This window comes from Microchirus variegatus, assembly GCF_963457635.1.
Source record: "Microchirus variegatus genome assembly, chromosome: 3".
Lineage (NCBI taxonomy): Eukaryota > Metazoa > Chordata > Actinopteri > Pleuronectiformes > Soleidae > Microchirus > Microchirus variegatus.
Genome location: NC_139804.1, coordinates 13281471 through 13353559, shown reverse-complemented (window position 1 = coordinate 13353559; position 72089 = coordinate 13281471). Strand labels below are relative to the sequence as shown.

The 72089-nt window shown below is 40.4% G+C and overlaps 3 protein-coding genes across 6 annotated transcripts in view; 2 read left to right on the top strand and 1 right to left on the bottom strand.

Moving 5' to 3' along the window:
* LOC310924922 (endophilin-B2-like) overlaps positions 1–20563 on the top strand; it is a 27864-nt gene extending 7301 nt beyond the window's left edge. For 2 of the 4 annotated variants that reach the window (XM_083886785.1, XM_083886784.1), the window contains 10 exons: positions 1713–1841; positions 2069–2202; positions 5621–5713; positions 8204–8266; positions 14253–14276; positions 14842–14931; positions 15064–15164; positions 15490–15504; positions 16330–16546; positions 17034–20563. In XM_083886785.1, the coding sequence (XP_083742911.1) occupies positions 1713–1841; positions 2069–2202; positions 5621–5713; positions 8204–8266; positions 14253–14276; positions 14842–14931; positions 15064–15164; positions 15490–15504; positions 16330–16546; positions 17034–17141 (974 nt within the window). In that variant the 3' untranslated portion in view covers positions 17142–20563. The remainder of the gene's footprint in view (positions 1–1712; positions 1842–2068; positions 2203–5620; positions 5714–8203; positions 8267–14252; positions 14277–14841; positions 14932–15063; positions 15165–15489; positions 15505–16329; positions 16547–17033) is intronic. The other 2 variants (XM_083886787.1, XM_083886786.1) reach the window with 1 other exon arrangement.
* A 13578-nt stretch (positions 20564–34141) lies between these two features.
* Positions 34142–38031, bottom strand: LOC310924752 (tumor necrosis factor ligand superfamily member 15). The gene is made up of 4 exons (XM_083886576.1): positions 37951–38031; positions 36282–36312; positions 36133–36192; positions 34142–35889 (listed from the first exon to the last, which is right to left on the bottom strand). The coding sequence occupies exons 1-4, from the start codon at positions 37957–37959 to the stop codon at positions 35477–35479; spliced, it is 513 nt and encodes a 170-aa protein (XP_083742702.1). The 5' UTR covers positions 37960–38031; the 3' UTR covers positions 34142–35476.
* Positions 38032–42540: 4509 nt separating this feature from the next.
* On the top strand, positions 42541–48210 carry sub1b (SUB1 regulator of transcription b). The gene is made up of 5 exons (XM_083886218.1): positions 42541–42569; positions 44672–44741; positions 45644–45763; positions 47499–47607; positions 47746–48210. The coding sequence occupies exons 2-5, from the start codon at positions 44673–44675 to the stop codon at positions 47823–47825; spliced, it is 378 nt and encodes a 125-aa protein (XP_083742344.1). The 5' UTR covers positions 42541–42569; position 44672; the 3' UTR covers positions 47826–48210.
* The last annotated feature ends 23879 nt before the right edge of the window (positions 48211–72089 follow it).

Genomic DNA, 72089 nt, shown 5'->3' with positions numbered 1-72089 from the left:
GTGTTTCTGTGTGTTTGGGTTGATTGTACTGCTTTGTGATGCCCCTCTGATACTGACCTCAGTATCTAACAGCACCACCCATGCCTAATAGACGTCACAGTCATGTGATGTGTGAGTTTTCTGTGACATATGCTATAAAGGTTGAATACAAAATGATGTATTCACATCACATGACACATAAGATAAGATAGGATAGCTTTATTTTATCCCACAGTGGGGAGAGTACAGGGTTCCAGCAGCTCAATATACAAAATTACGAAATATTATATATATTTATTTATTATATTTATATTTCTAACTAACCCTAGAAAGAAATAAGATAACAATTATAAAATAATATGCACTATATATACATGTACTATATACACGATACTATGTACTGAAGGTGCAGAGAAGGGTAAAAGAAAAAAAAAACTGACAAACTACAGTCTGCAGCTTTTTTACTCTCCCTCTTGCGCCGCTCTTCCTTATCGTCACTGTGGGCTGCACTTACCTTAAACTTTGATATCAAGTGGGGGGCCACAAAATATCGTCCCGCGGGCTGCATTTGGCCTGCGGGCCGTGTGTCTGAGACTACTGGTTTAGGGGAACACCCAGGTACTTGTATGTCGTCACCCTCTCAATGTCCAGTCCCTGGATGTTCACCAGTGCAGTGTTTGTTGTTTTTTTGCTGAAAGTTACCACCATTTCCCTCGTCTTGCTGGCATTGACAAGGAGGTGATTCTTCTCACACCAGCTGACAGTCCATTATAGTCCTCCTATATTCCTGATCGTCCCTCCTGACACACACCCCACGATGACCGTGTCATCGGATAACTTTTGGAGGTGGTAACTGTCTGTGGAGTACCTTAAATCTGATGTGTATAGAGTCGGAAACCCAGTGCTCCAGCCTCACAAACTGGGGTCTGTCTGTGAGGTAATTGGTGGTCCATGCAACCAGCTGGTCGCCAACACCTGCTCTCTCCATCTTCGCCCTGAGCAGCGATGATTATGGTGTTAAAGGCACTGGAGAAGAAATGCCGCGTTCCAGTTGAGAAGTCAGAAACTGAAACATATCTCGGGCTAGTGATCTTTAGCTATTATTAGTAATACAAGTCGATAACAATGCTCTACATGGTATTTTGCGTGCACACAATCGTTGCAATATGTATACAGTTAAAAATTAAACAGTACTGTTGTGTACAATTGATTTACTGTAAAAGAAATACAACGTAAGTGCTATTAACTGTAAAAGTAGCAGTGTTTGTGGCAGTTTATGGTGGCAGCCATCTTGGAATCATAAATTTGGGTAATGTGAGGTTGCTCTGAGCTATTATTTTTTAGTGAAATTATTATTTTATTTATTTTAAGCAAAAACCACAATGCATATCTAAATTTACATCTGTTGCGACATGAATGTGAAAAATATCTACATTTTGTTTCAGCAGTGATGGCACACTCCTGATATAGCGCCACATCATGTCGACAAAATGTTAAATATTGTGCATCTCCAGTAAGAAGATGCCTTGACGCTAGCCACCAGCTGAACCAGAAACCGCTTAATAGCATCAAGCTATCATTGATGGATTGATTGTTATTGCTGTATAGTGCTTTAGTTATTACTTTTGGGTGTAGCTTTCATTTAATGAGTACAGTACATACATGTAATACAAAGTGTTTTTATTACCATCTGTGCCATAAAGGAAAATCTTGCCATTGAACGTTTTGTGCAGGTGCCAGAATTGAAGAGTTTCTCTATGAAAAGTTGGACAGGAAGGCACCGTCCAGGATTACCAATGGAGAGCTGCTCGGTCAATATATGCAAGATGCAGCAAAGGAATTTGGTGCGGTATCTCCATATGGTAAGTGTGCAAGCAGGTTGAAACTTTGTCCTCAATATACTGTAACCATGACTGACAACTAAAGGTCAGGGGCTTGAACTGATCCTAACTCAAAACTGAGGGTAAGTTCTGAGAGCCTTTAACCTAAAGCGTGTTCAGCTAAATTGTACCGACAGAAGAGATGCTAAGGCTGGTAGGAGAGTGGAGGTTTGTCTAATTTTGGCTGTAATGTGTGAATGAATCTGCAGGAAGCACTTTAATCACAGTGGGAGATTGTGAGAGAAGATTAGGAGCAGCAGAGAAGGATTTCATCCAGACATCAAGTATCAGCTATCTCACCCCCCTCAGGAACTTCCTGGAAGGAGACTGGAAGACCATTTCAGTGAGTCTAAAAACACCACACATTCACTGAAGACATTACACACCAGTGGTTCCTGGGTCAGTCGAGATTTTGTTCAGTCCCCCAAACAAATTTTACCAACCTTTTTGGGAAACACTGCTGTAGGCAGCTGGACTACAAAGGTGAAGACATTTCACCTCTCACCCTATTCTTAGGTTTCTTTGCAGCATATACTGTTGTCACCAATGCTGCAACCCAGTATTCAGTACAATTACCTCTCTCTGATTTCTCCAATAACGTGGAAAAGAAGGTGAGAAGTCTAGTTCTCTCAGTTAATTTGGTTTACATTGTGCTGAAAGGTTATTATGGACTTTAGCCATAATAAGGAATCTATGTTGCCTACCCCAGCTTTACTGGATTATACTGTAGCTGTACCCAAGCCTAAAGCTGGTGTGTAACTGGTGTGTAGAGCTGTAGAGTACGTACAGTTGTGCTCATAAGTTTACATACCCTGGCAGAATTTACAATTTCTTAACCATTCTTCAGAGAATATGAATGACAACACAAAAACTTTTCTTTCACTCATGGTTAGTGGTTGACTGAAGCCATTTATTGTCAAACAACTGTGTTTACTCTTTTTAAATCATGACGACAACACAAACTACCAAAATGACCCTGATCAAAAGTTTACATACCCCAGTTCTTAATAGCGTGTATTTCCCCCTTTAACATCAATGACAGCTCGAAGTCTTTTGTGGTTGTTGTGGATGAGGCTCTTTATCTTCTCAGATGGTAAAGTTGCCCATTCTTCCTGACAAAAAGCCTCCAGTTCCTGTAAATTCTTGGACTGTCTTGCATGAACTGCACATTTGACGTCTCCTCAGAGTGGATCAATGATATTGAGGTCAGGAGACTGAGATGGTCACTCCAGAACCTTCACTTTGTTCTGCTGTAGTCAATGACAGGTCGACTTGGCCTTGTGTTTTGGATCATTGTCATGTTGGAATATCCAAGTACGTCCCATGAGCAGCTTCCAGGCTGATGAGTGCAAATGTTCCTCCAGTATTTTTTGATAACTTACTGCATTCATCTTGTTTTCGGCATTCATTCTGACCAAATGTCCTGGTCTTTTGTAGCTCACACATCCCCAAAACATCAGTGATCCACCACCGTGTTTCACAGCAGGAATGGTGCACCTTTCATCATAGGCCTTGTTGACTCCTCTCCAAATGTAGTGTTTATGGTTGTGGCCAAAAAGTTCACTTTTGGTCTCATCACTCCAAATGACTTTGTTCCAGAAGGATTGAGGCTTGTCTCTGTGCTGTTTGGTGTATTGTAAGCGTGATACTTTGTGGCATCTGTGTAGTAATGGCTTTCTTCTGGCAACTCGACCATGCAGCACATCTTTGTTCAAGTGCCTCCTTATTGTGCATCTTGAAACAGCCACACTACATTGTTTTCACATTCAGAGAGTCCTGTATTTCACCTGAAGTTATTTGTGGGTTTTTCTTTGCATCCCGAACAATTTTCCTGGCAGTTGTGGCTGAAATTTTAGTTGGTCTACCTGTTGGTCATTTTCCACTTCTTAATTAGAGTTTGATTACTGCTGATTGGCATTCTCAATTCCTTTGATATTTTCTTATATCCCTTTCCTGAAGTTGGTTACTTCAGATCACCAGGGTATGTAAACTTTTGATCAGGGTCATTTGGATAGTTTGTGTTGTCGTTATGATTTAAAAAGAGTAAACACAGTTGTTTGACAATAAATGGCTTCAGCCAACGACTAACCACGAGTAAAATAAAAGTTTTTGTGTCTTCATTCATATTCTCTGAAAAATGGTTAATGCATCATAAATTCTTCCAGGGTATGTAAGCTTATGAGCACAAGTTTATACCGTATGCCTTTTCCTGAAATACTGCAGTACATCTCTGTGTCACATGAGGGCGCTCAAGGTCTCTGCCATAGTAATCCATGATTAATCAAGCAGCCATAAGAAATGGTGGCTTGGCTGATTAAAGTAGGCCCAGCTAAAGAGGTAAGCTAGCAGGAGGATGGACATAAAGCAACTCCTGTTTTGTTAGTGAAACACCAGACTCTTCCCTTCCAATTGTGTTGGGCAATCTATGTAGCATTCAGTTGGCATCAAAATTCAAAATAAAAAAGAAATATATTTCATTTAGCTTAAATGTCTGCCAAATGAAAAAGAATTCTCCCTAAATGTTATACACTGGACCTTTAAACAACACACTGCACCAAGTTAGCCAAACTGCTTCATGTGAGGCTTCATACAAGTGCAAAGTTGAAATAGAGAAAATAAGATAAATAATCAGATATACATTTATTTGTTCTCACTTAAAAGGAGTTTAAGTCCTAGACCTTAGTATTGAATGTGGAAGTAACTCGGGGTCCAATTGTCTGTTTTCGCAGTATTAAAGCGGACCAAGACCGGAAGTTCCAATTAACGCTGTTTTTTATTGTGTATCTGCGTCATTACCTTGTTTAAGAAGCCCTGAAGGTTCGAAACAAACAGTTCAGCCATTGCTGAGAACGCTGTATTTTATTGTAATCTCAGGCTCAGCGAGATCTCTGAAAAAAACCCTTCTGGTTACGTAAACAGGGGTTCTCCTGAACAGCAGATCGTCCTGCTCCGGGCACTAGTCCGGGCACATCTGGTTGCGTACATTGAACCGCAGAAGAAGAATAATGTCCGTTGTGGAGGTGTTTCACGAGCGACAGTGTCTTCTGACTCTGGGTCTGACTCCGGGTCAAAGTCATAAAAGGGACTGCGGCGGGGAGTCGTGAAGAAGCTATTTTTAAACATTGTTAAAACAATGTTTTGATAATGAGTAGCAGTGCATCAACCGTGGGGGGAGCTGCTCTTCTGAGAGCGGGTGTGCTGATTATGTCACTTCCGAGTATTGGCCAATCACAAGACAGTTGGGAAGGCTCTACGCTGGCTGGCCAATCACAACATACTCTGTCTTCTTTATGTCTGAAATATCACGGCTGGGTAACAGCATGAGAAAAGAGATTTCTTTCGGCTCGTTTACAGAAACTAGGAGGTTTTTGACCATAAAAACAAGTTAATGTATGTAAGTAGACCTCCATAACTAACTCTATGTGAGCCACCATCTGAGCTTTAATTCCCTTCACATATCTGTGAACAGAGCCATTCAGCTTTCTTAAAAATGTTGTGGGAAGACTCAAAACTATTGCTCATAAATGGTAAGAGCAGGCCAGTTCTTGCTCTTACCATTGTGATATGAAAGAGTGGGAGGATGACATCAGGACGTGGCCTCATATAACATATGAGGCCACGTCACAATGAATATTGTGATTTAGGTTGCAATGGTCTGTCACCATATAAAAAGTATGCGAAACACTGCTTTACTCTTCTGTAATACCACAGTATATGTATTTGGTCGCTGATTGGACAATTTCATGTCCCTCCATTATCAGAAAGAGCGGCGTCTTCTGGAGAATCTGCGCCTGGACCTGGATGCTTGTAAGGCTCGTCTGAAGAGGGCCAAAATGACCGAGGCTAAAGCTGCGGTGAGCATGAACCCTTTCCTGCTCACATTCTCCCCATCGTAATGCAGTGCTGGTGTTAACCATGACTAACTGTCTTTGTATTCACTACCTTTTCAGTACGAGGGGGAAGTGAGTATTAAAGACGTCATTTAAGATTTTCAGTATGATTTACATGTTACTTTTACTCCTCCCATTTCACTGGCTTTGAATTTATTTTCTGGGCCATTCATTCAACAGTGGCTTGAAACTAGATTGGACTTAAAAGCACATTTAAGGAAATATTAAGTATGTGGGAAGTACACTAATCACATTCCATTTTATCACAGAGGGGAACAACTGATTTGATGGTTCAGTTAATCTTTATCTCAACTTTTGGATTGTATGAAACAACGATAAAATCGATGTGTTTGTGTTGGTTTGTGGCATACGTGTCTCAAGCTGTTATCAGCCATGCACGGAAGTTTAGAGATTTTCTGAAGATTATCCAAAGGGACTGTACTTGATCTGGATATTCTCTGGACATTCTTTTGCCAGCTCCCCTAGTCAATTCTCAGGATAATATCTAAGTGATAATGCAGCATGACAAAATCTGGAAAAATCACGGAAAAAAGGCGATTCTCTCTGCGTGTGAAGTTAGCCAGTTCTTGCAATGAATACATTCCTCCCTTCTCCAAATGTTAGTGAGGTGACTTACGGAACAGGGGGAAGATTGCTACGGAAGGAACAAACGGCAAGGTTGCCAAGGAAGAGATCAATGTGATGTCTTTGCTCATGTCCTCCTATTGTTATTTAAGCTATTCATCAAGGTCCATGTAAAGCAAATGTAGAGTGATCCTCCTCATTATATGTTAAAAAAGAGGCTGAGAACATGTGAAAAATTTCTTAATTACAACTGTGGAGTAAAGGCTGAAAACAATCTTCTGTTTAAGATTTTTTAGCTGTGTCTAAATTAAGGAAATGTCACCAACAAACCTTATGAGAATAAAGTTTCATTCAAAGTATACATTACAATGTATACAATCACAGAAAACAGAGACAGAACGAAGAAAGCCCAGACGACTAAGAAAAGAAAATACGTTCATCATAAAACAGACCAAACAATCTTCAAACACAAAAAGAGGAAGATGACAATGTCAAAGATAAGCAACAGTGGACACAAGAGCAAGAGAGAGGTGGGGTTTTGTTTTTCAAGCAGTTTGTTGGTGCGGGATTTTCCCACTCAAGAAAAACATTTTGCTGCTCCCAAAGTGCTGTTTTTGTGTGGATAAAACACCGATATGATAAAAAAGAAAAAAAACCTAAGTACAGGATACAGTATAGATACTCAAATTTGTGATGTCAGTATCTGAAAAGAAAAAGCTATGTCATGCCCTTCCTTCTTCCATGTATTGCATTATACAATAAACCATACATTAGAACATTACAGATGGAATAGTTGAACAATATAAATGGCTTCTTTCAAAATTCTGAAGACTTTGTGCCTGTAATGCCAAAATAATCCACTTTGTAGAGCACAGTAAAACATAATTGTTGACCTTAAGGACAAAGAGCAAAAGTCTATATCTTTAATTTATTGTATTAAGACTCACTTTAAAGTGTTTGCACCACGACAAACCAACGGGTGCAGTAAACAATGTTCCTTCCTCTTTTTACCATAATCTTGGAATTAATGAATGACAAAACCTCTTCTGCTCTTCTTCAAGCGTCCTTTGTTGTTTTTTATTGCTGTTGAACTGAATGAAAAAGTCTGACTGCTGTGTGGATGCTTGTACATTCTGTTCTCTGAAAAAGTCAGACTTTTGCACTCTGCATGAATGCTGGCCTGAGCATGGTGAAATCCTGATGACTGTCAGATCATACTGTCGGTGACACTTCCGTTTACAGTGGCAGTCGGGTCAGTGAAGTGAGTAATATGAATGAGTCATGAGTTTCAGAATGTTTATATGCAGTGGTGATGCATCATGTCTTTATGACGCGTCAACTCCCCTCACCTCTGCAAATGGAACATTAAACTGCTGCTGAAGAACTTTATTTTTGAATGAAATCATTAAAGCATAAAGAATGTTAAACACCAGGTCACAATCTAAACTAAAAATGTCTTTTGAAACAATCAAATCAAGTTACATTCTGGTAAGAATGACGTTTTTTTAATGAAATATTTAAAGTGAAAAACAAATCTTAAAATTGTATTGCAATGTCCAATCTCATAATGTACAGTAAGTGCATTGATTCCATATCCGTGTAGTTTGATCAATCTATATATCGACCTATCTATTTATCTGGAAGTACTGAATATTCAATGACTGACACTCTAATATAATGACTGAGGAATTGAGTTTTCTCTGCTGCTTTGAGTGTAACTCCTCATGTTCATGGTTTCATTTCTGCTCTGCTCTTTTTTTCTTTCTTGTGTTGTGTTTTTTTTTGCCTTGTGTTTGCTGAAGTCCAGTATATAAGGTTTCCATGGCTTTCACAGTTGTGCAAATGTTAAATATTCTCCTGTCTCTGCAGATGGCGCCAGATTTTCAGGAGACCAGACCCCGCAACTATGTGCTGTCTGCCAGTGCCTCTGCGGTAAGGCGGCAACTCCAAAAAAATAACATTTGAAATTTTAAAAAGTAACTAATTTTTTACAGCTCATCACGACATTTAAAATGATGTATAGAACTTATTTTCGACCCAAGATGTCGCTGAGGCCCCATGTGCTCCAATCCCTCATTTAGTAATTATAGCAATTTAGGATCAAAAGAAAAGTCCACCAATAAACAACCATTGATTGTGGTTGTTTATTGAAACAAAAATATACATATTAATATATCACTGTACATGTATGTAGCATGTATTGCATAATACCAGTTTCTCTTTGTAAGTGGCTGGGGTTTCCCTATGGTCAAGTCATTAAAGCAGTGTTGGGCTACAATTAGCAACATTACTATGATCACGAGGGGGGGAAATGTTTGTGCAAACATGTTTGTGCTGTGCAGTGAGAGCACAGCTTATTGTTAAATAAACAATTGAATATAACATTGTTGCTAGCTTATCTGTCTGATAAGTTTTATTGATCACTGAGATGGCTTTGACTTGGAATGAAGTTGTTCCAATGCAAAAGTTTGGACACCCCTGTAAATTTTCATGATTTTCCTTTCTTATAAATCATTGGTTGTTTGGATAAGAAATTTCAGTTAAATATATCATATAGGAGACAGACACAGTGGTATTTGAGAAGTGAAATAAAGTTTATATGATTTACAGAAAGTGTGCAAGAATTATTTAAACAAAACTAGACATGTGTATAAGTTTAGACACCACAAAATAAAAATGTTGTGCATCCTCCTTTTGCAGAAATAACAGCCTCTAAACGCTTCCTATAGCTTCCAATTAGAGTCTGGATCCTGTTGGAAGGTATTTTGGACCATTCTTTACAAAACATCTCCAGTTCAGTCAGGTTTGATGGTTTCCGAGCATGAATAGCCACTGGCGTGTGTGTGTGTGAGTGCGTGCGTGTGTTGCGTGTTAAAGAGAGGGAGTGCACTTGCTCATTTGAAGATTTCTTATACCACTCCTTTTGAAAAGTATGTATCATTTTCTGTCCCTTCCTTTGGAGAAGGTCTGGTAGCTCAGGCGTGGGTCTCCCGCTAATAAAAGCTTCCGTTTTTCATCAAATGCCAACCTTAAGAAATGTTTAAGCCTCTCTTGTAGAGCCATCATTATACCTCCCGCTAAATAGCTGGACGTAAAACGAGGGCATGACGGTGTGTTGACAATTCACGAAAGCAATGCGAATGTAAATGCAACACAAACATAGTACAGTTACGTCAATAGGCCAATGAGACAGAAAGGCAGAGGAGGTCTGTGCCTTTGCTCTATAATAAGCATTGCCTACCCTGACATCACATCACTGTTGTCAGCCCACTTTAAATCACACCACATATTTTCAATAATATTCAGGTCTGGGGACTGAGATGGTCATTCCAGAACGCTGTATTTGTTCCTCTGCATGAATGCCTTAGTAGATTTTGAGCAGTGTTTAGGGTCGTTGTCTTGTTGAAAGATCCAGCCCCTGCACAACTTTTCCTGGACATTGTTCTCCAGAATCTGCTGATATTGAGTGGAATCCATGAGACCCTCAACTTTAACAAGATTCCCAGTCCCTGCACTGGCCACACAGCCCCACAGCATGATGGAACCGCCACCACATTTTACTGTGGGTAGCAAGTGTTTTTCTTGGGATGCTGTGTTCTTTTTCCGCCATGCATAACGCCCCTTGTTTTGCACAAATAACTCTATTTTAGTCCACAGCACCTTATTCCAAAATGAAGCTGGCTTGTCCAAATGTGCTTTTGCATACCTCAAGCTGTTTGTGGCAGGTGCAGAGAAAAGTCTTTTTTCTGCATTACTCTTCCATACAGCATCTCCTTGTGTAAAGTGCGCTGAATAGTTGAACGATGCACAGTGACACCATCTGCAGCAAGATGATGTTGTAGGTCTTTGGAACTGGTCTGTGGGTTGACTGTGACTGTTCTCACCATCCTTCTCCTCTGCTTATCTGAGATTTTTCTTGGTCTGCCACTTCGGGCCTTAACTAGAACTGTGCCTGTGGTCTTCCAATTCCTCACATTGTTCCTCACAGTTGAAACCCATGTTGCCACTCTTCAGAGAAGATGCAAAGAGGAGAAACACTTACAATTGGCCTCCTTAAATACCCTTTCTCATGATTGGATTCACCTGTGTATGGAGGTCAAGGGTCACTGAGGTTACCAAACCAATTTTGAGTTCCAATAATTAGTGCTAAAGGTATTGAAATCAATAAAATGACAAGGGTGCCTAAACTTCAAACTCAAATATCACTGTGTTTGTCTCCGATAACACAGTTCACTTACCCCTTATGAGAAAAACAAAATCAAAGACGAGTACGTCGCCCGGACTGGCGTTACCGGGGCCCCATCCTGGAGCCAGGCCCGGGAGTGGGGCTCGCAGGCGAGCGCCTGGGGGCCGGGTCTTTGCTCACGGGACCCAGCCGGGCTCAGCCCGAAGGAGCGACGTGGGCGCCCTTTCAAGTGGACCCACCACCCACATGAAGGGCCATAAGGGGCCGGTGCAATGTGGTTTGGGTGGCAGTCGTGGGCGGGGGCCCCGGCGGCCCAATCGCGGGACAACAACCCTAGCTATGGGGACATGGAATGTCACCTCGCTGGGGGGGAAAGAGCCTGAGCTTGTTCGGGAGGTGGAGCGATACCGACTAGAAATAGTCGGGCTCACCTCCACGCACAGTCTGGGCTCTGGAACCCAACTCCTTGAGAGAGGCTGGACTCTCTACTACTCTGGAGTTGCCCAAGGTGAGAGGCGACGGGCTGGTGTGGGCTTGCTTATAGCTCCCCAGCTCAGCCGCCATGTGTTGGAGTTCTCCCCGCAGAGCGAAAGGGTCGTGTCCCTCCGCCTTCGGGTGGGGGGTAGGTCTCTCACTGTAGTTTCAGCTTACGGGCCAAACGGCAGTGCAGAGTACCCGGCCTTTTTGGAGTCCCTGGAAGGCGTACTGGAAAGTGCTCCAACCGGGGACTCCATAGTTCTGTTGGGAGACTTCAATGCTCACGTGGGTAACGACAGTGTAACCTGGAGGGGTGTGATTGGGAGGAATGGCCTCCCCGATCTGAACCCGAGCGGTGTTTTGTTATTGGACTTCTGTGCTAGTCATGGTTTGTACATAACGAACACCATGTTCAGGCATAAGGGTGTCCATCAGTGCACGTGGCACCAGGACACCCTAGGCCGGAGGTCAATGATCAACTTTGTGGTCGTGTCATCTGGCCTCCGACCGCATGTCTTGGACACTCGGGTGAAGAGAGGGGCTGAGCTGTCAACTGATCACCACCTGGTGGTGAGTTGGATCCGCTGGCGGGGGAGGAAGCTGGACAGACTTGGCAGACCCAAGCGTGTTGTGAGGGTCTGCTGGGAACGCCTGGCGGAATCACCTGTCAGGGAGGTCTTCAACTCCCACCTCCGGGAGAGCTTTGACCAGATTCCGAGGGAAGCTGGAGATATTGAGTCAGAGTGGACCATGTTCTCCACTTCCATTGTAGACGCGGCTGTTCGAAGCTGCGGCCGTAGGGTCTCCGGTGCCTGTCGCGGCGGCAATCCCCGAACCCGGTGGTGGACGCCGGAAGTAAGGGATGCTGTCAAGCTGAAGGAGTAGTCCTATCGAGCCTGGTTGGTTCGAGGGACTCCTGAGGCAGCTGACGGGTACCGGCAGGCCAAGCGGACGGCGGCCCGAGCAGTCGCAGAAGCAAAAACTCGGGTCTGGGAAAAGTTCGGGGAGGCCATGGAGGAGGACTACCGGTCGGCCTCGAAGAGATTCTGGCAAACCGTCCGGCGCCTCAGGAGGGGGAAGCAGTACTCCGCCAACACTGTTTACAGTGTGGGTGGGGAGCTGTTGATCTCGACTGGGGACATCGTTGGGCGGTGGAAGGAATACTTCGAGGATCTCCTCAACCCCACTGACACGCCTTCCCTAGAGGAAGCAGAGGCTGAGGACTCAGGGGTCGACTCATCCATTACCCAAGCCGAAGTCACTGAGGTAGTTAGGAAGCTGCCCAGTGGCAAGGCACCGGGAGTGGATGAGATCCGACCTGAGTACCTTAAGTCTCTGGATGCTGTAGGGCTGTCCTGGTTGACCAGTCTCTGCAGCATTGCGTGGCGGTTGGGGACAGTGCCTCTGGCATGGCAGACCGGGGTGGTGGTCCCTCTTTTCAAAAAGGGGGATCGGAGGGGGTGTTCAAACTATCGAGGGATCACACTCCTCAGCCTCCCGGGGAAAGTCTATTCCAGGGTACTGGAGAGGAGAGTTCGGCCGACTCGGATTCAAGAGGAACAATGCGGTTTTCGTCCTGGCCGTAGAACACTGGACCAGCTCTATACCCTTCGCAGGGTGCTCGAGGGTTCATGGGAGTTTGCTCAACCAGTCCACATGTGTTTTGTGGACTTGGAGAAGGCTTTCGACCGTGTCCCTCGTGGCATTCTGTGGGGGGTGCTCCGGGAGTATGGGGTCGGGGGCCCTTTGTTAAGGGCCGTGCGGTCCCTGTACGACCGGAGCAGGAGCTTGGTTCGCATTGCCGGCAGTAAGTCAGACTTGTTCCCAGTGCATGTTGGACTCCGGCAGGGCTGCCCATTGTCACCGGTTCATTATTTTTATGGACAGAATTTCTAGGTGCAGCCGGGGGCCGGAAGGGGTCTGGTTCGGGAGCAGCTGGATTCCATCTCTGCTCTTTGCAGATGATGTGGTCTTGATGGCTCCTACAAACCAGGAACTCCAGAGTGCGCTGGGGCGGTTTGCAGCCGAGTGTGAAGCGGCTGGGATGAGAATCAGCACCTCTAAGTCCGAGGCCATGGTTCTCGACCGGAAAAAGGTGGGTTGCTCCCTCCGGGTCAGTGGAGAGATCCTGCCTCAGGTGGAGGAGTTTAAGTATCTTGGGGTCTTGTTCACGAGTGAGGGAAGGATGGAGCGTGAGATTGACAGGCGGATCGGTGCAGCGGCCGCAGTAATGCGATCGGTGCAGCGGCCGCAGTAATGCGATCGGTGCAGCGGCCGCAGTAATGCGGTCGTTGTATCGGTCCGTTGTGGTGAAGAAGGAGCTGAGCCGAAAGGCAAAGCTCTCGATTTACCGGTCAATCTACGTTCCTACCCTCACCTATGGTCATGAACTTTGGGTTATGACCGAAAGAACAAGATCCCGGATACAAGCGGCTGAAATGAGTTTTCTCCGCAGGGTGGCAGAGCGCTCCCTTAGAGATAGGGTGAGGAGCTCTGTCACCCGGGAGGAGCTCGGAGTAGAGCCGCTGCTCCTCCACATCGAGAGGAGCCAGCTGAGGTGGCTCGGGCATCTGTATCGGATGCCCCCTGGACGCCTCCCTCGTGAGGTGTTCCGGGCATGTCCCACCGGGAGGAGACCCAGAGGAAGACCCAGGACACGCTGGAGTGACTAAGTCACCCGGCTGGCCTGGGAACGCCTTGGGGTCCCCCCGGAAGAGCTGGAGGAAGTGTCCTGCGAGAGGGAGGTCTGGGCGTCCCTTCTCAGACTGCTGCCCCCGCGACCCGGCCCCGGATAAGCGGAAGAAGATGGATGGATGGATGGATGGATGTCTCCGATATGATATATTTAACTGAAATTTCTTATCCAAACAACTACTGATTTATAAAGGAAAATCATGAAAATTTGCAGGGGTGCTCAAACTTTTGCATACCAATGTATATAAAAAATAAATAGCTCTGAGATAGTTAAACTACTTTTGCCATGTTGCTGTAGCTTAGCTCGCTACATTTCTCTAGGGGGTCGCTTTGGTGTAGTGAAGCTTAATTTAATATAGGGTAGCTTAGCTCACTACATTTTCCAAGTAGCTTGCCCAACACCAAAGAACTTCTGACCCACAATGATGTCATATATGATGACGTAAAAGAACTTTGTCTAGACAGTGAAAAAGTTAGTAATAATTGCTGTGTATTCCACTAATAATGCCACACCCGTGACCTCGTCTTAAGTTGTGTTTTTCTTCTCTTTGTGTGTCTCAGCTATGGACAGAGGAAGTGGAAAAAGTGAGTGCAGTTTTTGGGTTAAGCCACATCCATCCTTTTGTTGTTTTTCTGTAGAAGTCTCTTGGATGAGGGGTAAAATGTCTTCCAAGTAAACTAGATCATAGCCAATTTTATTTGTATAGCGCCAAATCATATATCACAGAATTTTCTCAAGTCACTGTACATACAGTACACTAGCGTCCAAAAGTTTAGGGTCACTTAGTCATGTCCTTATTTTAAGGAAACACACTTTTTTCAATGAATATAACTATAAATGAATCAGATATACACTCTATACATTGTTAATGTGGTAAACGACTATTCTAGCTGCAAACTAGCTTGTGCCATTATGCTAGCACAGCTGTAAACAGTTTTGCTGGTTCTTTGACAAAAGCAAATGTATTATTTTGAATATAAATCATTATTTCTAATGTTGTCAGTGTCTTGAATATATTTTCTAGTCATTTTGCAACTCTTTTGATTAATAAAAGTGTGAGTTTTAATGGAAAACGCAAAAAATTGTGTAGGTGATCCCAAACTTTTGAACGGTATATAACAGTTGTATCATATTGTGTTGTTGGTCCAGGCTGAACATGAACTCAGAGTGGCACAAACAGAGTTTGACCGTCAAGCAGAGGTCACACAGCTGCTTCTGGAGGGCATTAGCAGTACACACGTATGTCACACCTTCGCTTCATTTGACTTTGACCACAGTCAACATGGATATTGTTAAAAATGAAATTCAGTTTTAACACTATATAACTGGCCGGTGTGGAAGAGTGACTGTTTTGTTTTTGTTCACATGCAGGTGAATCACCTGCGCTGCCTGCATGAGTTTGTTGAGGCTCAAGCTGCGTACTATAAACAGTGTCATTTCCACATGCAAGAACTCCAGAAAGAGCTGGAAAGGTGAGAACAATGTGGATCTCTCAAGTACAGAAGCCGAACGTCAAATGTATCTTTTACTCACACTGCTGAAATGATCATGAATGTTCAGGATGACCACTTTATGATAACTGAGAGGTTTGTGCAATGAATTACGTTAATTAATGTGCTCATAACATGGAATTACTGTAATATTACTGCCTTACACAAATATATTGGTTTGGATATTACATTATTATTATTATTATTGTATTATGTTATTGAAGTTATTGAGTCAGGATCTCCTTTTGCGATGACTTTGATTTTTGGTAGAACATGACCAAATCATTTTCATATCCCATGCCCTCAGCTCAGATGAAGATGTGTGAGTATGACTTGTGTGTCACTGGTTTTCTTGTGTTTCCCAAACATGAATCATGTATTAGCTAATCAGTTTTGAAGACTCCAAATCATTGCATTAGGTTATGATATTAGACCAATATGATTGGAACAGAAGGGAGTGAATGTCAGGGTTATACAAAACAATTTTTTTCATCCTTCAAAAGTGGAAATTCTGTCGTCAGTATTGTTTTTCCCACTGTAGTTGTACTTTGACTAGAATATGCCTACTAATATTCCTACTAATTTCCTGAATCGATTTAGTTCCAATTCAAAATGTCCTGATTTGATTTGATTTTGTTATTGATTCTTTTAGAAATATTTCAGTTCTATACCAATTTAACCAAATTAGGTCCTTTATTAATGTAATGTACAAAGTAGGCACATCAATGCACTTTAATGCAAACTCAAACTTCTAATCCATCCATCTGAATAAACAGCCTAGAAGCACATCAGACACTTTCAAATAATAATGTATCCAGAAGAGGATGCTGTGATTGCAGCTTAGCCTAGCCTGATGTTATGTTGTTTTGCAGTGACAGTGGAGGATACAAACAAACAAACTAAAATCACAAAACCAAAGCATCTGAATGGTGGTTTGTGGAAGTATTTCTAGTTCTACACCACAGAAACCATGATAGTGTCATGTGACTGCCATGGTCTCACATAATGATGCTTTTTGTTTTTTGCTGTGTTTTCAATGTTATTTTTGTGTATTTGAATTCTTTATTAATCGGATGCCCATTAGCTGCCACTAATGTCGCAGTCTTTGTACTGTGTTCTGACCATCAAACCTACCTGCTTTCCTTAGGCTTCCCAATGCTTTTGCACTGAACTCCAGTCACTCCATGGCTGCCGCCGCCGCTGCTGCTGCTGGCACCACAGCTGAAGACATCAGCAGCCCTGTGGACAGCGATACACTGAAGATTGAGGAGGTTCAGGCACCAGCGACAGGCACCCGTAAAGCCAAAGTCCTTTACGATTATGATGCCGCTGACTCAAGTGAGCTCTCTCTTCTAGCTGATGAGGTGAGGTTCCATCATTGTTTAATTACTATTTCAACTGAAGTTTCTAAACGGTGGCGGTGGAAAATAGATGGAAATGGCAATGATGATAAAAAGCTATATCCTATTCCCATTTGTGTACTTCAGCAGGTGTATATTTTTTATAGGGAGAGCCTTTATTCAATGGCTAAAGTATGTTTGACCTTCTCTCTATGCTGACAGCCATGTTTTCAGCAAGGAAAAAGTGTCCGGATTCCAGGTTGGATTATATCACATACCTTACGCAGCCACACTTTGAAAGATTTATTTATTTATTTACCTTTATTTACCCAAGAAGTCCCATTGAGATTAGACATTTTAGAAAGGGAGACCTGGTTATGTGTGGGTGGTGCAGGACATGTATGTGACATGTAATGTCAGTCCTTTTAACACTTGTCAACCTTTGCTCTAGTTGTACATATCTGAATGCTAAGTGTCTTTCTTCATTATCTGTCTGTGTTCTGTCGTTCAGCTGATCACAGTTTACACACTGCCAGGAATGGACTCTGACTGGCTGATTGGAGAGAGAGGAAATCAGAAAGGGAAAGTACCTGTCACATACCTGGAGCTTCTCAGCTGAAACACCCACACACACGTGTGTGTGTGTAAGTGGGTATAACTAAAGCCATGAGGATATTTCGATCATTACATTCATCCCACACTCCACAGAGCTTAATGCAATATATTCACACTGACAACATCCTATCATGATGGAGACACTGTTACAGTGACAATTGATTTATTATTATTATAATAATATTATGGTGATGTTTTTGTTTTCCTATTTATTTCCTGTTTATTGTTGTCATTGTCATGAGAAATATTTCCAACTTAATAATGATTTCTGTTATTCAGGATTTAGGAATCCACCATCATAAAAAAACCAAACAAACAAGCAAACATGCAATAACTGCACCTTCATTCTGTTGGAGCCTGTACTACAAAGTGACTTCAAAACACTCAGGATATGTTTTACATTTAAGTCGACTGGTAACTGGTTTATTTAACCTTGGGTTTTCTTATACAGATGTGGCATCAAAGTGATAGTCAACATATACAACTATTTTATTTGAAGTCTAAACTGTAAATACACAAACTCTGAAGTGTTTTTACCTTTATTTCTTGATTTATTCTCATTTGTTTTGAGCTACACTGACAGTCTGTCACAAATCAGCTGGGGGATGTCATGGGGAAAAATAATCACGTTCGTTATCTTATTGTTTTTGATAACTTTGTTGACAATTCCGTTGACATACAATATGAAAGAATAACCATTACCAATCATGGAGTTTTCCTAGCAAAGTAGGGTTGGACGTTAGTCTTTACTAAATAATACTACAACACCTTTTTTCATCTTTTTTTGTCAGAATAATATTTAATATCACCATAATACAGTGTATTGCCTGTAAAATCACTATAAACTTACTTATTACTCGTAGATTATACTATAAAACCCATACTTTTCATAATTTCTGGACATTTATATTCGCAATATTACCACAAATCATCATAATACAAATATAGTGCCTATGTTTGTTGTGGCGCTCTATAGTTTTCAATTAAAATGAAGTTATAATATATTCTAGTCTGTATGTAACCTTGAAAAAAAAGAAGAACCTCTTTTTCAAGGGAGATGAGGCCATTTTGGCTGTACTGTTGTTGTTGGTGTGTTATATGAACATTATTCCTGAGTCTCTGTGACATAGTAGGAGGATTTTATGGCCAGTTGCTTTAGATTTATTGTTATATTATTATTATAATGCACCTTTAAGATTAAGTTCAACTAAAAACAGTGACTCGATGAATCTGAATAGTTTTATTTTAACAGCAGATAATGAGATAAACTTATGAGCTGTCCCCCAAGTCTGAGCGTGATGTTTATTTATTCATTGTATTTATGTATTTATTTATATAGTTGGTGTGATAAACTGTTTAATATCTCTCTACAGTGAACTGGATGCCTTTTTGAACAAACTTGAAATGCGTTCCATTTTTAGTCGTAGCTCAGAATTTAAAACAGTGTTTCCGTTAAATATCCACAGACAAAGTGTAGGCATTGTTTTAGACTGGTATTGCTAATAACGGATAGCCTGAGATTTGTTTGTGTGCATTTTTTTCTCGAGTTCTCAGCTGAAACTGGGAGCAACATCGTAATGTAAATGGAACGCAGCATGAACCTGCTGTGGAACATCAGTTACCATGGTGATTTGGCGTGATAAAAAGTGACCCAGGTTCAAAGTGATCAAAACCCAAGGTTAAACCCAAAGTTATCTGATTAACTTTAAGTCCTGCATTGTAGTACAGGCTCCTGGTTAAAGACAAGTGTCACTCTGTCAGGTTTACAGAGCAAAATACCCCTCATTTATCTTTATGCTTTATTTAGAAACCCACATGTTGTTTAGTGCAGGAACAGAAGTACATTTCTTACATGTTTTATTTCCTTTTTTTGTATACATCTTTGATGTAAGAATTAATGTGAAGTGTGGTTGTATGACAAACTGACACCTTTGACCTGCTCACATGTCCAGTGGTTTACTAGACATTCTGCTTTTAATCAGCTTGATAGGGAAGTAGATGACTTAATGAAATTGCCGGGTCTTTATTTCTTAATAGTGTCTTACTAGCAAACGTCTCAGCATAGCATAGTAGAATCATGTAATCTGCTTAGAGACATTGACTTTCTTACATAGTTAGCAATATTCTGATATTAAAGGGGAAGTTCCAGTTTATTTATGTGTGGTTGGACTGTTTTGCATTGAATCTAGTACAAAATGTCTCTTTTTCCAGTGGTTGGTCTGCCCTGCGATGTATCGAACCTGCTGGAAACAAAGTCTATTCTGTGTCTTTTACTGCAGTCTCTCTTTCAGTTGTTCAATCAATTTTTGCAAAAAAAAAAAAAATGTAGAGTACGCATGTAGGATACATGTGCGCATCAGTGTTGTGTCTGCAATGATGCGATTGTCAAAAACATGGTGGTCCAAAATGGCGGCCCCCATAGGACTGACCTGCTTCATTCTGCTGTGACAAAAATTAACAATTTAAACAATCAGGTGTTTGTACACTATAATTTGACCCAAATTTTACACACTGGACCTTTAAATCTATTATTGACAAGTACGGATTTGCAAATACTTGCTCCACGGACCCCCAGACTGCAGGCTTGGGGTTAGGGTTATAGTACAGATGGTATTATATCATCTGTATAATTAGTCTGACTGTTTCTAGGTATGTCCAATTGCATACAGAGGCATTTTCATCTTCATCCATTGGTCATGTGTCTTGAAAGTGGGAGGCGACTACACTCTTTCCACACTGGACAGTCTGGAGTTAGCCAGGTTATGGTAACAATCCTAGCACTGACTACAGTACAGTATGTCAGTACCTCATACAACCACACTTTGAAAAAAAAGTAATTAACGTTGCTCTAACCACTAAATGAACTGAATGTAATTCACGACAGTTATGTTTTTGTTTGGTTTTTTAAAGATGCCTCTTTGAACAACACGATCACCTGTGCAGCAAGTGAACACTTCCACTTCCACCTCCCATCCTAACTGCCTTAAAACGATGTGAAAACACAGCTTACGCCTCAACCAGAGAATGTGCCCTTTAACAAGACTTAAACGTACAGCATGCCAGACCTGAAGTCCCTCTAACTGTGTGTGTGTGTGTCTGTGTGACTTTAGTGATTTACAGTCCGTCTGTTAATAGGTGTCCTCAGTCTTAGTGCTGCATGTGCTACGGCTGCTAGCCATGTGTGTGTATGATTTAGCTCAGTGTCTTAACATGAGGTTTGCACAGAAACCGAAAGACTTGCTCACATCATACGTGCATGCACTGTTGGCAGGAGTTTTTAATCAAGTCAGCACAGTGGTTAAATATGCAAACACACATAAAAAGCCTTTACGTTCCTGTCTTTTTTTTTCGTTTGTTTTACTACTATTGATTCTGTTGTTCCACATCACATGTTTATCTTTCATCAAAATATGTATTGCCTGTTCCTTAACCCTCCTGAATGAAAGAAATATATGGTGTTTAATAAAAAAAAAGAAAAAAGTGTCATTTATTTGAATTCCGGTACCATATGTTGTGTACTTTAAAGGGACACTCTGTAGTATTTATGGGTTTATATAACCCAAAATCCACTTTTTTATACATATTATGTGCTCCTGCATTGTCTAGTCGCTGTATAATATTCTTTGTTTCATTTTCGTAGTGTTTAAAAAAGTCATGTAAAATAACATGGTCACGGGCCGCTACTGTATTGCCATGACGCCATGTTTCTACGGGAGCCTGTATAGACAAACGCGAGAGAACAAATCAAGCGTCTCTTTACTTGTAGCAGAAGTCCCGCCTCCTCTCTCTCCGCTTCGTCTGCTACGGCCGTGGTAGCTCGCCCTCTCCCTCGCCTCACGAACCTCATCTGCTGACACGGAGAAAGACAACGAGGACGACATTTGACCAGCTGAGGATACCGTAGCGCTCAGGGAAGGGAGGGGGTGAGCAGAGGAGCAGTTCTTTATTGTAAATTTCAGCCTCTCCTCTAGATGGCACTATAAACTACTTACTTCACCTTTAAGTGGAATGGTTTGGTTTGGTCCAGTTCGGTATGTGTTTTTTTACCTTTTCAATAGAAAATGTACCAAAATAACCAGACCCACCTGCTCTATTCATTGGCACCCTTCCCTTAGGGTACCAGAGTAAAATCTTATGGTAAGGTCAGCTGATTGGGTGAAAAGAAAAACCATGCGATCAGTGTAAATATCCCATGGAAGTTGTGGCACAAACTGAGCTGCTGGATCTCCTCCTTTGTTGTCTGTTGTGTTGCATTCGATGTCATTGTTAGTTGTCATCGCGCCAGTACAACGTCACAGCACTTCATGGCCATCAAGCACAGCCCAGTGTTCTCAGTCGAAATGTACTACACCAGGGAGTCCGCAGGGTCTTAAAAAGTATTAAAAAGTATTAATCACTATTTAATGAGGCATCCAATTTTGTCCATAGAGTTTGAATGCAAAATATATGCATTTATTTTCTTCCTAATTAATTAATTAATTAATTAATTAATTAATTCTTATAGGCCCAGCTTGTTTGTTGTTTTCTCTTTGTTTCTTCTTCTTCTCATGGTGTGTGGTTGTGAGAGAGGAAGAGAGAGCAAGTGGAAAAGTCTATAATAATAACTCTTTCTATAAATATCTGTTTATTTATTGTATGGTCACTGTTATTATGAAGTGATTTTTGTGTTAGAGTTGTGTGACTGACAGAATATGCTGATTGTGCTGAATTATACTCCCTAAATGAGATCAATAATTTTTTTAGACGACACCTTTGGTAAGTCAGCTAATGTGTTTCATTCAATTCATTGAAACAACAAACACTTTACAAAGAGTCGTTGGTTTGTATCTACTTGATGAGAAGAAACGTTTCCAGTTAAAGAGGTACATAACAACAGTCAGGAAAGAATTAGGTATAACTGTCTGGAAAATGAAGGTCTAAGAAAATGGAATCATGACCATACAACACTGGGTGTTTCTTTCTTGTCTGGTATTCTCTTGTGTCCTCTTACTGTCTATGCTCTCTCTCTCTTCTATGCAGGTTTTAAAGGTGGCCTCTTTAAATATTAATGGAGGCAGAAACACACAGAAGAGAGCTTTAATCTCAGAGACCGTAAACCAGAAAAGACTTGACAGAGTCTTCCTTGCTCAGTCACGGCTCCAACATCAGTGCAGTAGTCACTGTCTTATTCTCTCCATCTGTAAATGATAAAGTTTAAAGTATCACAGAGGTTTTAAAGGGGAGGATCCTCTCCGTTAAAGCCGACGTTCAAGGCTTTTGTTTTATCTTTCTTAATGTTTTACGCTCCAAACCAAGACACAGAGCGCTCAATTTTTTTTTACATCTTAGAAAAACACCTAAGTCTATGTGGACAGGGACGGTGTGTTGTCATGGGGGGTGACTGGAACTGCAGGACTTTGAAATAGCTGTTAGCAGGGGCCGACCTGGTGGATATATGGAGAATGAATCAGCCTTCGGTCAGGCAATACACCTGAATAAGAGCTGTAGGAGGTGTGGTCAGTGCAGCCAGGTTAGACAGGGTTTACCTGTCAACTGATTTTATTAAAGCGGATATGATTTAATAATGGAATGGCAGAGGTGGAGGGGTCGCAGCAATATTTAACTGTACACATTCGCTCACCTCTCGACCCACAGGTACTTATGAATCATTTGAGCACCTTACTCTAAGTCTGTTAGACCTAAGTATTAAACAGAATAACAGACTCCAGTTTATTGTTGTATACCGATCACTGAACTCCTACTCTGAATTTTTAAGTGATTTTGCAGATTTTTTTAATCTGATTTAGTTCTCTGTTCAGATAAAATCATCATAGTAGGTGATTTTAATATTCATGTAGATGTAGCCAATGATAGTCTTGGCTCATCTTTTAAAGTTCTGCTTGACTCAATTGGTTTCAAGCAGCAGGTTAACAACCCAACACATCGTCATAGACACACTTGACCTTATCTTGACAAATGGTATCGACATACATAATTTGGTAGTATTTAATGAGAATCCTTTGATATCGGATCACTGTCTGATCTCATTTGAAGTTGTACTTACTAATGTTACTGACCCTAAACAGCAGCATTATTACAGTCGCTGTTTATCTGACAGTTCAGTTGAAAAATTCACTGAACAGCTCTCGTCTGCCCTCCAGCCATGTTTTATCACAGAGGATGACTATAGAAACATCACTCCCAAGGAACTTAATGGAATAGTGGACAACACAAATTTAACACTAAAAACAGTTTTAAACATTGTTGCACCTCTAAAGAAAAAGGTTATCACCCGGGACAAGTCTGCCCCGTGGTACACTGCCCAAACTCGAGCGTTAAAGCTCAATACACGGAAGTTAGAAAGAACGTGGCGTTCCACATATAATGACAGTCACTATGTCTTGTGGAAGAACAGTTTTGATATCTATAAAAAAGCTCTGAGATGTGCAAGAACCTCTTATTACTCAGAGTTAATAGAGAAAAATAAGAGCAACCCCAGGTTCCTCTTCAGCACTGTAGCCAGGCTGACAGAGGCCACGATGCAACGAATCCATCGATCCCTCGATCTCTGAGTAGTAATGACTTTATAACATTTTTTAACGATAAGATAGAAATGATCAGAGATAGAATTAACAACCAGTTTAGTACAGTGAGCCTAGACTTAATCGCGGCTCCAGCTTTACACGTACTAAATAATTTTACTCCTCTAAGCCTCCCGGAGCTGACCTCACTGGTCTCCTCCTCAAAACTGACTACATGTCAGTTGGACCCTATACCAGCTAGACTCCTTAGAGAAGCTCTACCACAAGTTGGTAATAACTTACTAGATCAAGTAAATATGTCTTTACTGAGCGGCTGCGTCCCAAAGGCCTTTAAGATGGCAGTAATTAAGCCATTACTTAAGAAGCCTTCTCTCGACAGTAGCATTCTGAGTAACTATAGACCGATCTCAAACCTCCCTTTTATTTCAAAGATTTTAGAAAAAGCTGTAGCCATCCAGTTGTGTGATCACCTGTGAAGCAATAATGTATTTGAAAAGTTCCAGTCTGGGTTTAGAACCCACCATAGTACAGAGACTGCACTACTTAGAGTAAAAGATGACATTCTTATGGCATCTGAAAAAGGACTGGCTTCTATACTGGTCCTGCTGGATCTCAGTGCAGCATTTGACACTATAAACCAGGGGTGTCAAACTCAAATACAGCGTGGGCCAAAATTTAAAACTGAACAAAGCCGCGGGCCAAGGTTGAACAAATTAACCTTTTAATAGGGACCCAAACAAGTTTTGCATTGAATATTGAACAAGCAAGGCTTATATAACTTTATAGTGACATTCAAAATCGAGTTTCAAATAATAATAATAATAATTAAAAAATATCAATGGCATATCAAATAAAATTTTAATAAAAATTGAATGCACCTTAAATACAGGATAAGCAGTAGATAATGGATGGATAAAAATTGAATGCCTCTTTTCTATTTGCAGCCTTCTTAAGTAAATATCAAAATAAACTTTTTCCACAGGCTAATAATAAATTGGAAAATAAAATAACAATAATGAATGAATCAAACATTCAAGCCTTGAAGTAGCAAGAGAAAGTGCATGAATAAAACGTTAATTATTGCTCAGTTTGCTACACTGATTTGCTTTAACACTGAATATGGAACAAGCAACGCTTATATAACTTAATAGTGCAAAATCAACTTTCAAAAAACTAACGAAAAAACATCAATGGCATATTAAATAAAATTTAAATAAAACATGTAATTCCTCTTTTCTATTTGCAGCCTTCTGAGGTAAATATCAACATTAACTTTTTCCACAAGCTAATAAATTTGAAAATAAAATAACAATGAATAAATCAACCATTCAGGCCTTTTTACTGCTCAGTTTGCGACACACTGATCTAATCTGATGTGCCCAAGCCAGATACCTGGCATCTTTTCTTGGATGCTAGTTCATTAATGTCGGGGTTCAGGCTTTGAGCTGAGGCAACCTTCATTATCGAACGAAGGTGTTCATCAGTCAGACGTATCCTGTGAGACGTTTTCGTCATCTTCATTGAGGAGATAAGTTGCTCACATAGATAAGTGCTGCGGAACATGGAGAGCAATTGAGCAGCTTGGGTGCGGAGCTGAGGCAGCGGCGGTGCCCCTGTATAATACCGGCGGGCCAGCTCTAATGTTAATTTGATATTGCCTCAAGGGCCAAATGAAATTACACAGAGGGCCAAATTTGGCCCGCGGGCCAGAGTTTGACACCCATGCTATAGACCATGAGATCCTGCTACATAGACTAGAACGAGATGTCGGGATTAAAGGATCGGCACTTGTCTGGTTCAAGTCTTATTAATCAGACAGATTTCAGTTTGTTAGTGTAAACGAGGAATACTCCATATTCACTAAAGTTAACTACGTTCCTCAGGGTTCCGTGCTCGGCCCTATTCTTTTTACCCTGTACATGCTGCCATTAGGCAACATTATCAGGAAACACAACATAGATTTTCATTGTTATGCAGACGACACCCAGCTATATGTATCTGTACGACCGGACGACCCAAACCCATCAATTAAACTCCAGGATTGTCTTATAGACATACAGACGTGGATGACTCGGAACTTTCTGATGCTTAACACAGAAAAAATTGAGGTCATGGTCCTCGGGCCAAAAGATATAAGAGCAGCACTTTCACTGGAACCAGACGACGTGATCATATAACTCCTGTCTTGGCTTCTCTTCACTGGTTCCCAGTGAAAAGTAGAATAGATTTCAAAATACTTCTACTTACATTCAAGGCACCTTCTTATATTTGTGACTTAATCACTGTATATCAACCGAATAGACCGCTGCGCTCCCTGAACTCAGGTCTACTGGTTATTCCGAAAATAACTAGAAGTAGAATCGGTGGTAGAACATTTAGCTACCAGGCTCCTCTCCTGTGGAACCAACTTCCGCTTTCAGTCAGACAGTCTGACTCGGTCTCTGCCTTTAAGGTGAGACTGAAAACCTACCTTTTTAACATAGACTATAGTCGAAGCTAGATCAGGTATGTCCTCATGAGATGTATCCGATAAATCCACATGTAGCACATAACTAACTGATTTTTAATCTCTTACAGTTCTGCTGACACCAGTGAACATGAAGTCAGGACAGGAAAGAGGACTCCGTCATCCCCAAATCTCTGACCACAACAGTCTTCACTACAGGCTGCGACAAACCCAGTGATCCAGATGACCCTGGCATTTAAAGACTTTTTACTTTTTATTCTTTGTCATTGTGTATTGTATGTTTTGGGTAACATCTACTGCACGTCTGTCCGTCCAGGGAGTGGATCCTTCACCTGTGGTTCTCCCTAAGGTTTCTACCCTTTTCCCTGTTATAAGGGTTTTTTCCCTGGTAGTTTTTCCTTAACCTGGTCGAAGGTCTAAGGACAGAGGATGTTACCAACCCTGTGAAGTCCCGTGAGACAAACTATGTTTTGTAAACTGTGGGCTATACAAATAAAGATTGATTGATTGATTGATTGATTGACCTAGACCGGAAGTTCCAATTAACGCTGTTTTTTTAGTGTGTATCTGCGTCATTACCTTGTTTATGAAGCCCTGAAGTTTCGAAACAAACAGTTCAGCCATTGCTGAGAACGCTGTGTTTTATTGTAATCTCGGGCTCAGCGAGATCTCTGAAAAAACCCGGTCCGGTTACGTAAACAGCATTTCTCCTGAACAGCAGATCCTCCTGCTCCGGGCACTAGTCCGGGCACATCCAGTTGCGTACATTGAACCACAGAAGAAGAAGAATGTCCGTTGTGGAGGTGTTTCACGAGCGACAGTGTCTTCTGACTCTGGGTCAGACTCCGGGTCAAAGTCATAAAAGGGACTGCGGCGGGGAGTCGTGAAGAAGCTATTTTTAAACATTGTTAAAACAATGTTTTGATAATGAATAGCAGTGCATCCATTGTTCCAGAGGGGGGAGCTGCGCTTCTGAGAGCGGATGTGCTGATATGTCACTTCCGGGTATTGGCCAATCACAAGACAGTTGGGAAGGCTCTACGCTGGCTGGTCAATCACAACACAGTCTGTCTTCTGGGTGTGAGATTAATGTCTGAAATATCGCGGCTGAGAAACAGCTTCAGAAAAGAGGATTTCTATCGGCTCGTTTACAGCAACTAGGAGGTTAGGAAGTTAATGTATGTAAGTAGACCTCCATAACTCACATATGTGCAACAGGACCACTCCATGTGAGCTTTAAAAGCGCTGCCACGTGCTACACCCTCCCAGTAGGTTTTACTGATCACCACTGCCAATGACAACATCAAATCCTTTTGGCGTCCTTTTTGATGTTAAACTTTTATCTGACCTTGTTTTTAGTAAAACAATTTAAATTGTTCTGGGCGCACTGGATGTCGAGGAAAGAGTGCTTCCCCTCCTTGAGACAGAGGTTGGGAAAGGCCATATCAGGGTGTTGTTCACAGCCTTCTCCACTGCTAATATAATTATAACCTGCAGGTGGCCTCTGGTCAACAGAATTCCCAGCTAACAAACAAAACACAGAAGCTGAATGCCCTCATGCAGGAGAGAGCCAAAGGTGCCCTGGTCCGAGCTCGATTCACACACCTCAACAACATGGATGCACCGTCCAGATTCTTTATTTAACCTGGAGAGGACGGTGGCACAGAGGAAACAGATGGTGTGTCTCCAGCTGCCTGATGGGAGGCTTACTTCAGATAAGGCTGAGATCAAGAGACCAGTGGTCAATTTTTACATTGACTTGTTTAGCGGAGACCTGGAATGCTATTATGGAGCTAGTCCAAGACCTTCAGCAGTTGAGTCCAGAAGAACGCTGTAAGTTTTTATCCAACAGACTGAAGGTTTTTATTGAACTACTGATTGGAACGGACCAATCGTACTGTGTTCCTGAACGGTCCATGTTGGACAACTTGCTTTTAATGAGAGACTGTTTGGATGTGTGCGAGATGTATGGTTTGGATGTGGGGATTTATCTTTAGATCAGCAGAAGGCCTTTGATCGTGTAGACCACACTTTTTTGTTTGCTACACATTCTGTCATGGCTGAAGCTGCTTTACAATAATGCCTGTTGTGTAGTAAAGGTGGGGGGGGGAGTCTTAGCAGGTCTATCCCAGTAAAGTGGGGGATCAGGCAGGGCTGCCCCATTTCAGGCCAGCTCTACAGTGTGGCCATCAAGCCACTCCTCCTGACGCTGAGGGGTCTCTCTCTTCTAGGGCTGACTGACTGTACCTCTGTGGTCATATCTGCTTACGCAGATGACGTAAATAGTTTTGATTGGGACCGGGACGACAGAGAGTTAGAGGCGGCCCTGGTGTTGTATGGGAGAGCCTTCTCAGCTAGGTTAAACTGGGGGAAGAGTGGTGCTTGTCTGGATAGTTGGAAGAGCTGCAAGAACCAGGTGTCAGGTGTGGGCTGGACAGAGTCGGTGCTCTGTCTGAAGGCCTTGGTCTCAGCCAGGCTCAGGATAGAGCATGTGTTCTACAGACTGACCTGTAACCTGGGAGTTTTTGAGGAAGTGTGGGGCATTAGACAGGTCCTGTGTTCAGTAGTGGAGGATGGGTCAATGCAGCTTAATTTTTAGTTTTTTTAAGTGTGTGGGAGTAAGTGAGTGAGTGAATGAATCATTATTATTGATGAACTTGTTTTGGAAAATTGTTTCCGAAATAAAGTTTTCTTAAAGTCAAAGTCTTCTTCTTCTTCGAGTTTTCTGGCGGAATTCTCTGTTTCAGTGTGTAAACAAAGCATAACCTGAGTCAGACTCATGGGGATTTGCCCAGATGGAGCTTGTTTTCGTCAGTGTCTCCACGGTTTCTCCAAAGAAGCGTACGTGTCCACGCTCACATGATCCTTCAGCAGCTCCACAGGAAACACGACTCATGACCCAGAATGTTTTTGTGCGTCAGTACTTTCTGTATTTGATAACTTAAAAAAAATTCAGTTTTTGTAAAAGAGTAAAACTCAAACCGTATCTGGAAACTGAAATTCACAATTAAGTCAAGATAAATCAAATGTCCTGGTTAGTGACAATTGTGGGCTTGTTGTTTTTTTTGAATGGCAGAAGTTAAGAAATGTTTAACTTTTCACTTATGCAAATATATTACATTCAATTCAGTTCAATTTGATTTGTACGCGGCGCCTAATCACAACATACATGATCTCAAAGTACTGTACATAATAAGGCAGAAACCTTTATAATATTACAGAGAGAAGAGAAACTCAAAAATAAACCCAAATTACTTCATTATAATGACATATAATGATGTCATATTCACGCCCTGAGTGTGAGAGAGTGAGTGTGTGTGCACCACAGGAATTCCCCCAGCAGTCTAGGTCTATAGCTGCATAACTAAGAGATGGTCCAGGTTTCCCTGAGCCAGCTCTAACTATAAGCTTTGTCAAAAAGGACATTTTTAAGTCTAACTTTGAATACAGAGAGTGTGTGTCTGCTTCCTGAACTGTCATTGGGAGCTGGTTCTACAGGAGAGGAGCCTGGTAACTGAAGACTCTGCCTCCCATTCTGTAAACCTGAATTTAGGGATCTAAAGTGATCTGTTAGGGTGATAACGCAAAACTGGGTCTTTCCAGTATGAAAGGGCCTGACCATTAAGTGCTTTGTACGTGACAAGGATTTTTAAATTGAATTCTAAACTGTACAGGGAGCAAGTGTAGAGAAGCTGACACTGGAATGATATGGTCTCTCTTTCTCGTTCCTGTCAGAACTTGTGCTGCAGCATTTTGAATTAACTGAAGGTTTCAAACAGACTTGTTGGAAAATCCTGATAGTAAGGACTTACGGTAATAATCTAGACCAAATGTGACAAATGCATGAAGTAGTTTTTCAGCATTCTTTAAGGACAGGATGTTTCTAATTTCCATAATGTTCCGCAGGTGGAAGAAGGTTGTTCTAATGATTAGTTTTATGTGTGAATCAGATGACATGTCCTGGTCAAAAATAACTCCAAGTTTCCTCACAGTGAAACTGGAAGCTGCGTTGATGTCATCTAAAGTGACAATGTGGTCAGAGAGTTTTTCTCTAAGGTGCTGTCAGAGTTTAAATGTAGAAAGGTCATCCAGAACTTAATGTCTTAAGTCATTCCTGGAGTTGAACAACCTGATTTATTTCACCTGGCTTCATTGATAAATATAACTGTGTGTCATCTGCATTACAATGAAAGTGCATGTTGTGCCTTTTAAAAATGTTCCCTAAAGGAACTTTAAAAAAAATATATATATTTCTAACAATTATTTACGACATGCGTGTGATGTGCATGTGCCATTTGTGGTGGGTAGTCTCTCTGTATATGAGCATGGAAGTGTCATAAACGTGTATTGATGGGGTTTCATTAAGAGTTTATTATGGGAACCTTATTTAAACAGCCTTAGCAGATATATTGTGTATGCAAGAATAGGATGTAATGGGTTGATTAAAGGTGTCAAACCTACGGTGGCCCTGAGGTGCAAATGTAAAACAAAAAACACAAACGCAAATCACAAAACACAAAGACAAATGCAAAACAAAAAACACAAATGCTAATCAAAAAACTCAAACATAAAGGCAAAACAAAAAACACAAACGCAAAAGCAGACAAACAAAAACATACTAAGTTTGTGTTGTTTGTTATGATTGCTTTTGTGTTTTTTGGCAGAGTTTAGGATGTTATCTAATCTCTTCAACACCTCACTGTCTCAGGGCAAGGTGTGGGAACATCAATGTGTCATGTCTCTTATTATTATCTACTGAATAGAAAGACATTGGCATTGCTTCTCACAATATAAAACACAATATTGTTTGATGTCGAATACATCCTCAAGAAGTTAAAGTCATGAGAAGAAAAGTGGTCAAATGTCATTTATTTGACCTTACTTCCAACAACTAACAACATTGGTGCTAGTAATCAACAAGAGATTAAAGCACTATGTATTTTCATTAGTTTCTAAATGTGTGTTATCTAAAACCTTACAGTAAGTGAGGGTGTGGTTTTTTTTCAACACTAACCTTAAAGCCTCGAGCTTCGATCAATTCCCTTTTCAGTTACAAATGAATGAATTAACAAATAAATGAATACGTTATTACCAATACTTTCAGACATAGACCGTAAGCTCCAATTATCACTGCTTTTGGGTTTGTATCTGCATCATGTCCTCGTTTATGAAGCCCTAAAGTTTCATAACAAACAGTTCAGCTGCTGCTGAGATTGTATTGTTTTCCTGAGCTCTCCGAAGCAGATCTGAAAAGTGCTTGCTAGTGACGCCACTAGCAGGTCTCAGCACTCCTCTGAACAGCAGCTCTGGAGCAGGAGCAGTAGGAGGAGCTGCATCAACTGCTCGTTCTGTTGCTGCTACAATGACTATAAAAGTGTATGATTCTATTTTTTGGGGCAGCTTATGGCTAAGTGGAAATGGAATTAAATGAATTAAATAAGAGAGGAATTTCCCAGGTTTCCTAACAAACAAAGAAAAGATCCACCCCATTATTTTGTACTACAAGGTCAAAACAAGGTTATAAAGTGCTTAAACTGTTAGACACTTTATAATAAGGCAAATGTGTATATGAAATATTACCAAGAAATTGAAGAAAACAATGATAACAGTTCAGGCTTTTTGTGTGACGTGTCTTCAGGAATGGGTTTGACAGAAATAAATACGATTCTTTAAGTAAGGGGGAAAAAAAAAACATACAGTGAATCCAATGAATCCTGAAACTTCTGGGAATAAATGGAAAACGTGTGTCATGGAAAATAAAAGGCAGCTGTTTTGGTTTTGGAGTGGTGGGTGGGATTGTTTCTTGGAAAACACTTCCACATTGTCATGTTAGTGTAGCATTTGGGAAGTGTCCACTTTGTTCTGCTGCAATTCAATCTACCCTGTTCCTTTGTGATGATACTGTATATATTATAGCTGCAGAATGTGGCTATATTAACCTGATAAGCTACAGTCTTTTCACCGTAACAATATAAAAAAAAACACACATCACTAATAAGGAATGTTATCACCGATACTGATCACCTGCTCTTTATCTACACTTTTTTACACTGTACATAGACCATCATGCAGAGCAGAGAAACCCAACAGTTCACACAATGAGCAAACACTAGGCATCAGTGTTCAGTTACTTCACAAAATGATCCAATGATGGGGGTCACATAGCAGGGCACTGGGCTCCTGCTAAGCACTGAACGATTCGGTGAACGAATCTTTTGAACAAATCATTTTAATGAATGGATTCTAGTGATTCAGTACACTCAAAAGAACTGCCGATCCCATCACTATGACACACTGAAGTGGATGATTTATGATTGGTATGGGCTTATTTGTCATAAATCTCAGAGATAACTCTGCCCAATTGAAACCCACATTTCAACAGTTAAAAAGACAAATATTTGGAACTTGGATAAATACTGATTTCTAATATTTAGGCTTTAACCATGAATATGATTGCTTGGTCTCATTGCTATGCTTGTATTTTTGTTTAAATTTCAAAGTTCAATCTGTAACTGTTTTTGGATAGGTGGTTTACAAAGTGTTATACTTACTATTATGGTTAATATAATGATCCTAAAATATTAACATAAACCAACAATGTTTAACAATGTGTTAACTCCAGATTCTTTCAGTCAATCTATTTATCTTTAACTCTATGTGTTCATCACATTTATCAGTAACTTTATTGGCAATTTACAGGCCACAAAGAAAAGAACATTTACTTTTTTCTTAAGATCTCCCTCAACGAAATGGCTGATATCAGTCCTTTACTGCAATTGAAGTTTTTCCTGTACTTATTTTGAGGAATCGTTGTTTTATTAAAGCCTAAATATTGTGTTTGGTGTTGTTTTTGTAAGATTAGGGTATATATTTATTTAGTTCAGACCTTGCCACTCCTTTGCCACACAGTGACATTTTCTCAATCTGCTACTGCCTTGGGCATTGAATCCTCTTGATAAGAGCAGGTCATAAAGGTGATCATTCACAGTTGATGGGATGTGTGGGTGTGGGCTGGGTTTATGAGTCTTACTGTGCATATCAATCCCACTCAGTCTTTGACTGTCATGGGTCAAAGACTGAGTTTAAAAAAATAAATAAAAATTGCACCCCCTGAAATTTTCTTCAGGAAAATCTCATTTAATAGGTGCATAAGCAAGACAGTATCAATCTGTTGTTAAATGATTCTTTTGCCTCTGCCATGTTTCTAACCATTTGCAGCTATATCAATAGTGCCTTTGAATTATAATCTTATCTTTGTGGGGGTGTCTAATAACATTTGTTTCTCATTTCTGTAAATTATACTCGTTACATTGAAATCCACATTGTTTGTGACTACAATTGTAAAAATAATATGCACGTTAAGTAGTGCAAGCCAGAGAGAAAGGGAAAGGCAAACATATTTGCCTGTGTGCTTTAGGTTTGGCCCTAAAAACTCACCACTGTGTTTCTGCTTGGCTGCGATGCGTTCGCTGACGCTTGCAGAATTTGAGCACAGATGCACATTGCCGTGACTCTAATATTGGTGGTCCCCACCATCCATACTCAAACCTTCACCCTTGACATTTGGTTATATTTTAACAACCCCCACGATTGTACAATTTGACTACTTTCATGGGAGCCCGACCTCTTTATATGGGAGCTCAGCCCAAACCACAAAGCCACCACGAGGACAGAAATTTTATTTCCAAATGGATCCTATCAGATTATTGGAAATTGGCATTTTTAGCTGAAGGATTTTTATTCCGATCAGTTCTATATTCATGTTTGTGTAAATATAAATATGGTCATGTCCCCTTTATAGTGTTTTAAATTTTGCCCTCATCTTTTTCTCCACTTTGTCTTTTTGATATGTGAGGTGTGTTGAAAGATCACACCACAGTGTGTTCATGCGTGTGTGTCCAGCAACCACATAAAGACAGGAGCAGCATATTAAGTCAAGTATTTATTAACTGACCAAGGATCAAGAGCTTTCAAAACCTTTTGTTTCGCTTTTCTCTTAAAGGGAAAAGCGACTGAATAGGAAGCTGATTCCCTCCCCTGTAGTTGTTTGCTTTGTCGCACAAAGCCAATACAAGTGGAATATCAGAGCAGGGATATCTGTTACCAGAAAGTAAAAGTATGACTTCACAGAGCGACGATGCCACATGAGTGGTGTGGCCTTAAGGAGACACACTTTTATCCATGCACATGGAAACATGGGTACATACAAACAGCAACTGTCCTCCATTTCTGGACATCAGGATGTTCAAACGAGTTAAACACGGATTAGCCTGATTAGAATTTGCGATGAAGGGATTTGTGTGACATATTATTTGTACCTAGCGCCAAATTATAACATACAGAATCCTTTATTTGCACTGACTTGCTTGTAATCTCATCACATGAAATGATCTGTACCGCAGTCAGTGACGACACACACCATGAGCAGAGTGCCATATCCATGAAATAAACCTGTAGTTTGCAGTTGACAAAAATCAGAGATGTACCGTTAGCTTTAGAAATGTCCTGAGCTGTACCAATGCACAGCAAAACATAGCTACTGTGCAGAGATCCAGACTGCCACTCATTTACAGTGTGACAACATACAGTTCTATGTCTTGGACTTCCATATTCCCCAGTGTCTGCGAGGCCCGTGTTCTTGATAAGAGCCAGGTCTTCATCTCTGATCGCTTCTAATCCAGAGATGCCCTCGTACTAACCTGGTCCCAAATCGATCATTTAAAGGGACAATATGTAGTATTTATGGGTTTATATTACCCAAAATCCACTTTTGTATACATATTATGTGCTCCTGCATTGTCTAGTCGCTGTATAATATTCTTTGTTTCATTTACGTAGTGTTTCAAAAAGTCATTTAAAATAACATGGTTGTGTGCCACGGTCGCATAGCCACTGTTAGCAGCGAGACGCCATGTTTCTGCCGGAGCCTGTAAGGACAAACGCGAGAGAACAAAACAAGCGTCTCTTTACTTGTAGCAGAAGTCCCGCCTCCTCTCTCTCCGCTTCGTCTGCTACGGCGGTGGTAGCTCGCCCTCTCCCTCGCCTCACGAACCTCATCTGCTGACACGGAGAAAGACGACGAGGACGACATTTGACCAGCTGCGGATACCGTAGCGCTCAGGGAAGGGAGGGGGTGAGCAGAGCAGCAGGTCTTTGTTGTAAATTTCAGCCTCTCCTCTAGATGTCACTATAAACTACTTACTTCCCCTTTAAATACCTACGAATGTATAGGAAATGACAAAAAAGGCAACCCTTAAAATTGCGAAGCTGAAGGGGACACGTTGAAAAATATGGCACAACCAATGCACTGAGTGGAGGGTTCACAGGCAACATTCAGATATCTCTATCAGGTCACTCAGTGACAAGTTCTGCACCAAAGAGCACAAATTCTTCCTTTCTGATGATAAGTTCAGGGTTGGGCGTCAATACGCGTAGCTGAGTGTTAGCCTCGAGGTAAACTATTCCAGTCGTATGGAGGGATTTCTTCCACTGAGTCATGTTGCAATTGGCCGTGTCGACGGCTGACAGCAAAAGTATGTTGCGGTCGTAACTGTCCATGAGAGCAAACACCTGGACTTTGAGCTGTAGCTCCCCGGAGCACTTGGTCCTACTCTCAAAGGTGATCTGCAGGAAGACTCTGTACATGCCTTTTCTGGGCACCACCAGGTTTCCGTCAAAGTAGCGGAAACCTCCGAGACAGCGGGCCAATCCCTTCTCATGCTCCCACAGAAGGTATTTCCCATTTGTGATATTGCCAAAGGGAGCTGCCAGAGAAGTGGAACAGGAAAAGAAGCAAAAACAGGTTATTAATGTACATGCTGTATATAGGGGTGATTGCTCTAAATAAATGATCAAATGATGTTTGCTCGCTTCAATGACTTTCTATGAGCCATCATAGAAATAGGGTAATATTATTTTATATACGATTCAGATTGCATTTTGAGTTTCTAAAAATGTAGATTGTATAAAACACCTCTTGTTGTAAGAAGGCATCTATAATGTGTTACCTCTTATTATGGCACACGGCTTAGTGACATCAGGAATTTGCAGTTGTTTGCTGCTGGTGCCTGCAAAACAATGATGTTTTACACAGTGATGGATGAGTAAAATCAGCACAGCCTCTCTTCACACTTTATCACTGAAAAAAGACACTTACGTAATGATTGGCTTCCAGGATTCTTCAGGACCTGTAAGGAAACAAACCAATTAAAACCTCCAAGGAGACCCTCCACAGTAAATGCACTACTGACTCATTTGTATATTTTATTATAGTGATATGACCAAACAAAAGAACAACACCATAAAGTGATCATGCGATAAAAATTATGTGTCACTGAATCATCACAACAGCATCATTCCGAGTCCCATTATGAGTATTTTATATATGGGGGTGCCTTGTAAATAAATAAAAAAGGATAGAGAAATGTATAATAAAATAGGTACAACTTGTGTTTTCTTTTTGAGGGTACTCCATGGAGAACAAACATGACAAAACCTATGAATAAATAAATAAATACAGAGATAAATTAATTTATAACTAAATGAAAGAATACTTGCATAATCATTCCCATCCTCCATAAGCTATAAGATAACTTTTGCTTGGGGTAAAAGCACTTAAAGGTGCTTTATGTAATAAATCTACACACGTATTATTGTATAAAGCAGTATTAAGCATTAATAATACATAAAGCATATTGTGTAAAGCATTAATGAGTGCTTACAAACAGATCATCTAATTAGAGCCATTGTTCAGCCTGAAACAAAAGTGTAAGCCCAATTTATACTTCTGCGTAAAGTGTTCTGCGTAGGCTACGTAGAGACTCTGCGTCGACGCAGAGACTGTTAAAGAGCCTCTGCGTCGTCTCCGTCTGCACGAAATATTTTTTAAGTGTCTGTCACTCCGTCAAGGGACAACAGAGACGACAAGAGCTGCGATTGGTCCTCAGGACAGGCCGAGCGAAGCTGCTCTGTGACGGCTATCAGTGCGCTCCGGGCGTCCTGGCAGAGGCGGAGCTGATCCCCGCCGATAACGCCGCTGCCGAACTATAAATACGTCATATCTTAACACACACAGCACATGTTTAGACCCTAAATGGCCAATTTCTCGCCTCAAATTATCTTAAAACTGCGTTCCGTCACACAGAAAAGTGAGAAACGGCCACTGTTTCAACAACAACAGTCTTTCTCTCTCTTTCTTTCTCGGAGGCCATTGCTCACTGTAGCCTGAAGCACAACAACCTTGCGCAGCGACCCCTACTGATCGGGCGGGAAATTGTAGCGAGTGTCCGTCACCACGACGCAGAAGTATAAATGCTCGAGGCGTCTCCTTGGTGACGCAGACGGATAACGCATACGCAGTCGGAGAAGTATAATGTGGCCTTAATAAACTCATGAGCGGGTTTGGCGCACATAAAAACAAAAGGTCATTCTCATTCTGACGTGACAAAACTTTATGCACCAAACTAACATTCTATTATACGGAAGCGTATTGCATTCACTTGAAAAAACAAACAAACAAACAAAAAAAGTTGTTCTCAGTAATTAATTTTCGGTTTGATTTTTTGAATAATTTTTTTCTGTTTTTTCTGAGTAATTTTTTATTTATTAGAGTTTTAGTTGCTTAAAGCGGAGCAGCGGCAGCAGCAGCAGCAGCGTCATTACCTGGTGATGGTGTCCTCTCTCAGTGAGCGTGATCAGCGTCACAGCAGCAACAAGCAGCAGCATCATCATCAGCAGCAGCACAACCACCGTTAAAAAACAAGCCATTCTCTGCAAGAAGGTCTCTCTGTCCATGTTTCTGCGACAGGTTCTCCTTTCTCCTCCACCTTCTTCATAGCAGCAGCAGCGAAGGTCTCTTCCCTCCTCCATGCTGATAGTGTTCCTCTTCACACTGAAGTTGGGCTCCATGAGAGCCCACTTTTATCCTATTTCCAGGCAGGGCTGGACTCTCATTCTTGCATGCTGAGTTTCGTGTGTCTGACACAAACTTCCTCTTCCGAGGGATGTCCTCACTCCTCCTCACTCCTCATTTCACGACGTTCCCCGATATGTGGGAGTGCCCGTCCTCTGTCATGTGCTCTGTGATTTATGTCGTTTGTTGACCTTTTACACACACACACACACACACACACACACACACACACACACACACACACACACACACACACACACACACACACACACACACACACACACACACACACACAAAGGCCACATTATACTTCTCCGACAGCGTTAATACGTTATCCGTCTGCGTCACCACGTAGACCACTCGAGCCTTTATACTACTGCGTCGTGGTGACGGATAGGCGCTGCAATTTCCCGCACGCGTATTGCAAATACACCAAATAATGAAGGGTGACGGGTGATAAGTGTCATGTCACGTGCGAACATGCCTGTGCTCTCACTCGTCTCAATGTACTGACACTCAACTTTTAATTTTATTTAAATTAATGTACGTGCACACTGTCCTGGAATAAAAAAAAAATACAAGAAAGTGGTCACAGAGCCATATTGTTCACCCTGAAGCAGATAAATTGTAGGTTGAAAAAGTTTGCCCCCCTGAAAAAAATGTAATGCCCCCCCTTAAATACACACACACATACACACACACACACGCACACACACACACACACACACACACACACACACACACACACACACACACACACACACACACACACACACACACACACACACACAGAGGCATATTAAGTCAAAAATAATAAGAGAAACGATTATTAGTTTAATATTTTTTTTTTAAATCGAAATTATGAGATAAATAGACTTTGTATCTCACTCGTGGTTATGACTTTTTATCTCATAATCTTGACTTTCGATCTCATAATTAGGACTTTTTATGTCACTATTTAGACTTTTTATCTCATTATTTAGACTTTTATCTCATCATTTAGACTTTTTATACCTCTTGGTTTTGCTTTGTTTTTCTGGCGGAAACGGGCTCCCATAGCTTCCATAGGTATTTGTATGATTGTTTCTTTTTTTTCATTATTTTTGTTGAAATCATCACCATCATCATCATCATCACTATTCATACTCCACAACCACTAGGTGGCAGCAATGCACCATTGTATTGTTTATGAGCTGCAATTGGAGCGCAAAAAGAAGAACTCCCACTTTTCACTGCGCGTACTGTTTCCGGACATTACCAAACAAACTCATGAACAAGTAAACACTGGAGGAGAGACTGCGGGTGTCGAACAGCGGCTCACTTTACCGCGGTTGTCAAGATTGTTCAGGATGAGCGTCATGCGGACCGCCCTGAGTATGGTCGTGGTGCTGGGAGCTGGTTTTGGGTCGTGGGCTATGATCTTAAGCCAAGAGGATCAGAAAAAGACGATCAGGGTACAGAGCTCAGTGGATTTCAATGTGGTGTCTGTTGTGACTGCAATTGTGTCTGTGTATGTGTGTCTGACTGAAACCGGGTCAGTTTGAGACTGTAACTATGTCTGTGAAACTGTAACTCTCTGTATGGCTGTTATTGTGACTGTGGGTAACTGTGTGTCTGCGTGTTAGCCATACAATCACTGCCAATTAGCACTTCTTTCATCAACATGTCGAGGTTATTGACAGGTGTTTTTCATTACTGCAACAATACACTGAGGTTTTTTTGTTGTAGAGAGTAGCAGACTAATGAGAGCTATTGAAATGTTGACATTTGTCAGTAAAATGGAATGTAAATAATGCATTTTTAGTATCTACGTAGGCTAGCAATGAAACCCAAAACAGAAAGACATTAATACTGTACATTTAAAGGTGCATTATTTAATGTTCATATAACAAACTGAACTCACCAACAACAACAGTACAACCAAAATATTTGCATTACAAAAGATATTTTACAGACTGCAAATCATGTTTATGCTTTGAAATCATGTTTTGGCATGTGGCGCCACCTACAGCCGTCTACCAATCATTGCAGTCAGTAGAGTCTCAGCTGCCGAGCAACCACAGGTTGCCAGTTACGTCAGAAAATGAAAGCTAAAAGACCTCTGTATTTTGAATTTGAATGTAGTAACCGTTTTTGGCCACATTCTTACATATGGCACCTTTAAGAATGTATTAATTGCTATTTATTTCATCACAGCCTTGTCAAATATATGATGTTTTGAATGCACCTGCCTTTGTCTGCAACAGAACCTGCCTGAATCAAACCCAATGCGAATGGAAGAGTCAAGGAGGAGGAACATTCTGGCCATGCAGGCTCTCAAAGGCGCTGTGGAATCTAGCGACAACATTGCACCAGGAACCTCAGGATCTGTGAAATAGACCAACATTGCTGCTGCTGCTGCTGCTGCTGCTGCTGCATGACACACAGGGCAACACTGCCTGTTCAAGTGAAGATGGACATTTGTTATTTTATAAGGAGGTGATTGTGTCATTTTCAGCTCTGATGTATATGTTTCATGTGTAAACAAGTTGACCACTGGATGTTGCAGTGGTTAATTAAAACACTGCCATAGCACATAATTATATTCAGCATTAGTGGACAAACAGAAGACAAACACAATCAACAGATTTTGTGTTTAACTCTTGGTAAATCATGGACTCAGACTAGATTTACCAAGTGCTAGTCTGCACAGCAACATTAACACAACAATTACTTGCATTACACTGCCCGTTGCTAATGCTAAAGTTATGTTACATTATGCAAATGCGACACTTACCCTTCCATCATTAACACAGTCTTAAGGCCACATTATACTTCTCCGACTGCGTAATGCGTTATCTGTCTGCGTCACCACGTAGACCACAAGAGCCTTTATACTTCTGCGTCGTGGTGACAGATAGGCGCTGCATTTTCCCGCCCGATCAGTAGGGGTCGCTGCGCAAGGTTGTGGTGCTTTTGGCTACAGTGAGCAATGGCGTCCGAGGGAGAAAGACTGTTGTTGTTGAAACAGCGGCCGTTTGTCACCTTTCTGTGTCCCAGAACGCAGTTTGAAGATAATTTGAGGCGAGAAATTGGCCATTTAGAGTCTAAACATGTGCTGTGTGTGTTAAGATATGACGTATTTATAGTTCGGCTGCGACGAAGTCGGCGGTGTTCAGCTCCGCCCTCTGTGGTCGCTCGCTGCTCACTGTGAGCCGGCACAGAGCAGCTCAGCTCGGCCTGTCCTGAGGACCAATCGCAGCTCTTGCCGTCTCCGTTGTCCCTTGACGGAGTGACAGACACTTAAAAAATATTCCGTGCACCCAGAGACGACGCAGAGGACTCTGCGTAGCCTACGCAGAGCACTTTACGCAGGAGTATAAATTGGGCTTTAATGATTTGAAGAATAGCAACACTTAACAAAAAAACAAAACAAAACAAAAGAGTCTGAAACCAGAAGCAATACAATCAGTGAAATTTATAAAATTGAGCTAATAAACCATAGATCAAGGCAGGGGCGATTCTAGTGCTACCCTAGCTTTAGGGGTGCTGAGCACCCCATGAGCCTCACCATCACCACCCTTTTTTCACACAAAAACAAAAAACATACCATATTTATACCAAATAAACATAATTTGATAAAACATATAACTGTATATAATAATATGCAATAATATAACACATACATATAACTGGATATAAGAGGATTATATCATTTATTTTTATTTATTTTTTTAATATATACATTTTAAACCATAAACTACAGAGTATATTTTGCACATTATCGAAGCTTATCATAGACAAACACAAATCTTAGAATAACAACATTTCTTACCCCTAAAACTGGCTAGCATTGCCCATGGATCAAGTAATAACTCAGATCTAAGAATATATTTTGTATGAAGCGTTCGCAAACCCACAGCCCAAGGGCCACATGAGGACCCCTGATCAATTGTATTTTTTGTGACCTTTATATTGTTCTGTATCAAAACAAACACTTTTGAAAATTGTGGAAAATACTGTCACAAATGTGATTGCTACATCATCGTAAAAAGTAGTATGGTGATATAATTTGAAGCTCATATCGACCACAGCTGCTGGTTAAGTCATATAAAACAAAATGCGATCTCAGTGACTGCAATATGATCGTTTGTGTCACACAAGGTGATTTGGTTTTATATGAACATAAGGGCATTTGTGTTAGCTCACGTTCTCTTGCCTTAAGCTTTTTGTATTAATGTATTTCAAAAAGCACGTTCTGAATTATTCTTTTACAGATTTTTGAAACACTAAAGGAAAAAGCCATGTTTGTAAGTGAAGAGAGTAGACGCATACAGGTAAAAGTTACAAATTAACAAACAAACTAATTTATTCCTTTATGTATTTATTGATAGGGAAATACATATGTATCATTAAAATTTCATTAGTAATTTGTAATCAATTAATGTCACGTTAGGGGAGAAAAAACGGTCAAACCCCAGACATCACCTCGCGCCGGAAAAACTGTTCATTTCCGCTTCCGGTCAAGAAAACAGCTCGACAACATCCCGTCATGTAAGCGTTTACAGTTTAATAATAACAGTAAACCTGTGGGTTTTAATACGTGTTTGTTTGATTGATACATAAGACGTGTGTGAGTTACGCTACATGGCTAGCACCGCTCATTGTCCTGGCAAAAGAAAGCAACAGCCCACGACGCAGCATACGTTAACGTTAGCTACCGCGGCTAACGTGTGCGCCGAGAGCTTAGCTTGTAAACTAACTTCCGTGGTCCAGTGTCTCCTCGGTCATTCATTAGCTCTGTGTGGCGAGGTGTTTACGAGCCTTAACGTGACTCTGAGCTACAAGCCGCGAATGTGACCGTGAAATCCTAGGAAATAAAATGTCCGTCTAAAGAGCTAAGCGCTGCTACATTCAAACGGGAGTGTTCTATCGCATCATCTGAGACCTCATAAGATGGATGGATGGATGTAAAATGTCAGGGCAGAGACGTTTAGATCTATACACTTAGCCTTCATATTTATGCTTTCATACAGATGTAAACATGAATATAGCAGTTTGCGTCACTGATGCTTCTACTCCGCTTTACGACCCAATTACTGACTGAGGTGATCAACGGCTATTGAATACCATTGTGTTCATTGTGCCAGCAGCTACATCTATTCACTTAAAACATACCAGTGCACGTTTAAAAAATAAATGTTTTTATAATGATAAATGGTGACCTCCAAAACATATCTTGACGCCATCATGACTCGGGCTCTGATATTTGTTTTTTGGCATTGTAGCGTCTCAGAAACCATTTCCACAGTATACATCTGTCTGTGAAATGTTTTCTTTAAATCAGAAATGCACAATATTGGACTTTTTGCAAATATGCTTCCCAATATATTGGGCTGATAATCGATCCCAAAACCGATGTATGTTTTTTTCTTCCTGTGCCTAACTGCAGAGGCAATTTAGTCTCTTCTGTAGTGAAATTAATATAATATTTTGTTGCAGCAGATGTACGTATACACTTTCTTGACTAAACGAAATAAACAAGTGTTAACAATTAACAAAGTTAAATAGATAGCAGCCTGTTTACTGTTGTTGTTAACTTGTGATTAGTCATATTGGCAGATCCTGGTATCGATAATACCGATCTGATAATACAATTTAAAATCAACATCTGCTGATACTGAAATCGGACAGAGAATATCGCACATCCCAATTTTAATATTACATTCACTTTCCCAGTAATACCTACAGCCCCAACACACTGCTGTGTCCAGCTCAGCTCACTGTCTGAACAGACTTTTAGGCGCACAGTTTGATTCTTCTGTATGACCAAATATCTAGTGAGTTTTTAAACAAAAAATAAAGGAGGTAAGATATTATCTCCATGGTATCGGTACTGACCGATTAAACATGTTATTTGTGTAGCACATTTAAAACAATGTTGCAAAGTACATGCCATGAGATAAAAGTCACTTACAGGTGACCCATATATTACCAAAAATAATTGTTATTTCAAATATGCTTGAAGTCGAAATAACTAATTTGATGGATTTCTAGTATTTCACTTAAAAATGTTGCCCAATTTATACTATCTGTGTAACTAAATGTATTTTATGTAAGTGTAAGATAAAGTGGTTTCAGTGTGTTTTACAGACACGTTAAGCATAAAAAGCATTTCTTTTTACAATTCTGAAAATAAATTAATAATTGTTCAGTACAAATCATTATTTTTGTATGCACACGATCATCTCCATTCTATAAAATATAATGTTTTAAGTTCCATTTTAGGGTCACATTTGTACGACGGAGTATTAGGGCCACACATGAAGAAAAAATATATATTTTTGCCGTGACGAGATTAAGACTTTAATGTCGACATGTCGACTCGATAATAAACTCCAAATGTCGAGAATAAGGTTGAAATTAAGGTCGAGATCAAAGTCGATAGACATTTCAACTTTATTCTCGACATTTCGACTTTAATGTCGACGCGTCGACTTTAATCTTGTCACGGCAAAAATATTTTTTTCTTCATGTTGTCATAATACTACGTTGTACATTTGGGTGGGAGCTGTAGAAGAGGAAACTGTTATGTCTCCCTCTTGAACAAACACTAGAGGGTGCTACAGTATGTGATTTGATGTTTGTCTCAACAGAATGCCTAAATCAAAAGAAGTGCTCTCTTCCACATCTGGAAGTGAATCTGACAGTGAAGTTGAGACCAAGGTTTGTGTTTTATAATTCCTCTTATTTGTTTTCTATACAATACATTTTTTTCTTCTGTGAATACCTTTTATACAATTAAAGTTTTGACAGTTCTGTGTAGAGCAGTGTTTCTCAATCCCTCTCCTGGAGACTTCACTGCCCTGCGTGCTTTAGATGTTTCCCTGCTCCACCACACCTGATTCAAATGAGTGGGTCATTATCAGGCTTTTGTAGAGCTTGATTACAAGCTGACCATTTGAATCAAGTGCATTGGAGCAGGGAAACATCTAAACTATGCAGGACACTGTGTTCCCAGGACCAGTGTCGAGAAATCCTGGACATTATGGGCATCTCACTTTCTGTATTGTATGACATTGAAAGGCAAATGGTCATTTCTTTGCACATGTATTTTTTTTGCTTATTTTCAGCATAAGAGAGTCTTAACTCCTATTTAGTAACAGCAAACACATGGACAGTACTTTTAAACTGTTCAAAACACAAGCTCTAATCATTATCCTTTGTAGTGGACAGCAACATTTGCCTTCTGTCCTGTTTTTAACCCTCATGCCCATACGTGATAGACAAACAATTGTTTGAGCTTACAGTGTCAATGATGGGAAATGGAGACATGCACATTATACTTCATTATATATTTGAACAGAAATCTAAAGGAACATGAAAGCATCATTACTTGGCAAGATGGAGGCAGATGATCCGCTGTGATGACCCCTTAAAGGGAAAAAGAATAAGAACTCCCCTCTATTATGATGTATTCCTTTCATTATCTTCTCAGTCTGAGCACAACTATTTTTAGCTGGGGTCTTCTGTAAAATAATTAAACCTCAACTATATATTTCTCTTATTTTAGGCGAGGACACAGCGAAGGGCCATAATGTGATAAATATTTATTTTTTTGTTTTTAGGCAAAGAGAAAGAAGCCCAGCGTTCAGGAGAAACCATCCAAGAAACCAAAGAGCGGGGAGAGCTCAAAGCCAAGTGGTTCTTCCAAGGCCAGCAGCAATGGTGATGACAACATGTTCCAGGTGGGTTTCACAGGTCCTCAATTATAGTTAAGCTTTTTTAACAAAGAAAAAATGTAAATTCTTCGTTTGCATCTAGTTTCAGGCCACTTTCAGGCATTGCGTCTTCGTAACAGTTATATTTGTACAATTTCTAATTCACTATATCCCTTTCAGACATGAACAAACAATATTAGGGCTGAAACGATAGACTTTCTTAATAATTTATTGATTAATTGCTCGATGAATCCAGTTTGATGATGGTGTTCTCAGATGTCTTGGTTTATTCACAAACGTTCAACTTTAATCATTTATTTGTCATATGGAGCAAATAAACCAGAAATGATTCCCTTTTAAGAAGCTCAAACCAAAATAGTTGCACATTAACTTAGTCATTAATTAATTATCAATTAAATGTTACAGCCCTATACAATATTATTCATTAATGAAACATAAAACTTCCAAACATAACATTTCCATACATAAATACATATAGGTGCTTTAAATTTATCCTCTCATCAAACCCACACCAACCAGGTTTACCTTAGAAGTTGTAAAGATGACATGTCCCTGCTCGACATGTCCCTGCTCGAAAATGACATGCCCAAACTAAATAGAGTAAATCTCTGCAGTTACAAGCTCTATGTGGATGATCAAAATAAAGATAACACTTGTGAGATTCCACCAGAGGTGTAAGTTTCACTCTAGATGCCACTGTGTCAGAGTAAATGCACATGGAACACAGCATAAATGAAGTTTTTTTTTATCTCGCTTAAAAAAATATTGCATTTTAAAACAAATATCACCTTTAAAGTATGCAGTAGGAGCTTAAAAACACATGGAGGTCATGTAACAACATGTGGACATGAGCTGTGCAAAGTCTGATGCTGCTGCAGTGAAGCAGAGTAAAATGACAGGTTTTAGTAAAGAGATGTCTAGGCGTTCTCCGTTTGGCACAGTTTGGCACCATTTGGGATTTCTTAGGTACCAAATTATTGAAAAAAACATTTAATTTTATTTACATGTCACTATTGGTCTAAAAAGAACTTGTTTTGGAAAAAAAAACCGATGACAACTCGCTGTAAATCGACGCTCCCTGTGCCGTGCGTAATAACAACTCTGTGACTCTGCAGCGTCTTCTGTTACGCATCGCCATAGCTCTGGCTTACCTTGGTCAATGTGGACGATTGACAGCTTGTTTTAAACCTCTAAACCAGTAGAATCAGACCCCGGTCTCCAAATGCGTGTGAATCACTTCATTAGCGAGTCAAAAGGACATAAATGCATATGACGCATTTGTGCGGACATTTGCCCTTCTTTAATCAGAACGATCTAATGTTTAACAAAGTGTTAAATGTAAATCAACCAGTGTTGCTGAACAATGGTTAGCCTGATATATATTCTCAACTGGAACGTGGTGAACTGGGGAATGACGAATGACAGCTCCCAATGTAAATGGATGCCGCATATGTTTAAATCCATAATCGCTGTTCTAGTGCCCTCGTCTATGAACAACACTGTGATATGAGATGAGCTTTAGGGTAATAACTTTCTTGTGTGGGTGGTGAACTCAAAGGCCATAAAGTGTATTTATCCCAAAAATGTGTTATATTCATATGGTTGTGACCGAGATGAAACCAGTTAATTTACCCTTAAAAAGTAAATTAGGATGAGGAACAGACTTAGCCTCAGCACCATCTGTTTGAATCTTCAAATCATCAGAAAGAGCATCTGTTGACAGCCACTTTGCTTCTTGCAGATTGGGAAGATGAGATACGTCAGCGTCCGAGAGTTCAAAGGTAAAGTCCTGATTGACGTCAGAGAGTACTGGATGAACCAAGATGGAGAGATGAAGCCGGGGAAGAAAGGTAATGACATCAGTAAGGCCTGCACATGCTGCAGATCTGTCTGAATAAAGTGTGTGTGACATCCATATGGTCCATATCTATGTGATAATCTACTGCAGGACAACGTTTAAAGTTTTTTTTTTTTTCCATCTCTTGCAGGTATCTCCCTGAACCCCGAACAATGGAGCCAGCTGAAGGACCAGATCTCAGAGATCGATGATGCCATTAAGAGAATATAAGCATTCCTCTCAGTTTTACCTCTTGGCAGATGAGTTTTGTAAAAAAAAAAGTCTGGGTTTGTTTTATAATGGATTTGTTTAATTAGTAGCTGTATAGACCCAGTGTTTGTCTCGGAATACTCCAGTTGTCTGTGTGACCTTTGAATTTTGAGCAGTTATAGTCAAAGTAAACAGTTGGAAGATCATTGTGGTTTGCCTTAGGGTGCACTGTTTTTGTATTGAATGATAAAAATGAGGCACTAACATTGTATTGTTGAGCTATGTGTAAGTCCATGTGCACACTTTATGTGACTGTAAAAAAACAAAAAACAAGAGTTTTCACAGTCTGAAATAATATCAGTGCTTTTCATTGTAATTGAAATGGATATTATATTAAATTGGGTTATTAAAGCTATGGTCACGTGTGGAAAATGTAGCAATCAGAGGCTGTATTTTTGACATCATGACATTATCCCACCCAGAAGGGGGTGGGATAATGCCCAACCTGAACAGAAACTTGGCTGCACATTATTTGCCATGTTCTCTGACTTGCTTACTGTACATGCTAATGTTTGGCTGTTTTTGCTCCCTCAGTTTTATTTTTACGCCTCTAGCTTGTTTTAATACTGCATTCCATTTACTGGGATGGATGCATGGAGGCAAACATATCTCAGGCTAGCCATCGTTACCAATACCAGTCGTTAACAGTGCTCTATGTGGTATTTTGCACACACAATCAGTCGAACTAAAAATGACATCATATGACAGAATATGAGTCTATTTGTGGATTTAAACATACTGCATTCAATTTACTTAAAAAGTCTAAACTGGGAGTGACGTCGTCCTGAGTTCATCACGTTCCAGTCAAGAGGTCTAGAATGTGTGTTGGGCTAGCCGTTGTTAATAGCAGTCGATAACAATGCTCTACATGGTATTTAGTGCAGAAGAACTGTAGCGTAAGTGTCTACAAATTAAAGTTTAGCAATAATACAGTTTACAACTGACTGAAGTGGTATAACAGTAAAAGTAGCAGTGTTTGTGTGGTGTCAGCCATTTTGGAGTGAGGAATAGTGAGGTTGCTCCAATATTTAATATTATTGTGAAAAGCAATTCTTTAAGGATCGGGATGATCTATTTTGTCACTTGATTTACTTGAAGATGAGTGGGTATGCTAGAAGTATTGATCGATACTGCACCTGTATTACAATTAAAAACCAAGGCAGGAAGTTGCCTGGACACTGACAACAGCTGATTACATTAGTTTAAAGGACATTTTTTGTGAACCTTCCATGTTTATTAAAGTGAACAGGAAATTGCAACAATGTCTTGGAAACAGAAAATGACCCCCCCCCCTTCACAAAATACCACACTTGCTTCAGTTGGGTTTGACATGGAGCCCCCTGTAACCCTAAAGTTTCTGACACAAAATATTGTGCATTTTCAAACCATAATTGGAAATAATGTTGTTTTTAGTGAGAAATTAGGACACGTCATCTGTTTCTTACATTTGGTCCGGTATAAAAAAGCTCCAACACCTACTGATATTCTAACCTTGTTGCCCGCAGCCTATCATAACAGGGAGACATTCCATCTGTAAGTCAAACTAACATCTGATTGTCCTGTCGTAGTGCTGCTCTCCTCAGATTGCCTCGGTGTGTTTGCTCTGAGCACATGCTGCAGATGAGCCGTTCTCCGACTCGCGCACACACACACACACACACACACACACACACACACACACACACACACACACACACACACACACACACACACAAACGTAGACAATGGAAGGATTGCTGTAACGAGACCGTTTCCCTGAAACATCAGGGTGTTCTGACTCTTGGTAAAGTTCACAGCAACTTTGTGACGCCTGCTGAGAGGAGAAGTGTGATGGTAACTGTTTGAAGAAAATTTACAGTTTACTGGTGACCTGTCACAGAAGGACGGGAGGGAGTAGGGGGGATGGGATGGAGGGGGGGGCATTTGTTGACTTTTCCCAGGCACTTGCTGCTGTGTGGACATGTGTTTCCAACAAGAAGTGACGCCTAACAAAGCCCTGGCTCAGATGGTTCCATCTCTGTGCCACTGTTTACTCATGCATGCCTGCGCTGGTCACTTCTTTCTCTTTTGGCACGAATGGCTCCGGAAAGAGTGCTGAAGGAGTCAGGAGCACATGAAGCTGCAGCTCTACGTCAAACCGATGGCAGCATTTTGTAAGGACTGTCCTCAAAATGGCAGATAAACGTGTACCAATTGGTAGTGGGCACAAGATACCCACGAATGGCATCCCCCCTTCCTGGCTTGACCTCTCTGTCCATGTTCTCAGCTCGTTATTGAGCAACTTCACACTACAGCTCAATTACTACAACTATTACTATGTCTCATATTGCAACTCATTACTGCTCACGTTAATATTATCCTCATCCAACCTTCATCTACGACTCGTTTCTCTGTAATATTAATTGTATAATAATTGTAAAGCTAGAGTTAAAAAAAATACAAAAAATACTAAAATTAAAATTCTGCTGAAAATGTCCTTGTGCTGTTCTACCAGAATACAGCAGGAAATCAGGTCAGAGATGGAAATTTCATTACTACACTGCTGATTTCAAAGGAAAATCATTCATACATTTCAACAATATTTACCATTATTCTACATGTATTTTGTATAACTTTAGAACAGTGGTTCAACATTAATATTTAGCCTGTCTGTAGCTATTCCATGGGTAAATCAATTCATCTTAACACATTATACATAATACAACATTTTTGAATAGGAACTATGAATTATAGATTTATGGAGTTATTTTGTCAAACAGGTTTCCATCACATTGTGTTCAGGATTTCTTGAGTGGGCCCCTTAGCTCATTCAGACCGTGGTAGACTGTAAACACAAGCGTCATTATTTTAGCTGCAAACAGCAGAGTTTGGTCTGAAGCGTGAGTTATGGTTACAAACATCAAAGGTAAGACGTGATTTATGTTCATCGCTGTTTGAAGTGGATGTTGTTTTTGCGTTCAGCGGCTGGTTCTGTGACGTTTGGTTGTGGAAAGACAAATACACAGTCGATGGCTGGACTCGGGGCCAGTGAGGGCCATTGTATCTTCAAAAAGTGTTGAAGATACAAGAGTCACCTCTCAACCAAGAGTCTTCTTAAGTTCTGAAAAACTGGTGGAAACCTCCAGGTATTTATGCTGCATTCCATTTATAGCGGAACTTGGTTCTGGGAATGTGTTGTTTATATATCTTCGTTGATATGTACACTGACTTCAATTCATGTATTTAAAGGACCACATTTAGTGGATTTAGTGCCATCGAGTGGTGAAGTTGAAACCAATCAAACACCTTTTGCTTCACCCTTCCCATCCAGGTGTTTATAATGTTGCATTCCATTTATGTCGGAAGTTGGAACTGGGATTGACTTGTACTGCAATCTAATGAGCTTCCAGGCTTGTTACACTTCCACAAGTTGTGTAACAAGCCACATCCATGTTTTTTAACCTGTGTACTGGACATTTCTTCTTGTCCACCACAAGTTAGAAAAGGAAGCTCTTTCCAGAGGGACACATTGTTACGGTTTGAGTTTGATGGAAACCGATCTTGTATAAATACAGGAAATGACTCTGGTTGTTCCAGATATGAGTTTATTTACAAACAGTCCATGTAATTATGATTTTGTTTGCTTGCGATATTTAAACTTTTCCTATGTTATTCTTAACAATTAGCAGCTCCTTTCATTGACAGGTCTGTTATAGTGCTTCGAGCAGCAGGCTATTTAGTCTTTCTTGAAGAGCTCTTGAAGTAGCACCATTATTGGCAGCGTTAACATACAGTGGTGTAGACAGACCGAGCAGTATCAGCTGTTTATCACAGATGATGACCAATTGTCTTACATGATTTTCATATTCCCATAGCAGCCTCCACATTAAAACCTGTTCTCTATGGGACAGCAGACTTTGTTTTCCCCCCCCGCTGTGATGAGCATGACGGTGATTGGACAAATGCTTCAAAATTGCCACTTCCAGGGAAGCTCAGCTTCTCTCAGTGTCAATGGAGCAGTGGGCGGGTGCAGATGCTGGGCTTCTGCATGTATATACATACTTAATTTCAAACATGGGAATTTGTACAATTTTGGAAACATACAGTATTGGCGTATGGGAAGATCGCTGCCTGGTTTTGTGACGGTTGAACCGTCTGACTGTTACTAGCCAACTTCCACTATAAAGCATATAGTGCATTCACTGCTAAAGCCAATGTTTTCAAACTCATGTAGGAGGAGGTTCAAAAAACATGTATGAAACTGTAGGGGGAGTAAGTATGGTGGCCCTGAGGTGCAAAACACAAACGCATATCTCAAAACACTCCACTGAGAGACAATGCATACAGGCTGCGGGCCACCACTTATAATCTTATAATCTTAACATCATGTTCTAATGAAAACATGGCCTGTGACCTCCTCTTCCTAAACACATCGCGTGGAGCTGACTCAGCCACACTCAGCCAGGCTGAGGCACAGCTGCCAGCGAGGTGATAGAACAGGGAGGTGTTTTCTTCCGATGCACTTGTGAGATGCACCTTGTGCTTTTCCCCTCAAGGCAGCTTTGCCCTTTACTGTTTTTTTTTAAGGATACTTACCCTAATTTTGAGTCATTGTGGCCCGCCAACCTGGAGTCCTCAGAATAAGGAGGAGAAACACTAATTGATAATACTTGAAAGTGGATAAAGAGGTAGACAAAGGATGGATGAATGTTTAGGGTGGTGTCGTAAAGATTTGTTCTCCGAAACTGCAGGGGGAGCTCTACAGGGAAAATTGCAAAAAAGTTCAGCTTCAGATTTTATAGTTATTATATCTAAATTAAAGGTAGGGTTGGAGATCCTGGAAAAACAGTTTGAGCAGGCAAAATTTTGAATTCAAAAGTCCAGAGCTTTTGGTTTCACGGATTCACGAACACTGCGCATCATCGCTGTCTTTCGGCAATGCTGACTTTTTTTGGACACTGGGCTTTCAGTTGCTGCCACACTTCAAACTCAGCAAAACTTAAGCAATACAGTATCTCCCACCCTACCTTTAAGCTCTATTTAAAACTTCGCAGCAGCTTCATGTGAGAGAAACAGACAAGATGGAGACAACTTTGATAGCGTACATGTGGCCTGCTCTGCAGGTGATGATATGACTGCTAAGTACGAGATGGCATTTTCACCACAACTTCTAATGTCATAAATGTATGCTCATTAAAACCTCTGGTATGTGCGCACATAACCATCTTGTGTCATCATTATTAACAATCCATGACCAACAAAATGTAGTTGCCATGGTTTCAGTGACATCAAGCACGGCACTGGTTTATTGCCAGTGTAATAAACTACAATGTCTCAGCATGTTTACCCAGTGTAAACAATTTAACCTGTACTTGATTCTTTGAATTGTGTATTTTATATCGTATGTTGTAAAATGTTGACTTTAAGGGACCAGCATGTGCTCTTATTACACACTTTAACTAAATATGTACACATTCCACATTCCTCTAGTGGGTCTCCAGGGGGCATCGTGTTTGGATTTCCTCGGAGTTGTGCAGGACATGTCAGGCGTCCAGTGGACGAAAACACAAGAGAGACCAGAAATTGTGGTTTTCCCCAACAGAAGAGCCAATTCCTAAACATTTACAAAACAAAACAAACAAGCTTAAACACTCTGACTGGTTGCCAGTGCGTCTCTTATGGCAGACGCGGGGATTTAGAAGAAAAACAGGGCTCACATTCCTCATTTCCACATTCCCAACATCCCTGTGGTAAGTCACCTGCAGTGTAAAAGTCATATCAGGAAATCCATATTAATCTCATCCCTGTCTGCTGCTCTGCTGTGCTACACAAACAATCTTTGTTAGTTCTTACATTTTGGCCTTTTTTGGACACTGGTGAGGACGTAGAGACAGAGAGAGACAGAAAGAGAGATGTGGATGCTAACATCGCTCATAACGGTAAATTCTTAATGCTTTCCAACATACTATCTTGTTCTTGATCTTGTCGTTATCAGTCAATCAGTTATTTATTGTCATTGTAAGAAAAAGTATGCTTATAAGAGTAAGATTAAAAGGAGGTTTGCCACTTCCAGGGAAGCTCAGCTTCTCTCAGTGTCAATGCAGCAGTGGGCCTGTGCATGATGATGATGATGATGGAGGAACTGTCTGAAAGGCGGAACCAATTTTTGATTGACAGCATAGCAGAAACATGCAGAGGAAGCTTTTTCTGCCTCAGTCCTGTGTGGATTTTTCGAGTTTTTATGTAAAATGCACTCTCAGTTTTTATGTACTCATTAAATTAACTCCTTATTAATAACCATAATTCTAAGATCTAAGATTTTCCTGTCCTCTTTGGATTTTAAAGGTCCATTATGCAATATGTGAGGTCCGCTAGTTGTCGCAATTGAGCACGCATGTCTGACTCATTTTGGGTCCTTTTGTGACTCATGGAGTTCTGCCCGACCAAAGTGAATCCTTGTCTTATCTCTCTTCTTGTCTGAAGCCCTTTTTAGCCGAGGAATGAGCTTTCTTTGGAAGTAAATCACCATCAGTCACCATCAGTTGGACACTTTGAACGACTTTCTGCCAGTGCTGTGTGGCCCGAGTTCAAGTGGAGCTTGTGAACCCGTAATCATAACACACGTTGTATACAGGAAGTGCTTAATTCAAAGCCTTCAGAAAACTTTCAGTTCACACGTTGTGAATACGATGTTGTAGAGTTCAAATGTGCTCGTCTTGTAAACACTGTAAGCAGCCCTATTTATGTACGGGGTCAAGATTTTCCTTTTCTACTCATATGTACAATAAGTGCTGGACTGTCCAACAAAAACAGACGCCACAGAGAATGTGATGTCACTATCTGTATCAGGACTACAAGGGGCGTAAGTGACATTTTCAATAGAGCTAAATCAGACTTTTTATTGATTGTAATTACTTGATTAAAAACAACATATTTGAGCATCTATACTTTTATTTTTATTTTTTCCAATTGCCAGATTAGGCTAAATAACCTAGCTAGCTTGCAGTTTGTATGGTAATTAAACACTAGAATATACTGAGCAAATGATCAGGACAGCTAACTTGGAGCTAGCTAGTTTGCTAGCTCGCGATTACGTCAACTCAAATTGATGGTACCTTAGCAAAAAAAAAAAAAAATATATATATATATATATATATATATATATATATATATATATATATATACTTATATATATATATACTTATATATATATATATGTATGTATACATAACACTTTAGATTTAGGAAACATATTTACCATTAACTAGGTGCTTACTAACATGCATATAAGTAGCATACTAGCCCTTTATTAGTAAATAGTCAGCACACCTTATGTAGGAAAAATCTTAATTCATGTTGTAATAGAGGTAGAATAAGGTGTTAATACATGCTTAATGATTACTAATAAAGGGCTAGTATGCTACTTATATATGTTAGTAAGCCCCTAGTTAATGGTGAATATGTGTTCCCTAATCTAAAGTGTTACCAGATATACAATAACAATTAAGTAGAAAAATACAATTATTGAAACTGTGCATTACGTTTTCCACATTAAGTTACTATTTAGTTAGTCTGCCTCCATCCCCTAACTTAAGTGAATGAACTAAGCTGTTTATCGGTAACTTTTATCCTCATACTTTTTAACCTTTGCTTATTCATAATAAAACAATACTTGCTCATTGGATGGATTTCAAGTTCCATGGCTGAAACTGTGGCGGAAATAATATGAGTCCCCCAATTTAAAAGATCAGAGTGATGAAATCAATGTATGAAACAAATCTTTTGTTCTCCAACAGAATGTGAACTTCACTGGCCTATAGGCCCAACCTTCACCACAACCTCCACCCAAAGCAGGATGTCAGAGACTCAGAATTCTCTCAAATCTGCTGGCCATCTGAGAGATTCTTTTTCCCCCCCAACATTGAAGCATGAGCCTATGATTTATCCATCGCCCACCTGTGGGCTGCACATGCTGCGTTCTCGGTGCTGCTAACGACGGTGAGTGACAAGCCGTGAAAGGCAGTCTGAAAAAGGAATGCTGTCTTATTAAAGAGAAAGGCATGTCAAGTACTAAAGTGCTTTAAAGGCGAGCTATAGGTTTGGGCAGAGTATCTCTATATCACAGTGAAGAGAGACAGCTGCACTCTCATCTGTGTTTCATAAATCTTTTTTTAAGGGAGTGTTTGAGGCTACACTTTTGTCATGCTACACATTTTAGATATACTTGCAAATGTGTTAATCCCAGATTGTGACAGCACTGTTCCTTTGTCTGTCCCTTTCTTTTCTTTTGCAAACAAACTGGACCCGGAGACTCAACCTTTCAACTCTGACCAATAAAAAGCAGAAATCACAAGTGGCTGAAAGGCTCCACTTTCACTTCACAAAGGAGACGACAACACGGAGACGACACGACGCGGGGGAAAGGAGCCTTCAATCATAAAACCAGTCACAGTTTGACGTATGAACACCAGTGAATATCAGATAACAGCAGATAACGACATACATGTTGACATGTTTTAGCATCGGGGCTGGAATGCATGCCTAAAGGGCCCGGTTGAACTGTGTTAATGAGAAGCCGTGTTGATTTATAGCAACAGTTAACTGCTTTTGGTCATTGCAGCTCCAATCTCCCTTACAAGAAACGAGGTGGGCAAACAAAAGATGGTCAAACTTTTTTTTCTCCTCTTCTTTTCTTTTTCCAACAGAGCTAATTGACATTCCTGTTGTCAAAGTAACAAGTTAAGAGGAAACTGCTAAGCTAGTAAGCATTAATACACAGTTTCCTTGGTAACGGTCGGTGCGGAGGCAGCTGTGGGCAATTCTCAACAATGGCCACGTGACAACGCTCTTCAAGCTGGTTAGAAGTAGGCTATTTTTACATTTAGACCACAGAGTGGCTGCACAAGTGCTGTGTGTGTGTGTTACTTCACTACAACAGGACATTCACACACACCTTATATTGTTGCAGACTCTCTCTTTATATGTGAATGTGTATGTGTGCGTGAAAGGAGATAACACCATGTAAAAAAAGGGATATATTATATTTATACACCTTCATGTTATAGACTACAAACATCTCCACAGGTTACTTACGTAACAAGCAGTGCCTTTCCATTTTACAGCTCTAGCACGGCTTGGTTCGGCTTGTCTTTACTCGTTTTTTGGATTTTTTTTCCATTAGTGATAGTACCTGGTGCTTTTTTTGGTACCAAGTGAGCTGAGCCGATACTAAAATGCGACGTCAACAGACTCCAGGCCACCGATTGGTCAGAAAGTGTTCTCATGAGCGCTACGTTCGACACAAGAATCAAACTGAACAATGCCAAACTGTAGTTAATCAGTTAAAAGTAGCCCTGGGCCATTAACACCCAGCGCTACTTTTCTACAAGCGCTCTGAAAAAGCCTGGAATCGTCACGTAATCCTGTCTCCAGAACAGCAGATCCTCCTGCTCCAGGCACAAGTCCGGACACATCCGGTTGCGTACATTGAACTGCAGAAGAAGAAGAACGTCTGTTGGGGAGGTGTTTCACTTGTGACAGTGTCTTTTGACTCTGTGTCCGACTCTGGGTCAAAGGCTTAAAAACTGTGGCAGTGAGTTGCGACGAAGCCCGAGAATACAATAAAACACATCGTGTTTAACTGTTTGTTTCCAAACTTTAGGGCTTCATAAACTAGGTAACGGTGCAGATACACACAAAAAAAAACATGTTAATTGGAACTTCCGGTCTGTGGCCGCTTTAATGTATCTAAGTAGACCTCCATACCTCACACATACACACTAATAAATCAAGTACGAGACTGTACCTTATGCTGTCGCTCCAGTTGTACCCTATCAGGGTACAAGCACTGTACCTTTCTCTGTGTACAGGTACATTTTTGTCACTAAGGGTGCAGAAATGTTTCTTTAGAGGTGCAAACAAGCAGGTACACATTTTAAAGGTACAGTGCTTATATAAGATAAGATAAGAAGTCCTTTATTCGTCCCGCAGTGGGGAAATTTCCAGTGTTACAGCAGCAAGACGATAAGGATAATAAATAATAAACATGCATTACCAAAAAGAAATAGAATATATAAAGTACAATATATAAAGATATTAACACTGACTATAAAAATAGGTTTAAAAATAGAATGTAGAATGTACATTACAACCGGTCTGCAGAATATACACAGTATGCACATGGTATTTATAGTGTAAGGAAACAAGGCTGAGCTATTAAATAAGGATATTAAATAAGGATATGGATATTGCACTGATGAGAAAACTACAGTATAAAAAATTTGACAGTATGAAAAATGACAATATGTTGCACTTAAAAAAATGTACATTATGAAATACTCTGATAGGGTACAACTGGAGCGACAAAGCATTTGTGCCTTTTTAGGTACAGTCTCGTATGTTGATTTCTTATTGTGTATGTGAGATAGGACCACTCTATGGGAGCTTAAACATGCGTAAACATGACTTCAGTCGTCATGGAAACGTGCCATGCGTTAACACCGCTAATGCCACGAATGTGCCCAGCACTTGTTAAAAGATTTAAAAATCCTGATTTAATCTCCAACATTTTGCAAGGAAACTTCTGAAATGTTAATATTTAACAGCAGAGTCTGTCTGAAGAGTCTAGCGAATCACAACCTGTTCAGCCATATTTCAGTTCAGTGACTGTGTCAGAGTTTTCAACCAGCAAGGAAACAACAAACCTATTCTTAAGATATCTTAAGGACACTTAAGCAGGTGCTTTCAGGAAGCTGTCACTGAGAAAAGGCTACGGCAACAAAGCCCAGATTAGTGGAGTGCTGCAGAGGTCACGGTTCTCCCATCTGCACACATCACATGTTGCTATTTAGGTTTCTGCAAACCACAGATACATGTGAGCTCACAATTCCGATGATACTTATTTACTTGTCTACAGACGTGCATTTATCAACGTGGCAGTGTTTTAACAGTGTTTAAGTGAGAAAGCACAGACTGAGAACATTTCTGTCGTCTGATTGACTTGACTCTAGCTCTCAGTAATGTTTTCAGTGTGACACTTTGCTTATTTGCTGCCTGCTTTAGTCAGGCAATCACTGATAAGGCTTCAGAGCACTGCCTGTTTTCCCTTTCCTCACTCCTCCCATGGGAGTTTAAGTGCAGGGAAATGAGCAGCCAGCGCTGTTGTGTTGATGTTCAGATGTGGAAAACATGAGGGAGCAATTTATCCTTGATGCACTCTGAGATTAACGCGGCAAACATCGCTGCATCTGACTTTGATGAATTAATGAGATGACACATCTCCACTGTGCAAAAATGAAAAAGTCATTGTGAGGATAAGAACTGGAACTTGTGCAGGCAGATGGAGTTAACAAAACAGACATAACCAGATGAAGCTGTGTGGCTACAGTGTGTTTGGAATTCTGCATCAGAAGAATCAGGGGGGGAATGTAGCATTAGACTAAATGATATTGTTAATATGAATATGAGGTTTTTTGAGAGTGTTTGTGTGTGAGCGATCCTCTGTAGTACACACAAGTTATATGCTTTCTTTTTCTTTTCCTGTCAGTACTTCCGTCTGGCAACGGATGTTTGTGTTGCTTGTGTAATCTGCTCATTTCCTACACCAAAGTCCACACAGAAAATCAGTCAGTTTACATCAGGGCACACAGGAGTTTGTTTATCTACTGCTGCTTCCACCGGTAAGTTCAAATGTGTTATTGTGTGACTTTAGTGACTGAAATCCTTTGTTTGGATTTAACTAAGTGACTCAATCTAACAGAGCAAGGCAGCAGTGGACTGGTAGCCCCCCGTGTTCCCACAAGCTAAAAACACTGATATTCTCTATGGAGTTTGGTGTGAGAGAAAAGTGTGTCCAAGATACAGCAACAAACATTTCCCTTCGGTAACATAGATTTAAAAACTGCAGTGAGTTACAATTCAAAACTTTATTCAAACCATTGTTAAATGAGTTCACACAATGCTCATTAAAGGGATAGTTTGGAATTTTGAACATAAGACCTATTTTCCAACTCAGCCGGTGTGATGGAGACGTCTGGAGACGTTTTCAAGAAATTTCATTCAGTTCTTCTAGTTGCCGAGTTCGCTGATGCTATGGCTAGCGCAAGTCAATGATACAAGTTAGCATGGCATTAAAAACACTCATACCGACTCCACAGTGCACCCGAGGCAAATCAATTGTAACGGCAGACTATCGATGTACATATCTGTGTTGATAGAATAATATTTGAAACAAAACTAACGTCGCATCGCATGAATTTTTGAGGGACTACTTTCTCAGCACTATACTTCCAGCAGCGGCGGAAGTATAAGTATGACGCGCTGCTGCTGAGACATAAATCCTTCAAATTGCAAGGTTGGTTTTATTTCAAACATTCTATCAACACAGATATGTACATCGATAGTCTGCCGTTACAATCGATTTGCCTCGGGTGCACTGTGGTCATTTCCAGTGTCATGACAAGACATGAATTACTCTTATGGCTGTTAGCCATGGATGTTTTTTGCATTTTATCTTTCTACACATCATAAATGCTAATTTTAGTACGAAAAATGCTTACAAGACCTTTTAGGACAGTGGTTTCAAACTAGTGCCCAACCCCCCAACCTTTTTATTTTTGCTGCCTGCCACTTGAAATCAGGTTATAATGTGGTATTTCTGTATGTAGGGTTTTTTTTTGTAATTTTGTTACAGTCTTTTACTGTGAACTATCATTCCATTTCAAAAGGAGAACTTTTATTTAGAAATTCAGTGCGATGTCTAACCAGAGCAGACGTCCAGGTCATTTGAGTTTGAGGGCTGTGCTGTAGGTTCAAGGACTTAACAATGAAATGTCAAGACAATATTCTATGATGAGATTTGTCGGGATTTTAATAATATTTATCTACATACGTTATTTACTATTCTGTTTATTCATTTAGGTTAGGCACTTCAGTGTATGGTGTTTTGGGTGATATAATGACAGGCAGTGAGTTGATCGCTGTGTTGCAGAGTTGAGTTTCCCTCCATTTCAAATAACGACATTAAATGGGCAACAATGAAGCTCATAAACAGGTTATAGGTAATCCTAGAATCCTCGGCTTTGTGGGACAAATTACTTTTTTTCTGTGTTTTACTGAGAAACACATGAGCAATCACTTAGCAACACTGGAGAGAGACAACAAGTCCCTATTGGGGAAAAAGATGTAATACGGTTATAGACAGGCATTCACCTACCAGTGATCCAGATGGATCCTGGCATTTTAAGACTTTTATTCTTTAATTTGTGTAATTGTGTATTATATGTTTTGAGTAACATCTACTGCACATCTGTCCGTCCAGGCAGTGGATCCTTCACCTGTGCTTATCCCTAAGGTTTCTACCTCTTTCTTTTTCCCTGTTATAATGGTTTTTTCCCTGGTAGTTTTTCCTTACCCTGGTCAAGGGTCTAAGGACAGAGGCTGCTACCAACCCTGTGAAGCCCCGTGAGACAAACTGTGTTTTGTAATTGTGGGCTATACAAATAACATTTGATTTAATTTGATTTAAAATCAGGGTTTTCCTTAACATTTCATTTGTATTTATTTTCATAGTATAATTTACTTCATGATTTCTGTTGTAGGACTGAGATCATTGAAGCCACTGTTGCAGCCTGATGTGAGGTTGTCATTTTTTTTTTTTTTTTAAATGTTGATACATTTGTTAATTTATGTTTCCTTATTCAAGCAAAAACACCTGTTTTGTGTCGTCCTAAAGCTTTATGTCATTTACTCATTATGTAACATAGACACATCATGTCAACTGATATGAGAACAATCATGAAGGACATTGTGCACGTGGTTATACACGGAATTGCAAAAATGCACATAATATTGCGAGTGAGTGTGTCTGAGTTCACCAGAGTTCAACCACTGACAGCAGTGGGAGGGGAGCAGTGTTTGCTGTTAGCTGTGTGCCCGGGACTTCACACTCCTGTTGGCAGCAGTGTGAAGAGACTGCAGTGTTGAGAGTTGGTCCTGGTCTGGTAAATGTCCTGGAAACAGGAGAAGGCTACACCTGAGAAGACATTGTTCTTATGCACCGTAATACGGTGGCCGACAGGGGCAAACGCACTGCAAACCCCAAAACACCAGCAAATAACAAAACGCCAGCAAGTAACAAAACGCTGGCAAATAAGAAAACGCCAGCAAATAAGAAAACACCAGCAAGTAACAAAACTCCAGCAAATAACAAAACGCCAGCAAATAAGAAAACACCAGCAAATAAGAAAACACCAGCAAGTAACAAAACTCCAGCAAATAACAAAACGCCAGCAAGTAACAAAACACCGGCAAGTAACAAAACGGAAGTGCTCCGGGTCTGTGGGGGCGCTGTCGTGCAGGTCTTCTACCAACCTGTTGACTCGCAGTGTTGGGCAAAAACTTTTTTAAAATAAACTTTATTTAAACTTTTCCAGTACACATATACACATATACAAAATACCTCAAAGGGAATATAAAATTGCATCTCGTCATTTAGAAAGGATACCTCGATTGTAACCTTGCCTTTATTGCCTTGTTGTGATTGATTTGTTTTCACTGTTGTATTTATTCTCAACAAAGCCTTGTAGATTTTATTTATTTTATTTTAGTTAGTATTCAGCGCACTTTACACATGATGCTGTATGGAAGAGTAATGCAGAAAAAGCCTTTTCTCTGCACCCGCCACAAACAGAGTCGCTTGAGGTATGCTAAAGCACATTTGGACAAGCCAGCTTCATTATGGAATAAGGTGCTGTGGACTGATGAAACTGAAATAGAGTTATTTGGGCAAAACAAGGGGCGTTATGCATGGTGGAAAAAGAACACAGCATTCCAAGAAAAACACTTGCTACCTACAGTAAAATGTGGTGGTGGTTCCATCATGCTGTAGGGCTGTGTGGCCAGTGCAGGGACTGGGAATCTTGTTAAAGTTAAGGGTCGCATGGATTCCACTCAATATCAGCAGATTCTGAAGAACAATGTCCAGGAATCAGTGACAAAGTTGAAGTTGTGCTGGGGCTGGATCTTTCAACAAGACAACGACCCTAAACACTGCTCAAAATCTACTAAGGCATTCATGCAGAGGAACAAATACAAAGTTCTGGAATGACCATCTCAGTCCCCAGACCTGAATATTATTGAACATTTGTGGTGTGATTTAAAGTGGACAGTCCATGCTCAGAAACCATCAAACCTGACTGAACTGGAGATGTTTTGTAAAGAAGAATGGTCTAAAATACCTTCCGCCAGAATCCAGACTCTAATTGGAAACTATAGGAAGCGTTTAGAGGCTGTTATTTCTGCAAAAGGAGGATGCACAACATTTATTTTGTGGTGCCTAAACTTTTGTCTAATTTTGTTTAAATAATTCTTGCTTACTTTCTGTAAATCATATAAACTTTATTTCACATCTTAAATATGTGTTTTTCTCCGATATGATATATTTAACTGAAATTTCTTATCCAAACGACCAATGATTTATAAAGGAAAATCATGAAAATTTACAGGGGTCAAAACTTTTGTATACCACTGTATGGAGCTGGGCAAACTATACCTTACTCAGTGAATGTTTGGTTGGAGGTGTGCACTGGAGCTAATACTGTGTTCCTTTTTTAGTTGGAACTCAGAATTTCTGAGGTCCCTCTTTCGGAACGCACCTGACCTCAGATTTTTCGGTTGGAAACTCACATGCCCTGAGTTCAGGATTCTAATAGGGTTGCCACCATACACAGACTGCTATCTATTTTGTTAATAGCACTTCTGTTGTATTTGTTCTACAGTAAATCAGTCATACACATAGTAGTATTGCTAACAATGGCTGTTAATAATATATTCAATCAAATATATTATTTTATCAATTACTGTATTTTGTGTAAGATTTACCTTTTTTATTAAAGAAAAACATTTTTGTCAAATGTTTAAATGGAAACAACAGCAGAGCAAGTAGAGATAAAGTAAAAAAAAAATGCACAAGGCAAGTGTGGTACTAATGAGAAAGGAAGTATAAAGTAAAGAAGGAAGGAAGACATTTCTAACGAAGCTGAGAGGGAACACATTCCACTGCAAATTGTCAACTTGGCTGTGGAGAGTGTGAGAATTCTATCTGATAAAAGGCTTTTGACGTCACACAAGTCAACAGATGCAGATGGATAATGTCCGAATCAACATCATCGTCCCTCTGATAGGGTAATAGGGAAGTGGGCAAAATGAGCTTTCTTTGTTGAGGCTCATGCTGAGTGGCTCCTTTTGTGATGTTTACAACTTTGATGCCAATCAAAGCTCAGGCATCACTCCAGACATCCCGCCTGGATGCCACTGTTTCCCCAACCTCACATGCAACTGCATAATGTCAACACACTTTTATCTGCCTCTGTTACATCTAAACTCTCAAACAACTCTTAATGTGGACCTCCACGGAAAAAAAACCACACACACGCAAATTTGATCGGTGAAATTATGAATGAGAAACACGGTAAAGATTGGAAATGATTGGAAATCCAGCAAAACATCATTGTAAATGCCACCAGAATTATGTGATCACACTTATGTATGAATAAGCCAGTGTTGGAAGGTGAATAAGCTCATTTGCACAAGTAAATCTAGATCTTGAAGTTTGTTTTTGGACCATTCATTTGAGGGTTTGGAGCACAAGGGGCCTAAGTGACATCCTCTGTTGAAAATATTTTTTATAAATAATTTTAAAGGTCTTGAGTTTGGAGCGAAATAGGCGTAAGTCAAGCCTTTATTGCGCTAAACAATTCAAGAACTTTGCTGGCACCCTTCAATGCAGAAAAATGGCATAGCAGAGGCAAAGACGAACACTGCAGAACAAGTGCAATTAAGTATAAGTGGAGAATTTCATATACCCACAAGGGAAGTGGAGGAACTACATGTTTCTCATGTTGAGGAAAAAGCTGTATAATGAAAGTATTATTAAAAGATTCATCTTAAAACAAAAGATTGATGAAATGCATATGCTGACTGTCCACTTGGGTTTTGAACTCATGAACTTTATAAAAAACAGCCCATGACTGCTGACTTAATCTCAAGCTAGCTTGCATTAGCAAACTAGCTAGCTCTGAGTTAGCTTGTCACATCATTTGATCAGTATTTTCTACTGTTTAATTACCATACACACTGCCAGAGGCGCAGCTTGTGAAGGCAAGGCAGGCAACTGCTTGGGGCCCCGAGGTGATAGGGGGCCCCCAACACTCGGAGCCTGAGGGCTGTTTTTACTGAAATGTGCAGTCACCAGCCGCCTCCCCGTCCCCCTTAAACAACAATGGTTGATTTGCAATGACATCTCAGTAGTAAACCTCCCTAAAGGGACCCCACCTCATTTTAACCTCTATGAAGTTATCATTCTGCAAGTTGGAAAATGAAGAGGATTATTTAGAGTGTAATGCATATCTTTTTTACTCAGTTTATATGTTTTTTTTCAGTTATTTTGAGTATTTTAGTGTTCTATATATTTATATTGTTTTATAATGTCGGTTCTTTACAATGTAACATATTTTTTTTATTAAGTTTATATCGTTTTTTAAAAGCTATTTACAGTATTTTATTGCTCTTTACATTTATATTTTCACATACTTTTTAATTACAAGGTTTTTTCATGTTATTTCATTCATTTTGAAAAAATAATAATATTTTGAACTCATACATTTTTCGTGAGTGTCAGATTATTTATAACATAATGGTGATGAACACTGGTTGGAAGGGCCCCCTGGGAATTTTTGCTTAGGGCCCCTACAGACTCTAGAATCACCTCTGCACACTGCAAGCTAGCTCAAGCCCAATCTCTATAAAAGTATAGATTTATCAAATATGTTGTTTTCAATAAAAAGTTTGTTTTAGCTCTCCTGTAAAATTCTGCAAATGTCACTTACACCCTCTGTGCTCCAAAGACTACAGCTTCACCCATTGGCTCACACTCACACATCGGGTTAGTGTCTTGCCCAAGGACACATAGGCATGTAGACTTGCGGAGCTGGGAATCAAAGCCACAACCTTTGAGCTGAAAGACGACTCACTCTACCACTGAGCCGCCGTTAACCATTAATAGTTCAGGTTCAGATTAAGCTAAGCAGGTATTCTTAAGATATTATAGACTAAAACAGGTGTAGATTTTATTGTGTGCGCATTTTGTGTGAAAAAGTGGCTAAAATCCAGTGTTTCGGTGCAGCAGCTCGACTATGTTTTGAGTTGTCATGATGTTGGAAAAAAGTGAATTGTTGGGTTGGTTTGCCTAAAAAACTGCACTTTTTGGACTGAATTTGAATTTCTCAAAGTCTGGACCCAAACTGCAATCTAGGTGGACCCCAAAAATCCTTTGTAGTTCTGTACTCCATAGTTATTGTAGCATGGTCAGAAAAAACAATGTACTGTAAAAGCATTTCTTAATGTTTAGTCGATTATATGTGTTTATTAGATTACATTGACTTTTTTTCCCCACATTAATGTCAATTATTGATGTTTGAAAAACACTTTCACCACCTGATACTCAGCACAGGTAAGACGATTCTGATGTTAGTGGCCTCTGACACAGCTCTTCCTCACCAACACTTAGCATTTCTCTGCTTGAAGCTACTGTCTCAGCTGTGTATTGTAAGGGAGTGGGTATAAATAAACAGGAACATTGTGGGATATGCTCAACAGCTCTCAGGAAACATCCATCACTACGGATACTGATAGACGCCTTGCTCCTGTTCCTGTCAGCTCTCCAGCTCAGCTGTTGTGTAATATGTTGCTTTTGCCGTTTCCCTGAAAATGAAGTATGTCCACACACACACACTCACACCGTCTCACACACACACACACACACACACACACACACACACACACACACACACACACACACACACACACACACACACACACACACACACACACACACACACACACACACACACACATACACACACACACACACACACACACACATACAAGAAGGTTTGTTTTATAACTTCTGAATATATGCATGCATAGAAAACCACATAACGGATGGTTGAAAAACAGCCCAGACACAGAGCTGGAATAGTTTGCATTGGATTGCACTTTGGCTGTTAATGGATGCATACCACACGTTGTTGGAAAGCCTACAGTATTAAAGGGAGGAAGAATTTATCCTCAAAATAATTTGTGCCGATCTCCAGAAAGTAAGAAAGCCGAGCAAGATGAGGAGAAAATAATAAAAAATTTACAAAAATCAAACGCTACTTATGCAGCAGTAAATGATTGCCAGGGAAGTCCAGGAAATCCTTTCTTCTTGAAACAAACACTGGACCTTTTCTTACTCTACTGCTTCGCTATGAGATGACTGATGTTCAGTCTCTTTTTTTCCAGTTATTTACGTTCCCAAAGACTGGGTCAGGACCCACATATCGTTAATGGGAGATTTGTTTTGGGTCCCTAAGCAAATTTCCCCAATTTCCCCAACCTTTAAGTTCAGATTTGTGTGGAAATGATTGAAATAACGGTTTATTTAGTGAAGTCAATCAAGTATGAATATACTGAATAGCCACCAGAGGGCGACTCCATTGGTTGCAAAAAGATTTTTAAAAATTCTACTTCACACTTGATTTTTAATGTCAGTTGTAAATTTTGTTGCCATTTAAAGAAACATAGGTGATACATTTTGGCTCATATGAGTGGACACCAGTGTGATTGACAGAACTTACTGATTAGCTATTATTAATTTGTATTAATTGTATTTGAAAGTTTGACTTTATGATGGCACATGACATTAATTAATATATTGGAATCATCATGGCTTTTTTTATTATCATTAAAATGTCTTTCACAAATTGCTGTGAAAGAATTGTTGGATTGAATGTTTCTCGATATTTCTGGGGATTTTAGTTGATTTTATATGACATCAACACTGAAAATGAACTGCTGAAAGATTCATGAAGACGTTCTAGAGCAGTGGTTCTTAAGCTTTTTAAACCAAGTACCACCTGCTCTCAAAGTGACACCATTATCACCAACGTTAAAATACAGTGGTGCAAAAAGGCAAAACTGTGGTGTTTTGAGTCCTCAAGACTAGAAAAGCACTATATAAATGCAGACCATTATTTAGCATCATAGGTGCTATGGTATTCAAGTCAAGTCACGGTTGATAAGAACCAATCAGTGATTGAAAAGGTCCAGAAAGGCCTCCATTTGGGAAGTTCAGACTACAACAAACAGTCAGCAGCATTTTTTAAACCTCTCTGGCTCTGGGGCTCAGAAGCGCTATGGCGGCTCAACCTCCCTTCAAATACCTGAACTAACCCTTCACCATATCTGACCTGACTATACTACTCCCCGCTATATCGCAACCATTTTTTGGCCAATTAAAGTGTGAACTTCCCGTCCTTTGTAGGCAGCATTACTGACAGTCAGAGGCAGCCAGCTGGCAGCAGGCAGTCATTGTTAAACCCAGTCACCTCCTGAAATGTGAAGTCAAAAATGCTGCTGTGGGAGTTCCAAAAATCACAAATGATGCCTTTTGCCTTGTCGTGTGCCACGCTAACAACAGAACCACTTTGTTTCAGATTGTGTGGGGGCGCCGGTGTTGCTCCTCTGCTCCATGGTGCTGGGGAATGAATGGACCTGGAGCGCTGGTCACTTTATGGACTTCCATAATGTTAATACGTCAGAGTGTTGGGAAAGCAGGAAAAACAGTGTTTTACAGGAAACACTTAAGCATACACTCATGTCAAGTTTTGAAATTGGCCGCTGTGTGTTTAACATGGACATCGTAATGGACAAAACACAATGTGTCTACTTTAAAATTGCAGTAATTATTTATGAACACACTGACATAATAGGAAAAATCATGACTGACCTTCAACCTCCGTCAGCTACAAAAACACCGGGTTTTTTTCAAAGTAAAATAAAAGACGTCGTGTCGTCAATGAAAATCACGTTCCATGTGACTAATCCACTGCTGTTGTTTTGCAGTTTTGCACAATGAAAGTTTATATGTATAATTAATCTGAAACAAGACAATTTCAGTATCTTTAATGATTAGAATTGTATGTCAACAGGAAAGTCCATTTGAAAAGAGCTGTTGAGCTAATTGTCGTATTGTTTCCTACAGAAACGCATTGCATACATTTAAAAAAAAAAAAAAAATCCCTGTTTTTCTGAGTAATTATTATTTTTGAATTATCGAGAACTCTCGCGAGAACCTCCAACCTGCAAGTGACTCCCAAAGACCTATGGTGACTCCTGCCCACACAGACGTGCTGCACACCGTGCGGATCCAATATTTTCAGCAATTCCCTGATCGTCTCTTGAGTCACCATGTAGCCAACCTGAATGCATTTCAAATGCATCATCTTGTATCCATGAAGCATGCCATATCTGTCCAACTGATCCTGGAGAAACATTGCCACGCAGATCTGAATGAGCTTTCCTTCTGAACAACCGCAAAGTCCTCAGGTGCCTGCGTAAAGTCGACAAGCTAATGGTAATACCATCTATGTGACTTATATGGAGCAAAGAAAGCAGATAATAATCATATCATATCAAAAATCTGCTCATACAGATAAATTGATTATAAAATGAGTTGACGATTCATTTAGTAATCGATTCCTTGTTGCAGCGCCGTCCGTCTTCGTGTGTTGCGTAGAGTATAAATGGGCCTTTCATTGAAGGGGGATGATTAGACACAGAAACTATGCTCTGTCTCCAACAGAAAGCTATTGTGCTCATTCTTTGCCAGTCAGACCCTGATTCAACCAAAGATATAGATAGCAGGGGAGCTGGGGATGGCTGCTCGTCAGAATCTGAGGTAGCGTCTGGCTATGCTCATGACTGATGTTGCCTCTGCTCTACTTGGTATTGAGCGGTCTTCAATAGACTCCTACAACTTTGCTCATGACCGACTCCAGAGACTTCTTCACTGATCTCCAGAGCCTTGGTAAGAGAAATCTGTCCAACAATGAACGTATAGTAGGTACAGTGTTCTTTCTGTGTCTCTAGTGTGGCAGTGCAACTGTTTTAAAAGGCGGCATTGACTCAGTGGGTTGAGCAAGTCATCGGGTCAACTTGAGGGTTGTGTGTTTGAGTCCCAGCTGGTGTGTCCTTGGGCAAGACACTGAAACCCATGTTGCTCCTGATGGCTGTGCTGGCAGCAGATGAATTGGTGAGTTGAAGGCTCTATATAAATACAGACCATTTAAAAAAGGTGTAACTTTATATCATACTTCTTTATATGTATTTGATTTTCTTGTACTTATTCTATTTCTGTATTTCTATTTTTGTACCTTGATTATTTTTGCCTATTTCATTTCATCCATCCATCCATCCATCCATCTTCTACCGCTTATCCGGGGCCGGGTCACGGGGGCAGCAGTCTGAGAAGGAATGCCCAGACCTCCCTCTCGCAGGACACTTCCTCCAGCTCTTCCGCGGTGACCCCAAGGCGTTCCCAGGCCAGCCGAGTCGAGAACCATGGCCTCGGACTTAGAGGTGCTGATTCTCATCCCAGCTGCTTCGCACTCGGCTGCAAACCACCCCAGCGCATTCTGGAGTTCCTGGTTCGAAGAAGCCATCAAGACCACATCATCCGCAAAAAGCAGAGATGAAATCCAGCTGCTCCCGAACCGGACCCCCTCCGGCCCCTGGCTGCGCCTAGAAATTCTGTCCATAAAAATAATGAACAGAACCGGTGACAAAGGGCAGCCCTGTCGGAGTCCAACATGCACTGGGAACAAGTCTGACTTACTGCCGGCAATGCGAACCAAGCTCCTGCTCCGGTCGTACAGGGACCGCACGGCCCTTAACAAAGGGCCCCCGACCCCATACTCCCGGAGCACCCTCCACAGAATGCCACGAGGGACACGGTCGAAAGCCTTCTCCAAGTCCACAAAACACATGTGGACTGGTTGAGCAAACTCACATGAACCCTCGAGAACCCTGCGAAGGGTATAGAGCTGGTCCAGTGTTCCACGGCCAGGACGAAAACCACATTGTTCCTCTTGAATACAAGGTTCGACTATCGGCCGAACTCTCCTCTCCAGTACCCTGGAATAGACTTTACCCGGGAGGCTGAGGAGAGTGATCCCCCGATAGTTGGAACACACCCTCCGGTCCCCCTTTTTAAAAAGAGGCACTGTCCCCAACTGCTACGCAATGCTGCAGAGACATGTCAACCAGGACAGCCCTACAGCATCCAGAGACTTTAGCTACTCAAGTATGATTTCATATCATATTCTATCATATTCTATCTTCTATAACAGGAAGCATTTATGGTTATCTAATCAAATTCTTCATTTCTTTGTTTCTGTCAAATTACAGAGTGCTATTAAGTCAGTGTGATTTATGAAGAGGAACTTCATTATGAGACCTCCTTAAATCTGTCTCTCTGCTGTACTCTATGTGTGGCATATTTGCTTGGATGAAGTGAAGTGGACTTCAGATCAACAGAATGTGTGCGGCTGAGAATTCAAACAGGAAGCATTTATGGTTCATTAGATGGTATCGCTTTTTCTAAAGTAAAAGTGGAGGAATGATATGTTTTTCTGCAGAGAATCAATGGGAGATCAAGCATGTGCTGTGTTTGCTGATATCGATATATAAGCAAACACACACACAGCTTGGACTGATCGCAAACATCCTAAAATCATCAAAACTGTCAGACAAACATCCTGAAATAGTAAAGTAGTAAAGTTAAAGCTCCTGAACTAAACAGACTCATCTCCTCTCCTCATTCTCCTCTTTATGATTTAGTGCAATAATTGCACTTCTCTTTGGTGGCATGTTCCATGTTTATATTGAAAGCTTAAAGGAAGGCAGCACTCACCCCTAAATTAATTTCATATTTAATCATGTTGGGTTCATATGAAGTGTATTTATTTTTTCTTTGCTGGTAATTTTGAAATGTTGTATTTGAGACACAATACATGTGCCGTCTAATTTGTTCACTCCTGAACAAACACACTTCACTTTGTGGATGTTAGTGTTTCAGAATGAATAAAGTAGCTTTGGGAATTTCAGCAATTCTATTTTTGGTTGTTCTAATAAAAATGTAATAGACACAGTACATGTTGTAAATAATTCATATCCGAGTAGTTAAAGGTCCAGTTTGTAGAATTATAGGGATCTATCAACACAAATGGTTAATTATTAATTGAATATTGAATTGTTTGATGGTTTTATTACCTTTTTATTGGGTTTGCCATGTTATACTGCAAATCCTACATAATTGTCCTTTCATATTTTAATGATCAGTAACACTCAGTTATGTTTTTAAATGAA

Coding starts and splice junctions, on each gene's coding strand:
- LOC310924752 (XM_083886576.1), bottom strand. Junction 36,193..36,281: donor TCCTGGAAGCCAATCATTAC/GTAAGTGTCTTT, acceptor ATTGTTTTGCAG/GCACCAGCAGCAAACAACTG. Junction 35,890..36,132: donor GCCGTGTGCCATAATAAGAG/GTAACACATTAT, acceptor CTTCTCTGGCAG/CTCCCTTTGGCAATATCACA.
- sub1b (XM_083886218.1), top strand. CDS start 44,673: ATGCCTAAATCAAAAGAAGTGCTCTCTTCCACATCTGGAAGTGAATCT. Junction 45,764..47,498: donor GTGATGACAACATGTTCCAG/GTGGGTTTCACA, acceptor TGCTTCTTGCAG/ATTGGGAAGATGAGATACGT. Junction 47,608..47,745: donor GATGAAGCCGGGGAAGAAAG/GTAATGACATCA, acceptor CATCTCTTGCAG/GTATCTCCCTGAACCCCGAA.